This window comes from Pseudocercospora fijiensis (assembly GCF_000340215.1).
Source record: "Pseudocercospora fijiensis CIRAD86 unplaced genomic scaffold MYCFIscaffold_4, whole genome shotgun sequence".
NCBI classification, from domain to species: Eukaryota; Fungi; Ascomycota; class Dothideomycetes; order Mycosphaerellales; family Mycosphaerellaceae; genus Pseudocercospora; species Pseudocercospora fijiensis.
In genome coordinates, this window is record NW_006921535.1 from 2,207,449 (window position 1) to 2,277,908 (window position 70,460).

The 70,460-nt window shown below is 45.3% G+C and overlaps 11 protein-coding genes across 11 annotated transcripts; 7 read left to right on the plus strand and 4 right to left on the minus strand.

Moving 5' to 3' along the window:
- The first annotated feature begins 15,551 nt into the window (after positions 1 to 15,551).
- MYCFIDRAFT_182695 (uncharacterized protein) lies at positions 15,552 to 16,814 on the plus strand. Its single transcript, XM_007928166.1, has 3 exons — positions 15,552 to 15,903; positions 15,960 to 16,158; positions 16,225 to 16,814. The coding sequence occupies exons 1-3, from the start codon at positions 15,576 to 15,578 to the stop codon at positions 16,721 to 16,723; spliced, it is 1,026 nt and encodes a 341-aa protein (XP_007926357.1). The 5' UTR covers positions 15,552 to 15,575; the 3' UTR covers positions 16,724 to 16,814.
- A 7-nt stretch (positions 16,815 to 16,821) lies between these two features.
- On the minus strand, positions 16,822 to 17,190 carry MYCFIDRAFT_9071 (uncharacterized protein; the record flags this gene model as incomplete). The annotated part of the gene is made up of 1 exon (XM_007927510.1): positions 16,822 to 17,190. A coding segment is annotated over one exon (369 nt), but the record flags the coding sequence as incomplete, so codon positions are not given.
- A 100-nt stretch (positions 17,191 to 17,290) lies between these two features.
- On the minus strand, positions 17,291 to 17,857 carry MYCFIDRAFT_196406 (uncharacterized protein; the record flags this gene model as incomplete). Its single annotated transcript, XM_007928167.1, has 1 exon — positions 17,291 to 17,857. The coding sequence occupies one exon, from the start codon at positions 17,855 to 17,857 to the stop codon at positions 17,291 to 17,293; it is 567 nt and encodes a 188-aa protein (XP_007926358.1).
- A 129-nt stretch (positions 17,858 to 17,986) lies between these two features.
- Positions 17,987 to 18,799, plus strand: MYCFIDRAFT_174503 (uncharacterized protein; the record flags this gene model as incomplete). Its single annotated transcript, XM_007928168.1, has 8 exons — positions 17,987 to 18,096; positions 18,121 to 18,184; positions 18,212 to 18,252; positions 18,291 to 18,359; positions 18,395 to 18,435; positions 18,465 to 18,540; positions 18,575 to 18,625; positions 18,652 to 18,799. The coding sequence occupies 8 exons, from the start codon at positions 17,987 to 17,989 to the stop codon at positions 18,797 to 18,799; spliced, it is 600 nt and encodes a 199-aa protein (XP_007926359.1).
- Positions 18,800 to 18,831: 32 nt separating this feature from the next.
- MYCFIDRAFT_58345 (glycoside hydrolase family 76 protein) lies at positions 18,832 to 20,365 on the minus strand. Its single transcript, XM_007927702.1, has one exon. It carries the CDS (start codon positions 20,340 to 20,342, stop codon positions 18,897 to 18,899), a length of 1,446 nt encoding a protein of 481 aa, XP_007925893.1. The 5' UTR covers positions 20,343 to 20,365; the 3' UTR covers positions 18,832 to 18,896.
- Positions 20,366 to 29,739: 9,374 nt separating this feature from the next.
- Positions 29,740 to 32,559, minus strand: MYCFIDRAFT_203480 (uncharacterized protein; the record flags this gene model as incomplete). The annotated part of the gene is made up of 4 exons (XM_007928169.1): positions 29,740 to 30,218; positions 30,268 to 30,747; positions 30,811 to 31,884; positions 32,520 to 32,559. The coding sequence occupies 4 exons, from the start codon at positions 32,557 to 32,559 to the stop codon at positions 29,977 to 29,979; spliced, it is 1,836 nt and encodes a 611-aa protein (XP_007926360.1). The 3' UTR covers positions 29,740 to 29,976.
- MYCFIDRAFT_136127 (uncharacterized protein) lies at positions 32,558 to 33,442 on the plus strand (the record flags this gene model as incomplete). The annotated part of the gene is made up of 1 exon (XM_007928170.1): positions 32,558 to 33,442. One exon carries the CDS (start codon positions 32,558 to 32,560, stop codon positions 33,440 to 33,442), a length of 885 nt encoding a protein of 294 aa, XP_007926361.1.
- A 4,973-nt stretch (positions 33,443 to 38,415) lies between these two features.
- MYCFIDRAFT_196410 (uncharacterized protein) lies at positions 38,416 to 39,084 on the plus strand (the record flags this gene model as incomplete). The annotated part of the gene is made up of 1 exon (XM_007928171.1): positions 38,416 to 39,084. The coding sequence occupies one exon, from the start codon at positions 38,416 to 38,418 to the stop codon at positions 39,082 to 39,084; it is 669 nt and encodes a 222-aa protein (XP_007926362.1).
- An 888-nt stretch (positions 39,085 to 39,972) lies between these two features.
- Positions 39,973 to 40,575, plus strand: MYCFIDRAFT_120620 (uncharacterized protein; the record flags this gene model as incomplete). The annotated part of the gene is made up of 1 exon (XM_007928172.1): positions 39,973 to 40,575. A coding segment is annotated over one exon (603 nt), but the record flags the coding sequence as incomplete, so codon positions are not given.
- A 1,747-nt stretch (positions 40,576 to 42,322) lies between these two features.
- Positions 42,323 to 45,419, plus strand: MYCFIDRAFT_203481 (uncharacterized protein; the record flags this gene model as incomplete). Its single annotated transcript, XM_007928173.1, has 1 exon — positions 42,323 to 45,419. One exon carries the CDS (start codon positions 42,323 to 42,325, stop codon positions 45,182 to 45,184), a length of 2,862 nt encoding a protein of 953 aa, XP_007926364.1. The 3' UTR covers positions 45,185 to 45,419.
- Positions 45,420 to 46,153: 734 nt separating this feature from the next.
- Positions 46,154 to 48,125, plus strand: MYCFIDRAFT_35833 (uncharacterized protein; the record flags this gene model as incomplete). The annotated part of the gene is made up of 3 exons (XM_007927529.1): positions 46,154 to 46,597; positions 46,688 to 46,908; positions 46,973 to 48,125. The coding sequence occupies 3 exons, from the start codon at positions 46,154 to 46,156 to the stop codon at positions 48,123 to 48,125; spliced, it is 1,818 nt and encodes a 605-aa protein (XP_007925720.1).
- Between the last annotated feature and the right edge of the window lie 22,335 nt (positions 48,126 to 70,460).

The window sequence follows — 70,460 nt, forward strand, 5'->3', positions numbered from 1 at the left end:
TAACGTAAAGCGTTATATAGTAGAGTATCGTTATAAAGGCTATCCGGATTAGCAGTAAAAGGTAGTTTATTAACTAGTTAGAGCTAATCCTTCTATTGTTCCTCGAAAGGTGCCTTCCTAGGGATGCGGGGAAATAGCTACCGGCCGCTAAAGCGCGGCTACCTACCGAATCCGCGGTTAGGCGATTCGGGTATATAGTATATTAGTATCGGCGAGGTACTATAGTAGGTAGCCGCCGACTAGTATAGAATAGTATAAATCGAGTAAATATCGGTCGTAACGTAGCGAGTCGAATCGTCGCGGTCGGCGCTAGATTAGGGGGATCCTTAGCTAATCGTCTCGGTTCTCGTCGTAATTAGGACTAATAGCTCGGTTCTAGTAGAGGAGTTAATTAGTATAGAAGCTAGTTAGGTCGTAATCTTAGCGAAGCTACCAAGTTGTTAGGATACGCTCTATAGAGCGGAGACGGACACGATTCTAGTATACAAAGATAATTAATTCTTAGTTAGTTACTTGCCTAGGAAACTATATATATTAATCGTCCTAATCTACGGCAGGATCGATAGTATCCGGAGTAGGATCGGCCGCACTACTGTCTAAACCGTAACATCTACGACCGCACGTCCCTTACGGACTAGCTTACTATCTACTATAGTCGTCTTCTAGACTATAAAGACTAGGAACCCGAACTAAGTAGGCTTAGTAGTAAAGGACATCTTTCCTTATATATATAGAGGGTCGAAGGTCTTATTTACAACCTCTTCGTCGGGGCCGTAGAGTAGGTACGCTACCGTAGGGACTTTGTTATTTTCGTAGCCTAGCTTTAGCGTAATCTCTAGGAAATCGGACTCAGGGATGTCTACGGTAGTGCCCTTATCCCTCTATAGGTCCTCGTACTTCTTTACTATAGCCTCGATACGTTATACCTACTTCTTAGTACTATACGCTATTACGCTATTAAAAAGCTACCTCTCCTTCGCGGGATTCGGTAGGTCCGGTAGCGGAAGGCCGGCTACGGCGTACTCTTCGGGCGCTATATAGTAGTAGCTATAGTAGTCGCACTCGCGTATATACCCTATCTTTATATATCGTAGTAGAGTCTATAGCTAATCCGTATTATTACGGACTTATACGAAATTTACTATAGCGTCTACGATAGCGGCGTAGATAGTTAGGGCTTTGTTCTTAAGCTCCTAGTTTTACGGATAGAAGGCTACGTCTCGATCTATAGGAAGGTCTATTTCGAACTAGATAGGTACCGAGGTTACCGTCTATAGTACTAGAACGACGTTCTTATCGCTAGAGTATATAACCGTACGGAACTTAACGTAATCTTTATAGCCTACTAGTAGGGGAATCTTCGCTTTTTTACAAGAATTAATCGTCGCGGTACGGTATAGTATATCGATTTTAATACCCTCTAGGCCGATAATATCTATCGCTATAAGGAACTTAGCGCTAAGCTCCTTAACGACGTATATCTTATAACGCATATAGGCGATAACCTTAGAGCCCTTAACGATTCCCGGTACCTAAAAATCGAGGTCTATATACTTACTAATGTCCGTTAATCCTATGCCTTTAACCTTTAGTAGGGCGACTAGACGCTTACGCTCGATATCTAGGCGTATCTAGCGTAGGAAGGCCTCGTCGATAAGTAATATAGTAGCGCCTATATATTCCGTGCTGTCCTTCTATAGGCGCACGACTATGCGTAGATAATAATAGCCCCGAAACGCGTATCTACCCTTAACCTTTAGTAACGTAGTAGACTTAATAAGTCTAGCGTCCTCTTCGACGCTATCCTTCTTAGGCGGTAGCTTCGTAGCGTACTTAGTACGCCTATAGTCCTATAAGAGATTATTACTATCGAACTTAGAGCTATAGTTTAAATATAAGAATTTTAAAGGTTGTATCGTAGCAAAAGGTTCTATCGCTAGAGGAAGGTACTTACCGACGTATAGGGAAAAGAGGGATAGTAGCGGCACTTCGCTATAGTATACTAATACAAAGTCCTATAAAGAGGCGTTATCGTCTACGTCGTCTAATCTATAGTAGATATCTACCTAGTCGTTAAAGTACGCCGGTATAGAGTGCAGGCTTACTAGCCTCGCTAAGTAGCGTAAGCTAGATCGTAGGCGTAAGTATAAACGCGGCTATAGGATAGATATAGGCTCTTCGACTAGAGGCTCTAGTCCCTACTTATTAGCGTAATAGTTGCGCGGGGCCTTATTGCCTTAGCGGCCGCGTTCTTACTAACCCTAGGTATCGCGTACGTCGTTTCGCGTACCCCTATCTTGTCGTCGTCTACGATTAGTATTCTTACTACTACGTACTTTGTAGCTCTAATTATTATTACGTAGCTCTACTCGATTATTACGGTTAGAAGCGTACTCTTTTTAGCGTCCTTCCCTCGCTAGGGCTTACTTATCGTTTCCTTAATCTCGGCGCTAATACTAGTTTTAATTAGTATAGCTACTATTTCTAGGGCGCTTATTACCGTAGCCGCCGGCGTAACCGCGACCTAAATTGTCGCGATATCTGCGTACTGCTGCGGCGTACTAATCGTCGAACCTACTAGCGTAACCGCGACCTAAAGTATCGCGATACGCGCCCGAAGAATCGGCGTACCGGTCGCTATTGCGAGCGTTTCGGTATTATAACTTACCGTTATACCTATTGTAGCCTCGTGCTATACCGTAGCTATCGGACTATATATACCTACGGCACTATACTTTATACTTGTCTTCTACGGCTCGCGTAAAGGTATAAATCGTATTACTTAGTAAAGGCTTATTAAGCTTGTCTTATAGGCGAGGCTCGAATCGCAACTATACCTAGTAGAGAAGAGCGTACGGCCTATTAGGGTCTATCTCGAGACCTGCCTCGCGTACGTAGCGGATATAGTTTATAATAAACTACTAGGGTGCTCTACGGTTGCGTACGTCCTATACTATATACGATTTGGCGTATAGCTTGTCCTAGGCCTCGATAATAGATCTGCTAAACTTGTCCCTTAGGGCTTTATACTAGCGCTCGATGCCCTCTCCTCCGCGAATCGTATTACGATTATTACTTATAAGCTCGTAAATAAACTATTATTATACGGCTCTACGGAGGCACTTCGTAAGCTAAGTACGTACTATACGGGCGTAATTAACCGCCGCATAGTCGTAAGCTACGTCTAAGAACAGGTATACTAAGGTAAATATAACCTTATTGCCGTATATATAGATGTCCTAGCTATCTAAGTCCGCGTATAGGGCGTCGGGGTAGAAGTACCCGATATCTGTCGGGTTAAACCTCTCTAAGCGCTAAGAACGCTACGGGCTATAATAGGGTAAGCGGCTAAATTAAAAGTTATCGATATAGTACGGGTTAAAGTTGTAACCTCGGGGGCTATAGTTCCCGCTCTAGGTACTAGAATTACCTAGGCTTAGGCTTAGAGGCCCTCCGCTAGCCGTACCGCCTTAACTATAGCAGCGCTGTCTAGCCTCGGCGTTGCGTTAGACGTTATAGCGTAACTAATACGGCTAGGCCTTAACTAGGTTAGGTAGTAGGGCTAATAGTACTTGTTCCTATAGGACCTGTTTATTTAAACCTATACGCGCGAGGCGTTTAGCTCGTCTAGTATCTAGCCTATCTTATGCTAAGCTCGAAGGGATGCTTTAGCGTAACTAGTCGATCTCGTCCCGAATCTTATCCCTAAGTTACTAGGTTTAGATAACCTATTAATTTAAGAGTTGTCTAAATAGCTAGCGTATCTTATTACGTAGGACGGCTAGATTAGCGGCATTTAGGATCTCGCCGTTAGCGTCTTTAGCGGCCGCGTTAGCGCTAGCGGCGTTCTAGTTCTCGCGTACTAGGGCTTCGCGTAGTACGCTCTCTCGTAGGCATTAAGGCTACGGGTTATCGTAGGCTAGCTACTTGCCGTTACGCTAGTTTTAGGAGAATAGTCCTACGCTAGCGTTACGTACTCGCTAGCGGTCCGCGACTAAGCGTCTAGCCTCTATACCTAGGAAAGCGTCGACTAATCTATTATAGCGCTACTAGCGAGGAGGCGGGTTACGCTCTATACTAGGCTCTATATATACTAAGTCTATACGCTAGGTGTCCGGGTCTATATCTTAAGACATATCGACTATGTTCTTAGCCGATACGGGAGGGAGTAGTAGCTCTTACTCTTATCGTCGGGGTTCTCGCTACTAAGTACCTTATCGCTAAAGCTTAGAAGCTAGTAACGAGGACTCTAGACTGCTTAGGGCCGGGAGCTCCTACTGTTCGGGCTTAGGGCTCTATTGCTCCGGAGCTTGCTAATTAGGACTCTACTACTCCGTATCCTAGTACTCGGGCTTAGGACCGTATTGCTTAGGACCTTGCTATTTAGGACTCTACTACTTAGGGCCGACTAAAACTAGTAAGGACAAATTAGGACTGCTCGGGACTAATAGCTCTAAGGCACTAAGTTCTCGTAGGCCTAGGGGAAATACAATCGGTAAGGACCTATAACGTATATACGTAACTCGTTATATACTAGCTACTAAAATAGTCCGACGGCGACGTAGCTATAGACTAGTGTCCGGACTTAGACTTATAGGCACTACTATATCTAGTAACGGCGGTGCTAGTTCCGGAGTAGGAGCCGCTAAGTCGTTAGGTCCTATCGTATCTAAAACTGCGAGTTCGTTATAGAGAGCAAGTAGCGTCTTCGCTACTGCCGTAACTAAAGAGCGGTTAACTACCTAATCCTAAGGGAAACCGAGGGTAGTACCGCCTCTAGTATCCGAGAGTTTTCGTAGTATATATTCTTCTAGGGGCTAATAATACGTAGTAATTTTCGTAACGACTACTATAAGCGGGTCTCTTTGCTTCTAGTATACTAACTTGGCGTAACCGGCGTTAGCTAAGAACTCCTTAAAGTAAAAAGCGATGTTTAACGAGTAGGCGTCCAAATCGGGGCGTACGGAAGCTAGCGTATTTGTAAAATAAGCGTAGGCTCGGTAAATCTTATAAAAATATAGGATAAGTATAGAGTTAAGGAACTAGACCGAATTCGGGAAACTATTAGAGTGCTTATAGGCTCTTACCTCGACTAGTGCCCGCTTCGGCAGATACTAGTATAGAGTAAACAAACCTAGATAAGGAAGGCGGGCCGCCTAGTCTAGCGATTAGAGGGCTATAGGGCGCCGTCGATTAAAGGGCTGTCGGTATATAGCTAAGGGTATACGGAAGATAATGTACGGAATTTAGAGGACTATCGTAATCGTATCTATATCGAGCGTAGGTAGTTGTTATAGTTAGGTAGGTAGGTCGGTGCCGCTAGTACGGGACCTCGCGGTCGCGTTAAGCGGCGGCGGTAGGGTTTTTTAGTTTTTTAAGGTGCCCGTTCGTCTAGTACTCGGGTACTGTTTAAACGGATCTAGATCTAACTAAAGCGAAGCTACTAATTGTTACTCGTAGGACGATTAGTAGTTAGGCAATAGTATAGTATTAGGGTAAGTATCTACGGTTCTACGGAAAGTATATACCGGGCTTAGCTAGCGTACTGTCCCTGCCGTAATACCGCTGCTTAGTCTTAACGTTAGTCTATATTAGAAGGTCGCCGTTACCTTCGTAATCGTAGGTACGAGTCGGTAAATACAGTATTATTGTTAGGCTCTATATATATATATAATTTCGCCGTTCTTAGATATATAAGTATATCGCTTATAATTGCTAAGAATATCGGCGTATAGATTACTAGTCTTCTTTAAGGTAGAGGTGTTATCGGTAGTAAGAAGGCGCTTGTCGAAGACGTATCGTAGTAGCTTATCGTTAGACTATAACTTAACGTCTATCTACTTAGTCTTACTATTATTATTAAATATAATATAGAAAGCCTTACTATACTTCAATCGATAGTAGCGCGCCCTATTATAAGCACCCTTCGCCTCGCGGAGCATCTTCTAGTACCTATTGTTAGCTATATCCTTATCTTGCTAAGTAAGTTATAAGCGTAGTTTATTTACCTCGATAGTACCTACTCGAATAAGCCGATTAGGCTATTCCTTCTACCGCTTCTTTGCTCGCTTAATAATGCTCGTAGATTAGTATTTACGCTTATATTCTTTACCCTTATAGATAGCCGCGTTAACTAATATATTATAGGCCTCTTCTGCTTACTTTATAGGTAACGAAGAAAATAGGTTAAACGATAGTAATATAGGATCGATACTATACGGGGCTAGTTTTAGATAAGACCGTCGGAAGTCCTTACGAGCTTATATAGCACTACGAGATGCCTTAATCGTACGAGGGCTAGTAGTAGTACCTAGGAGCTATTACGGCAATTCGGGGGTCGGCGTTCGCTAAGGTAGTAGAGGTAGTAACGATAGCATACCCTAAGCAATTAAGTTTTCGAGATCCCCGAGGTAGTAGCGACTATTAGCGTACGACTAGCCTTCTAGATCGATAATAGTAGGCTCCGCGGAACGTTGTTACTTAACCGATGCGATATACTCCTACTAAGCTATATCGGCTATTACTAGCGATTTATTATACCGGGCTTCTTCCTATACTAACTCGCTCTTAATTGCTTACTAGTTCTAATTATAGTTAGTAGCCCTATACTAATCTCGAATATACTTATAAGGGACCTCCCTATTAATTAGGAATATGCCTGTCTTCCGGAATGCCGCCCTTATATTATATAAAGTAAATGTCTTAGCCCGAATAGCTAAGAGTGCCTTAACAAACTTAGGTATTCCGAATTTACTAACACTACGGTATATAGCCTCTAGTACCGCTTGCCTATACCTTAGCTTATATACCTAAAATAGGACTATATCTAAAGGCTATATAAAGTGTAAAGTATATAGTTATAGGCCCTATAATTGAATCCTATGCCGCTTTGCAAAGGCTATAAATTCCTTAAAGTAGTAGGAGCCGTAATTGTTGCATAATAATACCCTCTACTCGTTTAGATCTTTAGGCCTCGTCTTTCGCTCGAACTAGCGGATATAATGCATTATAGTATCGTCGGTTATATATCTAGACTCGTTAACAGTAATTAAGAAGTTGTCCTTGCCTAATAGTATAGTTAGTAGGTATCGTTGCCTCGGAAGCGGACTCGGACTCGGAAGTAGTAATAGTAGTAGTAATAGACTTACCTTCCTTCGGTACCTACCGTTCTTAGACTATTATATCTTTAACGATTAACTAATAATCTACTACCTTACTAAACGCGTTTACGGTCTCGACGACTGTTATATACGTACGGTTACTATTATATTCGGTCTAGGCGCGCCGCTTCGTATCTATTATAACGTGTTACGGATCTAATTAGTTAGAGTCCTTATATAATCTTAGAGCGACGCTAAGACTAGTAGGCTAAGCTATCGCTCTATCTTACTAGGAGCGATAGGAGCGGTCGAGAGCGATAGCGTCGCTTACGTCGCTTACGACTATAGACAAGATATCTCCTTTGTATTTAGGAACGCCGGAATGCCCTTATAGCTCGAGGCGTTTAACTTATGTTACCTACTTACTAATTAGAATTACCTTTATACTAATTATTCTGTCTCTGCCTCCCGCTTGTATTAGCCTCTCTAAAGAAGCCTCGGCTTATACGTAATAAGAAGTTACTTAACGATCTGTCGCGAGTAACCGTAATACTTTAAACGCCCTTAGGATAAGTGCCTTATTACAAGTCGGAAGGGGAACTCCCGCCCCTAGCGAGATAGGCAGTACTCGACGTACTACCTCTAGTACTAGCAATGCACTAGGAACCTATACTAGAAACGATTCTCTTAAGATCGGAAAGCTAGACTTTTATTACGGCGACCGAGACAAGTTCGATACCTAGGTTAGCTAGATAGATATATATTTTATATTTAACTAGGTTTAAGATAACTTAAAGCTAGTCTTCGTAACGACGTTTATATAAGGCAGGGCTTAGTATTAGGTTAAACTATTTCTTAGGACCTATCTAGATAGTAATAGGACCGACAATTCGGATAGAATCTTCGCAAGCTACGAAAATCTTAAGCGTACGATAAAGAAGGTCTTTAGATCTTCTAACGAAGTTGCTACCGCAGTTAGGGTTATCTAATACTTAACTTAGAAGGGGTTATATGCCGATTACGCCGCTAAATTTTAGGAATACGCCTAACTTACGGATTAGGACTACGAAGCTCTTATAATAATATATCGGCGAGGTCTTAAGGATAACGTTAAAGACGAGCTTATACGCGACGGTAGAAAAATAGATAATATAGGAACATTAGTTAAGGTTACGATCGATCTCGACGATAGGCTCTACGAACGAGCTTTAGAACGACGTTACGATTCTAAGACTTCTAGAAAAGCTAGTTATACTCCTAGATACGATAATAGACGAAACTATAGTACCTACGATAAACTAAAGGGGAACAACTACTACGGTACGCAACTAATAGAGCTAGACGCTACCTAGAAGGGTCGAGCAATTAAAGGAAGAAAAGGCAAGAGTTCGCCTAAGAAAGTAGGAAGATTAACTTACTATACGTATAGCAAGGAAGGCTATATAGCACGGAACTACCGCGGTAAGAATATAGTGCGACGCGAACAGTTTAATATAATATAACGAAAGGACTCGGGCAGAGAAGGCTACCGAATAGTAGTAGAGCTATACTCTATTAATAACGCGCCGAGGACCTACGTAAAGGTCGTAAAGAAAGAGCTACGACAAATCTGTATAATAGTATAACGATAAGAACCTATATATAGAACCCTTTACTAGAGATTCTGTTACGACGACTAATACTAAATTTATTATTCTACTAAAGTAGAAGCAGGATTCTTCCCTTAGATTAGGCGACTCGTACGAGAAGATACGAAATCCTAGTTAGAAGAAGAAACGATTAATAAATCTTGCTTAGATACCGACGATAAAGAAAACCGAGATCTAGAAGCTTTATTCCTTCCCGGGGAGGAGTTAGGAGCTATCCTAGAAGTACCGGAGTCCCCTTAGCAAGAAGAGGAACAGTAAGAAGATTTAGAAAGAAGTCTAGATACTAAGGAAGAAACTACGAATAAAGAAAGTAAAGACGAATTCGGGATTAACGACGATACGATCCTTATATTTATAATAGATGCACCTATAGTAGCGCGAACAATCGCCTTATATCTAGTACGTAAATACGAGGAAATGTTTCTAAAGGTTAACGGACAACGGAAGGTCGATCCTATCTAATTTGATTATTTCTAGATAAGCTTACGGGCAAAATTCTAGAATTACCCCCGGATACCTATAGACTATACGTACTATAACTTTATTACGGAGCGAGTACCGATAGGAAGTATAATTACGCCCTACGGATACGTCCTATCCGACGAAAGGACGATTATTACTTAAGATATACGTTAGACGGTCTAGCGATTAAATTAGCAATACCGAAAGGCTATAGTAGCGCAGGGACGGGATATATATAACGATACCCTCGAGGAAAAATTATATACCGAAGAAGTACGAACGGTAGGACTACGGATCCGTAACTAGTTAGAACAACGTTAGGCTACTAATTAGTCGGGAAACGGACTAACTCTCTAGATTAGAGCGTTCTAAGAGAGTTCCTTAATACCGAAAGCGCTTAAGCATTAATAGCAGTCTTCCGTATAAAAGTTATCGTTAACGGGCACCCGACGAGTATATTAATAGATTCCGAAGCGAGCGGGAACTTTGCCTCCGAATTATTCGTTAAAAGCCGAGGGATCGCAACCCGAAGTAGAAGAGAAGGAGCGTATAAACTTATAGTAGTAGATAGGTTACCGCTACCTAGTATAGAACGAGAAACGATACCGTTACTACTAGCTATCTAATAGTACTACGAGGAGATTGTCTTAGATGTTACTAATATAGCTAGTTATAACATTGTATTAGGTATACCTTAGTTAAGAAAGTATAACCTAGTCGTAGACTAGAGAAGAGGAGTACTTACATTTAAGGAATACGACTGTATAATCGGCATTCGACCTATATAGCGGCAGCGTTCGCAGGTAGATAAGATTAATAAACGTAGGACGACTTATAAGACGTTTACGTCGATAGGAATTACGGAGAACCGTATTCAACCCGGATCGACACTACCGTTAGGTTAGGAGGGTTATAATAATAATTACGGGAAGGATAGAAGTTATACGCTATCGAAGAATAAAACTAGAATCTCGGACCTAGATATTCCTAAAGAGTATAGTAAGTAGAAGCGACTCTTTAAAGAGGAGAGAGGCAAGGTAGCCTTACCTAAATACTAACTATAGGATTATAAGATACACTTATAGCCTAGGAAAGAGCCTCTATAGGGACCCTTATACGTAATATCTAAGAAAGAGCTTAAAACCCTAGACAAGTAGCTAAAAGAGAAATTAGAAAAAGGCTAGATATAGAAGTCGATATCCTCGGCAGCCTTACTAGTAATGTTCGTTCCGAAAGCCGGATTAGACGAAGGACGGCTAGTAGTCGATTTTAGACGACTTAACGATATTACAATTAAGAATCGGTACCTACTACCGAGCATCGAAGAAATGCAAGACCGATTAACTAGATTAGACTAGTATACGAAGATTAACCTACGCGATACGTTTTACGCAATACGTATAGCAGCTAGATACGAATAGATAATAGCATTCCGAACAAGATATAGGCTTTACGAATTCTTGGTTATACCTATAGGACTTACAAATGCCCTAGCGTTATATTAAGACCTTATAAACGAAGTCCTCCGAGACCTTCTAGATATATACGTTATCGCATATATAGACGATATCTTAGTCTATACTAAGGGAGCTCTCGCGGACTATATACGAATAGTATAGGACGTCTTTAAACGATTTACTTAAGTAGGATTTAAGACTGCACCTAAGAAATACGAATTCTATAAGAAGGAAGTTAAGTTCCTAGGATTTATTATTAGTACTATAGGAATTAGGATCGATCTAGAAAAAACCAAGTTAATATAGGAATAGCTAACGCCTATATACGTTAAAGACGTACAATTATTCCTAGGATTAGCTAACTGTAATAGAAAATTCATCGAGGGCTACTCTAAGATAGCGGTACCCCTTACGGAGCTTATAAAGAAAGATAAGAAATAGAACTAGAGTACGAAGGAAGACGAAGCGTTTAGGCAGCTAAAGAAGCAATGCGTTTCTACGCTAACGCTACGATTATTCGATAGAAATAAGGCGGTCTAGATAGAAATAGACGCGTCGGATAGGGCTATAGGAGTATGCCTTATATAGGAGCATAACGGGAAACGACACCCGGTAGCCTATTACTCGAGAAAGATATTACCCGCGGAATAGAACTACGATATCTATAATAAGGAGCTACTTACAATAGTTGCATTACTATAACACTAGCGAGTATACGCGGAAGGAGTACTAAGTCTTACGATTCTTTCTAATTATAAGAATCTAACTTACTTTACTACGACTAAAGTACTAACCCGAAGATAGGCCCGCTAGTCGGAGCTGCTAGGACAGTATAAGTTCGAAATCCGCTATACCCTAGGACGCGAGAACGGACGAGCCGACGTACTAGGCCGCTATAGCGACTATGTAGAGGGTTACGAACTAGTATAGTAGCAGATATTAAAAGCAAACTAAGACGGGAGCCTTAGTGCTAGTACAAAAGAATTTAACTATATTATACGAGTTCTTTAGGATATAGAAGAACAGTTCCTAATCGAATATAGGAAATACTAGGTACCTAAGGAACGAGTTATAGAGTATATACGACAATACTACGACGGACTAGAAATTAGACACCCTAGAGTTTTAAAAACAATAGAACTAGTTAAGCGAAGCTTCGGATTCCTATATATGCGATAACGAGTTCTAGAATATATTGAGAAATGTCTATAATGTTAGCGTAATAAGGCTAATAGATACGCTAGATATAGATATATCTAATTTAGGACGCTACTAGATAAACTATAGGACGAAGTTACAATAGACTTTATTACGAAACTACCGAAGTCTAAGGATCCGGTTATAGGATATAGCTACGATATAATACTTATTATAGTCGATAGGCTTACGAAATATATACACTTTATTCCTACTAACGAAGCAAGTACGGTAGAGTAACTCGGATACCTCGTACTAGATAGACTTATACGATACTACGGATTTCTAAAGACCTATATTACGGATAGAGACAAGCTCTTTACGTTAAACTACTAGAAGACGCTTATAGCGACACTTGGAATTAAGTACAAGCTATTAACGGCATACTATCTATAGATAGACGGCTAAACGGAAGTCAAGAATTAGGCCTTAGAGGTATACTTACAGCACTACGTTAATTACGCACAAAACAATTAGGCATCGCTATTGCCTATAGCATAACTTGCACTAAACAACCAACAATCTAAGACTACGAAAGAGACACTATTCTTCGCTAATTTTAGGAAACATCCGTAGCTGTTCGGGGAATAGTATTTATAGTATCTATACGCGGATAAAGCGATAGTCGCTTTAGAAGACTTAAAGCAGGTATATAAAGAATTGCAAAGGGCAATTGCCGAGTCTTAAGAAAAGATTACGGGACTATATAATGCTAAACGAAAAATAGCACCTTAGCTAAAAAAGGGGGATAAGGTCTACCTCCTAATAAAGAATCTAAAAACCCGGAGATCGACTAAGAAACTAGACTACGTTAAAGTCGGGCCATTTTTAACTAATAAGCCTAAAGGACCAGTTAATTACCGACTTAAACTACCGGACGACGCGAAAATCTACCTAGTATTCTATATCTCTATACTAGAACCTATAGACGCCGAAACACCGTATTAAGAAACATTTTACTTCTAACCTAAGGAAGAAAATAAGTTTAAAGTCGAGGAAATCCTAGATTAGCAAGGTTAGAAATACGTTATTAAATAGAAAGGATACCTATATTTAGAAAACACTTAGGAACTAAAAGAAAACCTATAGAACTGTTAGCAGATAATCAAAAAATATCAAAACCGGACAAAAAAGAAATAACTAGTATAGGAATTGAACCTACGACCTCTTAGACCCTATCGATTATAGCGCCTTAGAGTTCTTAACGACCTAGGGTAGTATAGCTCGAGGAGCGGGGACTCTAATAGCGTACCTAGCAACTATGTCTTTTATAGCTAAGAATTATACTACTAGACTAACTAGCTAGAAGATAAAATAGATAGGAAACATTAAAAATATATACCTTTAGGACACTAGACTCTCGGTACTCCTACTAGGGATTTTAGAGATAGGCTAGGATGTCCTATCTAGACGACTCTAGTTATAAGGCGATATCTATAATCGGCTATCTAGGGGAAACGGCTCGTTAGTAGGCAACGAGAATATTATCGGCTCTATAGGCAAAGAGCCTAGCTCTCTTTCGAGCTCCTCCGCCTATTAAATAGAGGCTTCCTCTACCTTAAGAGCTTGTATCTCTCGATCCTCCTTTATACGTAGTAACTTACGTAAGCGACGGACCTTTACGCGATACTCGAAAAGCTTCCGCGTAAGGAGGTCCTCCTCCTCTTCGGCCGCTTCGAGATCTTTAGCTATCTTTAGGCGCGCCTTCCGGATTTTTTTATACTCTATACGAGTAACTTATATATTATAGGACTAGCCGTATAGGGCGCACTTAGAGCAGCGACCGGAACGAAGATTAACTTTATAGGGTTTACCGGCCTATTCGTAATAAAAGTAGCGGATCGGTATTCGAAGCAGTCGGCGAGGATATTATTTGCGATATTTTCGTTACGCTAGCGAGAAGACAAATCGGTAGATAACTTTAGTATAACAAAGAAGTTAGAATTAGAAAGTCCCGGAATAAGGGACTATTCCGCTTAAGGAGAGGGATAGTATTACGGATCTAATTAGTTAGAGTCCTTATATAATCTTAGAGCGACGCTAAGACTAGTAGGCTAAGCTATCGCTCTATCTTACTAGGAGCGATAGGAGCGGTCGAGAGCGATAGCGTCGCTTACGTCGCTTACGACTATAGATAAGATATCTCCTTTGTATTTAGGAACGCCGGAATGCCCTTATAGCTCGAGGCGTTTAACTTATATTACCTACTTACTAATTAGAATTACCTTTATACTAATTATTCTGTCTCTGCCTCCCGCTTATATTAGCCTCTCTAAAGAAGCCTCGGCTTGTATATAATAAGAAGTTACTTAACGATCTGTCGCGAGTAACCGTAATATAACGATATACTCGTTACTACTAATTCTAATCCGGAAGCTAGTTTTATCGAAATTCTATACATTCCGCGGCTTTATATCTAGTCGCTTTATTATCGCCTTAAACCGGTTAAACTAGCTCCTTATCGTAGAAGGGTCGTAAGCTTCCTTCCGCTATATCTTAATCGATTTAGACTTAATCTTACTAAGTCTATAGCGCTTTAGAAAGCGGTCCGCCTAATCTATACTAAATAGCGGTATTATATCCTTCGATATACCTTCTAGTAGTAGGCTTACTAGTATATCTATCGCTATAACGGTAATTAGCGGCACTAGTAAGAATATGCCTATTTCGTCCCTCTTTTAATAATAATCCGCTAGCGCTATCTCTTAAAACTCGTCTAATTTAGTATTAGTTAATAGACGACTAAATAGCGACCTACGGCCTCTTAACCGCTAGTAGATACGAGAATATAGGCGAGTTGCTTTCTTACTCTTATAGAGCGCTCGAATACTAACCTTCTTATTATCCGATTTAGCTACTAATTCGTAGTACCTCGAAATAACGCGTTCTACTATCCTCTCTGCCCTCTCCGCCTTAGTTAACCGCTTAGCTCGCGCCCTTTTTACCTTTTTGCCCTTATTACGCCCTATACCGAGTTTTATATACGATCCGTAGAGTAGAATATAAGAAATAGGAGGAGTACGAGGAATATACGCTTTAGAATAAGGTAGACGCGCCTACTAAGGATTATATAAGAAATAGCGATAGTAAGGTCCTATAGCTACTATATACTCGGATAAACTAGCTAATATAATATTTAGACTCGCGGTTTAATACTATATGTACCTAGATATCTATATAGGACTAGAACCTACTACTATATCGAATTTTACGTATAGCCTACTAGGAAAAGGCGATTTTATATATAGCTAGAAACCCCGCGAACAGCGGGGAGGAGTGTGTAACGGAACCCTAGATATCGATAGTAATTCAGGCACAGAACGCATGTACAGTGCTACGGCTAAAACACCTATACTCGGTATAGAAGGAACGGTCGGAATCGCTGCTTTAAATTGAGTAGGGTTTGGCCAGTAAGAAGAGCGCTGATTCACCCCTGTCCTCCAGAGAGGGGCTGCAGGGTTCAGCTCAGTCACGACAGCATGCGAGGTTATCAGGAGAGGTCCTTAACAACTGTTTCGCTATACTGAAAGGAGCTTCGAAAGTCCGAGATACATGGCCTTGACAGCATTACATGGTAAGGTAGCGCAGATGGCGCATAGATCATGCGACAACATATAATCTCGTCAGGCGGCCCATCCAAAGCTGTAATTTCTGTCTCCAAAACTGTTCCTAAGTCAGCGATGGCAACAAACGGTGCTTCCGCAGCAGACATGCTGCTGACGCAAATGGCAACGAACGCCAAGGATCGGCCGAGATACAGCAAACAGCAGCTAGAGCGCTACTTTGATCGAATAGAGCTCCCGCAGACGTACCGAGACTCACCAGTCATGTCTGATCCTACTCTGGCGCGGACGAAAGAACACGGTTTGCCTCTGATTCAAGCTATGACACGATACCACACTTCTCACATTCCATTCGAGAATTTGCAAATGCACTACTCGGGTACGAGAAAAATCTCGCTCAATATGGACGATCTGTACGACAGATTTGCAGATACCGTTGGGTGTGGTAGTGGTGGACGTTGCATGCAGAATAATGGTGATTCGCAAGTGCCCTCGCCTTAGCAAGAAATTCTGACTTATTCATCTTGCCAGGTTTCTTTGGCACTGTCATGCGATCTCTCGGCTACAACGTACGAAATGGTGGCAGTCGAGTTTCCCGGAGCATGTATCCGGACACCTTTACTCGCGAGCACCAGGCTGAGACCTATGACCCTTGGGATCATATGGTAAATTTCGTGAAATTCGACCAGGAATGGTGGCTAGTGGATGTAGGGATGGCAGCAATGGGGCCGTGAGCTAGACCTCATTTGGTCACACAAAAGAAGTTCAATGTTCATACTGATCTTTGCTTATTCAGAAACATGCCAATCCCGATCGAAGACAACTTCATAACGAATTCAATCGGTAGTCGAAAAATTCGTCTCCAGCTCCGCGTCATTCCAGAGCACGCCGCCGACGATCTCGAAGACGCTCCGAAGCTCTGGTGTTTCGATGTGTCCCATTCGCAGAATCCGGATGGCACAGACATTTGGCTTCCGACCTATTGCTTCACGATGGCGGAATTTCTCCCTCAGGACTACGAGTGTGCGAGCTGGTATACCACGACATATCCTCGCTCCTACTTCGCGCGATGGCTTCTCGTCACAAAAATGATTTTGAGCGAAGATGGCACAGAAGTCGTGGGTGATCTAAGCCTGGTCAACAATTTCGTGCAGAAGAGGATTTTGGGGAAGAAAGAATTCGGGCAAGAGCTCAAGACGGAGGCGGACAGGGTGACTGCGTTGAAAGAGCTTTTCGGAATTACGTTAAGTGAGGAGGATCAGCAGGCAATCTCGCCTCACATGAAGTTAGGGTAAACTGAGCGGGACAACTCCGGGTGAAGAGGTGAATAATAAACGTGCGTGCTTTCCCCCTCATTTACCACCTTCTCTCAACAATCTCGTTACCAAAATGCCATGACCCTAACCTCAATACTACACCTCGCCTCTTCAACCCCTTCCGTCCCGGGAATCATCGGACTGCCATGCGGCGCTCCTTCTGCCACGTTTGGATCCTTATCAGCAAGCGTGTCTCCCAGCTTCAAAATCAGAACATCTTCGGGTCCTTGATTGGGAAAATAATACCATTTTTGGGTCTCGGGACTCTCGCGATCCGGTAGAATGATTCGAATCGTATTCATGAATTCTCCTTGTTCATTATCCGCAGGGTTGCGATACAGGGTGTCGAAGAAACAGGATTTGGAAATCGTGCGGAAATCGCAGGCCGCCATGGGATCTCGTTTAACTGGGAATAGAGGTCGCCAGACGCTGCAGCATGCGTAGCGAGGGACATCTTGCGCGCCGGAATCTTCGGCATCGAGAGCTGCTTTCGCCGCGGCGCGAATGTCGGCTCGACAGTATCGTGCTGTGTCCCGAAGACCTTGATTATTCAAGTCGACGTGCACGTTTCGGACTGGTTCGAGGGAGCTGGCTACACTTTTTCCAGAGACTAAATTCGTCAATCAGCGTTCCACCTCCAAGAAGTAAAATGGACCTACTCGTAGGCACATCTCTCCTCAATGCATCAAAAATCCGATCCTGTTCCCCACCCTTCTTTTGCTGCACTGTCGGTTGCCCATCCTGACGAACCGGCAGTTTCCTTCTCGTCACCCCGTTCCAAACCACAGCCTTCTTACAGCCTGTCACGTTCTCGATCAATCTTTCCAATTCTGGTAGATACAAGTCCTCGATATTCGAGCCCTCGAAGAATTTCCCGTTGCAAGCATTTTCTGAGGTCGCAATTTGAGATTTGTGATGGATCCAGGTGAAACCTTGAACGTCGAGACCTTGCGCTCCTTTTACAATGTCCGAGTTGTTGAAATCGAGGAGCTCGGCCTCTTGTTTGACGAAGTCTTTGTTTTGGGGTGTGGCGAAGAAGGCGCGTTGTTCTGCTGTTACGGATTCGTCTGGGATGCTGAAGCGGAGGATACCTTTCGTCGTGGTGGTGGTCATGCTGTTGACTGTGTCCTCGAAATGATACGTTTCATCAGGCCGCTCCATAAATGTTATTACACAGCTTGGGTATCGATATACTACCCAGGCCGCTCTGTCGGAGCTTCCTTTCACGTGCAAGCACCGGCCATGCTGTGTACGGATCAGAAGCTGTATCCGACTTCAGCTGCTTCGGACTTTGGTCAAGCTCCGGGCTTCCTATTATGGAGCAGTAGTCACATGCGTTTGAAGGTTTGGCCGTGAGTTTGAAAGACCGTGTAAAGAGGTATGCAAGTGGATAATACACTTATGCTGACGAGAACACTCCCTTTCGAATGGTATGGGAGAGTCAAGATGTGGAAATGTTGGTCAAAGCCGAAAGCTTTATACATTCAACGATGTATGTACAATCAATGGTACCTCAATTTCAGTAATACAAACATTCTGATCACAGCCCGATCGTCTCCATAACTACATGTAGATCCACGCTACCAAAACTTTACGACATCACTCATTGCATCGTGTCCAGTAGCCAATCTATGCCGCAGCCGAAACCAGCGGCGCGAATGGTATACCAGAAGCGGCACCATTGATCTTGGGTGCAGCATTTGCCGTCTTCTTCGGTAAGATATCTTTCTGATCAGGCTCTATTTCGACATCCTCAGGCTTCTCCATGGTCTCGATCTTGGCGTTCCTATTCTCTTGTGAAATAGATCGGGTTATTCGGTGTTGGCGGAGTGCCCTATGGGTATCGATTCATATCATCGCCATATTCTGGGCCTCTAACAGGTTAGATGAGACGATTCGCTTGGAAGCCGATCAATGGGCGGTATAGGGAGCGTCTTCAAGAATCATAGCATTCTGCCAAAGGCGTGCGAACTCCCATTCAGCCATATTGCGCTCGATATCCGGCGCCACCTCGACACTCATGTCTTCGTAGGTCTTTGGGTCCTCACGAGATGACCTGTGGCTAGAGGTCGTAGTTGCGGAAGATTAAGGCTTCTCCTGCGTAGACTGCAGAGGCGAAAAGTTTCTGTTGTACATTTTGTAGTCATTAATTCTACACAAGTGCGAAGAAGACAGCACCGAAGCATACAGTCATCAAGGTCGCAACAAATGACGCAGACACCACACTGCCTGCTTCGTTGGGCGCAGCAGGGCTGCTCGTTGCAGAGCCACCTCCCGTACCAGTACCACTGCCGTTGCCAGAGGTGGACGTTCCATTTCCGTTCACTGTGGAGTTCATGGTGTTCAACCGCTTCCTTGGTATGCCCGCAAGCATGATCTCAAGAGCGCTCAGAACCTGTCCAAGGCCCTGAGTTCCATCCCATTCAGTGCTGGACCAGTCGCTGCCACAGCGGACGGCAGTCTGACTATTGTTGGTAGCGGCAGCGCACTGCCGTAGCGCGCCTTGCGCGCTCCTATCGATGATGGTGCTGATGTAATCGGTTTTATTGGTGGAGGAGCTGGAGGTGCCATTGAGGGTAACAACTGTAGTGTTGACCATGTCTCGCACATTGCCAAGGGCACGAGCAAGAGGTGCGCGGAATGCAAGCTGATCCACATTGCAGTTATTATTGGGAGCGCAGGCCACCTCGTAGAGCACATCGTCATCTGTGAACACTGGGAGCTCGGCCAATGCCACCGCACCAATGCTGTTGAACCAACGCGTACAGCTTGACGATTCGTTACAAGCGTAGGCGTATGCGTCCAAGAATTGGCCTGCGTTGATTGTCCATTGAATGTGGTTCACCTCAGAGCAGTTCGTAGTGTCATCAGTTCCGTCATAGATGCCAGAACGGTCGGCATCAACCAGGCCGATGTTGAAGGACCACTCGATAGCTCGCTGCGCCCAGTCCAGGTATGTGGAATTCGCGGTATACTTCGATAAACGAGCACCCAGCTGGGCAAAGTTCGCTTGCGTCAGGGAGTTCTTGTAATTATATCCTGCATTGAAAGTGAAAATCTGCCACTTCAGGCCTCCGCCGCAAGATTCTTCATCCCATCTCGCCACCTGACTGTCGAAGACGTTGGCAGCGAGCTGCGCCCAGGTAGCATTGATCGATACTGGCTCTGGGAAGCCGAACTCTGCGGCAGTCATAGCAGCCAAAGCCCAGGTGGATTGGTCATCGTTACCGAGCGACTTGGACTGGTTTGGCGGCATGTAGTTGAGATCTGGACCGACTTGGAATACCATAGCTTGGCGGACAAGGTCAACGATTGTCTCATCCTCGGTGTATGCCCAGTAGTTAATCAAAGAGTCGAATGCGAGGCCAGACTCCCACCAGTAATATGGTTTAGGAAACAGGCCCGGTATGAAACCAGGCAGAGGTGTGGTCCGATTGCCGTGGTAAATTCTCAGAATGCTGTCCACCAGGGGCCGAGTGCTGTTTCGGACATTTTCTGGACTGTAAACTTGGGACGCATCCCGAGCAGATTGAGCATATGCGATTCCCGCTGATGCCACGAGCCCAAGGAGGCCTGCTATTGCTGAAGAGACGCGCATGTTGGATGTCGTGCCGTGCCAGACGTGTGCGTCGAAGAGAAGAGAACAGGAGGGAGAGGGGACTTACTGGAGCCATTTGGTGTTCTTATTTTGACCGGTCACACGTGTACACAGCCGCCTGAATCCTTCAGGAACCGTTCCTGCGCTGGACTCAGGAAATGAGACTTGGCGGCGAATGGCCGCCGGAGTCTGGCAGGAAGGATTGCAGGCGCTGAATCAAAGGTGGCACAGGATGTAGTGTTGTGCCTCCCATTCCACACACAATGTCCATAAGCTTACAACCACGGTGATCACCGTGGAGCCAATATAACTTGATGTAACTGATGTATTCGAGAGAGACTATCTACGAGAAAGTCGGAAGAAGAAGTGCGGCAGTTGCAGCCTGAGGCATTATGCACGTGATACCTATATACACACTCTTTATGTCACCCCCTTATCGCGTACATACAGCCAAACAAAAGCAAACAAAGGGGTATTAGGTATAGGGACAACTAGACTACTTTCCGGCTATTATACTAAAGCAATCTAACAAACAAGCAGTTAAACTAGATAAACATATATGCCTTCTATCTATTTAGTACTTAGTAGTAGGCTAAGCGGCGCTCTTAATAGCAGCCTTATAATCTACCAAGTTTAACTGCTAAATAAAGCGACTATGCTTAAGCTTATTAAGCGGCTTAGTAAAGCTATTAGCGATTTGATCGTATATACTAATCTAGGTAACATCGACAGTGCTATTAGCGATCTTCTTACAGATATAGTACACTCGAGTATCTATATACTTAGTGCGGCTATTATTTGTTAACTCGGACTAAGTAATAGCAATTGCTAACTAATTATCCTCGTATAGCGTAATAGGCTTAATAGTGCCTTTGTAACTAATATCTTCTAATAAGCGTGCTAAAGCAATAGCTTCTTTAGCGCCTGTAGTGAGCTAAACATACTCAGCTTTAGTAGATAACAGTGTAACTAGCGACTAGCGGCCTAACTTGTATAGAAGCGGTCTACTAGCTAGTATAAAGTAGAAGCCGCTAGTAGAACGACGAGTTATAGGATCGTCAGCCTATAAGGCATCGCAGTATCTAGCAAAGTTAAGCTTATTAGAGTCCTACTAAGTGCCTTAGAAGCGTATACCGCAGTAGAGAGTGCTAACTAGGTACTTAATTAACTAAAGAAGTGCGGTATAGTGTTCCTTAGTCGGATTAGCAATAAACCGTAATAGGAGACTAGCCGTATAGCAGGCATTAGGTCGAGTGATTATTGCAGGCTAAAGTGCTTTACTAATACCTTCTTAGTACTTGGTCTTAAAGGTAGTACTAGCTGTATATCTATTAGGCGTACGCTAAATGCTTAACTTAATATAGCGTAAGGCTATTAGAGTAACTAGACCGTAACTAATACGGCCCTATATACCGTACTTCTTACTAAGTCGGTTTAGATAGGCGTCCTGCACTATATAGATAGTGCGGTCCTTGCGGTTACGAATAATGCGTATACCGAGGTAATAGTAAAGATTACTAAGTTCCCGTATGTTAAAGCGATCCTTTAGCAACTAAGCTACTGCTTAAAGAGCGGCCATTAAATAAGCAATGATAATTATATTATCTACGTAGATAACGATAACTAAGCTACTAATAGTATGTTTGAACACACACACATCGCTTATAATAGGAATAAAGTTCAGGCTCTTTAGAAACTTCCGGAGCTCTTTATACTATAGCATTAGTAACTGCTTTAGACTATAAAGTGCTTTTAGTAGTAGACATACTATGCCCTTGCCTCTACTACGGTCTTTAAAGCCGTATAGCTGCTTAACGTAGATCTTATGCTTGTTGCTAATAAGTGCGTTTAAGAAGGCAGTTAGGATATTATATTGTTAAGCCTCTAGGTTATAGTAAGCAATTATAGCAAACAGGACACGCAGTGTGCTTAGCTTAGCTACTGCAGCATAGGTCTCGTTATAGTCCTGTCCTTTAACTTAAGTGAAGCTACGGACAACCTAACGAGCCTTAAACCGGCTAATATTGCTATTAGCGTCGCGCTTAATAGTAAACACCTATCGGCTACGGACAACCTTGCGACCTTTAGGCACTTCTAGCCGAGAAACGTATACCTACGTATAGTTGTCTATTAACGACTTGTACTTAGCCTTATAGGCCTCCTTCTATTATAGCTAGTGTTGTAATTCCTTAGCGGCCTTAAAGCTCTTTAGAATTAGAATGGTGTCCTTAGGCTTATTAGGCTATTTAGCAATGTAGTAGGAAGCTATAAAGCCCTTTATATAGGCTATCGGCATATTAGCTATTGTACGTCGAGTCGACCGCTTAACACTACAATTAGCTAGATAGCTACGCAATAGGTTACGAGCTAACTTGTTGCTATAGGTTGTACGGGTAGAACGAGCGCCTGTCGTATTAGGTCGCTTAAACTCTAGTAACTAGCTAGGCTCACCCTTCTTCGTATTTAGATTAAAGGGCGGAGCTTGATCTTCCTTAGCTAATTAGAAGCTATCTTTATTACTCGAAGCTAGTAGTTAAACGTCTAGCAGGTTATCGTCGAGTAGCAACGGACTAGCGACCTTATTAGTTACCTCTATGTCCTAAGCAGGCTCGTCTAGAGGCTCTTCTTGCTAGGCTAGAAGCTGCTAGACTACACTAGCGGCTTCCTGTAGCGACGGTGCCTCGTTGCTTATAGAATTAAATAGAGCCGGCATAATAGACTCGAGTGTAACAAACTCGTTTTTAGCTAGGTCGTTAGGATTGGCGTATAGATTCATGCCCTCTAGAAACAACAGCTTATTAGCCGTCTCAATGAATTAGACATCCTTTAATAGAATAACCTTGTACTAGTTAGGGAGGTAAATTATATATTTTCCTAAGTCTACTAAGTCCTTAGCATAGCCGACTAGTTTGCTAAGCTTTCTACGAGCGTCAAACTTCTTGCTACGAGCTACACTATAGTCGTAGACAATAGCAGTATAGCTATAGGCTCGAAGGTACTAAAGGCGTAGCTGCTTTCGAGACCAATTGAGCTCCCTAGCTATAATAGTATAGGGGCTAAGACCTTCTAGGGTTCTAGGTGTGATATTAAGGACCTATATAGCGGAGGCAATAGTATATAGCTACAGAGACTTTAGAAGGTTAGCCTATAGCATTATCTTTCTCGCAGTCGTATATACGATATAGTTGCTAACCTTAGTAAGGCTATTCTAAGTTAATAAATAAGGTGTAGTAACTTGCAGTATAATGCCTTCGTCTTGAGCCTAATTTAATAGCTAATTTCCGCCGTATTTACCCCCTCTATCGAGGCGGTAGATTGGGATCGAATAGCTAGTTTGTATACGGACGTATATACGATGTTCCTTAATTGCTACTACAGCTCCTAACTTTAGTAAGCTAGCATATTCGTATCGATAGCCTAACTTTGCGTATGTGAACAACGTAAAGTAGCGTTCTTGCAGTAGACTAGGGTTAGTAATAGTAACTATATCTATATAGACAATATAGTAAATAGTAGACGGTCGCACTCGTAGCAGTCGGTTGTATTCCTTATATAACATTGCTATACGACAAGCGATATAGTTGCGGAAGTCGGTCTTGTTTCTAGTAATAACAATCTGACCCTTAGCTTCTATTCGTAACAGCTTGCGGTAATAGATATAGCTATATCGTAGATGCTACTCTTCTATCGTACCTGTTAGCACCCCCTTCTTCGATAGAAGCGTAACAACTTAGCTATTAGGTCTAGAGGTTGGTATATGTAGATAGGGGAGACTATTCTTTCGGTATGTTTAAGCAATAGTAACCTTAGAGCCGTTAACAATAGTAAACAGCACTCGCTTGTTATTCCGATAGAAACAGCCCTTATCGGTAAGCTTCTTAGTAGACAGAAGGTTGGCTGCTAGACCTAGAACATACAGTGTATTAGACAGCTTTATACTGCTTATACTACGCTTATTAACAACCTTAGTCTAAGCTATACCAACTATCGTAGCGTGCTTCGTGTTGCTACTAAACCGGACAGGAATATAACAGCCTTTATATTTAATAAGCAATAAAGGGTTATTAACTATATATATGCTAGTACCTAAGTCGATAACCTAATTAGTAGTACGAGTCGCTATAGTGAGTGCTATAGAAGCTGCGTTACTAATAGTGATCGCATTAAAGGCGTAGTTGCTGCTTAGGTCTAATAATACCCCCGGGGTAGTATTAGCCGTATACAGGCCCTAGGTACTATTCTAACTAGATAGCGGCTGTTGCTGTTGTTGCTATACAGTTAGTCTACGCTGCTACTATTGCTGCTTCTTAGCCTTCTGCTTCTCGCGACGAAGACGGTCTTCTTCCTTTAGGTAAGGGTATTTAGTATAGCACCGATCGGATAGGTAAGCGCCTTAGCAGTATAAGCACTTCTCGCGATTCTGACTATTCTAGCTGCTTCTACTACTACTACGACTATTGTTGCTGTTTCCGCGGCTACTACGACCGCTACGGTTCGAGTTACCTCGACCGCTGTTATTATTACTATTGCTACCTTGCTATTATAGTTAGCGCTAAAGACTAAAGAAGCTATTGTATTAGGCCTAGTTTAATTAAGCTATATTCTTATCAAGCAACGCGCTAATAATATTATTAAGGGTATCATCGTTAATAGTGTATTCCGAGGCGCGCATTTGCTTACGGCGCATCTGTACGAATGCCTCGTAGAATAGTGCGATCTGTATAATAAACATATAGATAGCCTAGTATTAGCTAATAGCTAATTTGGTATCCTTTAAGGCACTAAGCTTCTTCTTGTAATTATTGTAGAACTTCTTAATGTCCTTGCTATTATACCGAAGGGTAATATATTCCTAGTAGAGTATAAATTTAGTAGACCTACCTTTACTAGTATATTTCTTCTTAAGGAAGTCCTATACTTCCTAGGATATAGATAGACTAAGCAGTAATTGTTAAATATTACTAATACAATTAGCAAAGATCCAGGTACGCGCTATTTGATCTTTAGAGTCCTATTTATCTTAGCGGTCTTTAAACTCTTTAGAAGACTTACTAGAGGCCTTAGAAAGGGGTCGCTAGCGGGTACCTTGTATATAGCGCTAGACTGATATACCTTTAAGGGCGCCTTTAGCGGCGTACGACTATAATAGGTAATTCTCCTTATTCTTTAGCTTAGGAATGTTGCTTATATAAGCGCTAGAGGTTGTAGGGGGAGCTATTGCAGACAGCGACGGCGATAATGTCTTAAGGGGCGGCCGATAGGCGCGCCTATGTTCTAGTATAGCGGACAGCTAATACTGATGTTAGAAACCGGTGTGGCGGACAGCTAACACGGATAGTAACCGACTCGAGTCGGACTAGCACCTACTAGAATACTCGAGGGCGGCGAGGGTAGCGGCGACGATAATGTTGTCGGCGTAATTTTTAGTAACGAGCGCTATCTACGCAGCAGTCGGATTGACTATTAGAATACGTATAGAATGCGTTAGAAACGCAGGGGGCTTATAACCACTTAATGTAACTAATGTATTCGAGAGAGACTATCTACGAGAAAGTCGGAAGAAGAAGTGCGGCAGTTGCAGCCTAAGGTATTATACACGTAATACCTATACACATACTCTTTATATATATAGGCCTGTTATGTCCACCTATTATTATGCTTATATAATATCTGAGTAATAGCTTGGCTCTGTAATAAGGGGTTAGCTTTTGCAAGGTCGGCCTCTAGTAAGGCGCCTTTAGTAAGGCGCCTTTAGCAAGGCGCCTTTAGTAAGGCCTCGTATGCTAACACGTAGAAGAATAGACAACTGTCGATTATAGAGTTTAACTGCTATATAGAAAGCATATAAAGAGACCTTGTTGCTACTAAATTTATATAGTATCCTACTTATTCGATCTGCCTCTTTTATTAACTAAGAACTAGCTAATCTTCTACCTCTTATCGCTATATCTTAAAACACTTCTAGCGGCTCTTAGCCTACAATCTTCGGTACTAGCACCTCTTCTCGAGTCGGCAGCAATAAGCGGAAGCGTATAGAAGACGAGTATTAGTAGCAAGTCGATCGTAACCGCTCGAGTAGTAAGAACTATCTATATATAACTTGCTACTATTATAGCGATAGCTAGACCTCGAATAAGCGCTCTCGAGTGTTTAACTACCTTACAAAGTGTCTGTTATTGCTAGAGTGTCTCTAGACGAAGTATTAGCCGCACTAAGTAGTTAATATCGACGTTAAGTTGCTAGAAGGTAATTAGATTAGTAAGGAGGCTTCTAGTGCTAGTGCTAAGGTTAGTTAAACTATCCTTCTTAGAAAGTATAGCTTTATCGACACTATAACTCTAAAGCAGTATAAGGAAGCTAGTAAGCGTGTTGCTAAGTAGATATTCGCTACTAGATTGCTACTATATACGACTAAACACCCTGCCTTCAAAGTATAGCTAAAATTACTACGTCTAGCCTTCTCGCTACCTAGTCGCAAGGTTCTAACCTAATACTAGCTTCTAAGGATATATAAGGACCTTCGAGGCGAGATAGACCGTAATATTGCTAAAAGCAATCGGATTACGCTTATAACGGATAGTTAGAGTAATCGGAAGGGTAGAGGCTATATTAACTACCTAGCGGTTATACCTCGAGCGGTATACTTCCTTAGTAGTTAGGCTACTAGCGCGACTCGTAGGTCCGCTAAGCACTATGCTAATAGCTTATTAGAGGTTATAAAGCTATTTAGTAATAAGGTCGTCGCTATAACTACTAACAATGCGAGTGTTATAAGCAAAGTAAGAGATATTATAAGTATTTTCGAAGTGTAAGCGCTCCTACCTAATCGGGCGCGGCAGCGCGGGCGGCACGGCTAGCTACGGGCACTAGACCTATTCCGGCTAATATAATGTTAGATTACTCTGTACTTTCTAAAAGTTATCTTAGTTAGTTGTTATTCTTACTATACTAAGCTTCTTTACGACGACTTATATAAAGAATAGAGCGTTTAGAAGGTATTTAGCGACGTATAGTATGTTTCTAACTACTTTAAGAATATATACCTTCTATTCGAACTACTTATAGAATTTTCCGACGGCAAATGCGTAGCATTTTAGTCCCTAGGTGCTATACGCTAGCAAGGCAAGCTATATTATATAAAGGCGGTCTAGACTAACCGATAATAGATCGAGGCTCTTAGAGAGAGTAAACACCGACTCCTCGATAGTACGAGCGCTACTTAGAAGGAAGAATAGCATTATATTGTCTGCATCTTCGAGGCAGACCGGTTCTAGACTAATTTGTCGAAATATATTAAATTAATAATACCCTTCCTATAGGTAACTATTGCCCTCGAAGCCGATAAGCCTCTACTATCGCACGTATATAGCAATTTTAAGTAGCTCTATAACTAGTCCTAGAATAACGGCCTTCTTATAAACAACGAGATTAAGGTTATAATCGACAAGCGCTACGAAGACCTCTATATTCCCCTTATATTAATCGCCTATCTTAGTAATATTCGAGAGCGTAAGGACCCTCGGAAGCTTATTATTATTAGCAAAGAGGAGGTTTATAGTATAGCTAACTTCCTTATATAATACTGCGAGCGACAACAACGATAAGAGTTACGCGTTAAACTCGAGATAAGAGCCGGTTAATTAATAAGCGACCTCTTCCTTCTACGTAATAGGCAAGGTCTATTTACTAATAAGGTCGTATAGCTGTCCGGCTTGTCTTAGTCGCCTATATAATAGTAGTATAATAATATTAAATCTATATACCCTAACCTCTCGGAATTAATAATACTAGCGCTATTAATAGCACTAATAACTAGTGCCGCCGAGCGCAACTAGTTAGCTTATAGCTTTATTATAAGCCTCCGCCGTAATCGCCTATCTTACGCTACTATCGAGAAGCTAGTCTATCTATATTAGAACCTTTGTATTAAGTACTAGATTAACGATAACTAGCTTATAGACGACGACTTCTACGATCTAGAAGAAGTACTTAAAGCTGTACTAGACGGCGAGGTCGACAATAGCGCCGTTGCTAACCCTAATAGCACTTATAGGGCGAGTTTATAGATATTTCCCGGTATTTACTTACTCTTAGTATATAACGTATCGCTTCTTATCTACTTTTATATAGTAGCTTAGCAGCTAGCCCCGATACGATAAGACCCTCCGTATGTCTACTCGTACGTACGTAGCGGGTTTATTAGTGGACACTGCCCCTATTTTATAACCACGGTGGAAGCACAACACTAACAGGATGTTGTTGTGGGACGGGACGGGACGGGACGGGACGGAAATGCAGTGAGAGGGCGGTGCAAAGTGACAAAGTCTTGGCTTGCTTGGCGGAGATGACTTTACGCATTGGGCGGAACCACTCACGACTGCCAAACGCGTCAACGCATAGCATCCTCAGCCCCGTGCAGCTGGAGCAAGAGATAGAAGAGGAGGATTGCTGCTGCATATTGCGGACCAGCGCATGGTCTTTTAATCGTCGGTTATGTGGTCCTTTTTGGCCTCTTTCGCCATCCGAAGAAGCACGCCGAATGAACAAACGAGAAATCTGCAGAAGGAGTGCTTGTTGTTGGGCATGGGCACAGCATCAAGCTGCTGCTATGCAGATTCACGAAACAATCACAGTTCGTCGCCACTCACCGTATCACGCTCGAAAGATTGCTCGACCCTCTGCGTGAAAGAGTCGTCAAGTGGGAAGAAGAGGAAGAAGTCCCATAATAGATGCGTGACTTGTGATGGTTCAAATGATCCATTGCTACTGATTGTGTCGAATGCGCTATGGTATCCTGCCAGGACATCATACTCCCATGATACTCACTCCGCACCATGGTATAAAGCAGCTAATGGTTGCAGACACCGTCTTTCTGATCATTCACGACAATCTCTGCCCCAGCATAAGAAAAATGGACCCTCTATATCGCTCCTGTTGCTACATATACCAGAACCAAGAAAATCGTCGAAGCTCAAAGCAAAAGAATTAATCCCAAACGCAGCTCTCAGCATGCCGCACCGCTCTCGGGAACACCACAACCGGTTCTCCCCACTCTCTCCAATTCGCACCCTGGGTCGCGGAGTCGCTCGAGCAGTCTATCTCATCACCAATGACGGTTACATGGCCAGAGGTCAACATGACAGCCACAATGCCGCATCTCGAGGCTATCGCGAGCACCGAAGTCACAGGACTGGTTGGGATCCAGTATATCGTGGTGATGGCAGGAGATCATGGACATGGGAAGACCAGGAACGTCAGCGGTATCGTGACGAAGGATATCGATACTACTAAGCGATGATCTCTGACACTCGGATGCCCACGCCTGATCGATACCTCTCTCTGATGGCTTCTAGATACTGCATTGAATGGCGTTATGAAAGTATGTAATGCGAAGGCGTTCTTAGAGAGGAGGCATATAATACCAATTTGAAGCTCTGTATCTGCACACTTCCGCCAGGCGTCTGGGTCCTATAACATACAGATTGAAGAAGTTTCTTTCACGCGTTCTCTCGCAGACTGGCTGCCGCGTAGGCTACGCTCAACGCCTTGTACAATGCATGCAACTCGCGTGAAATACATCCACAAGCCCCACCTTACCATAGTATTTATGAACATTACCACGTCCACCATATTCTTATCTCATGCCGGCACCCATAGCTCCCATACCTTGAAGCCTAGCTGCGAGCTGTGGGTACTTTTCTTGTACCTCGAGTTGTGTTCGTGTGGCCTCGGCGTATGAAAGAGCGTTGACGATTTCGCCTTCTGTTCGGGAAAGTTCGGCAGCGCGTTCGAAGTATTTGAGAGCTTCGGTCACCTTGCCTTGTTGGAGGAGAAGCTGAGCCATCGTGGCCACTGCGATGTCGCATTCGGGGTCAACTGTGCAAGTGTCAGTATGATTCAGATTCGATGATGATGGTGCACTCACTGATTAGTGCTTTGGAGCACAGTTCTTCCGCCGCGCTGAAGTCCTGCTTCCACTGGAAAAGGGCCAGGGCTTTATTGATCAGCGGCAGTACGTTCATACCGCCCTTCTCACCCACTGCCTTCTTCTCCATCTCGACCGCGGTCTCGAATTTCTCAACCGCCTCCTGGTATTTCTGCTGGTCAAGCAGCAGCTCGCCATAGTAGTTGTAGACGTCGCTCTTGTCCCCAAAGTTCTTAATGCATCTTCTGAAGGTCGCCATACTGCTTGCGACTGATCCCATCTTGTATTGTGTGACTCCGAGCTGTATGTGTGAGAATATGAAGTCCTTGTCCAGCTCGATCGATTTCTGGTAGTCGTTCGCTGCATCGCTGAATTCGGAGAGGATGAAGTGGAGCTGGGCGCGGTGGTAATAGATGTCTGGATCTTCTGGGTTGTGCTTGGTGGCCGTCTCGAAGTCGTTCGCAGCTGCTTCTCGCGCGCCTGCAAGCACTCTTAGTCGAGCTTCTTCTGGCCCTCCTGCAGCACCCACGACTTCAGGCTTACTTTGCTCAAGGTGCATGCTAGCGCGCTTGACGTAGCTCTGCACAAGTGATGGGTCAAGCTCGATAGACTTGTTCAGATCTTCGAGAGCCCGATCGTTGTCTCCACGCAAGTATCGGAATGTGCCTCGCATGTTGTATGCCTCAGCTTCGAATTTCTCCAAGTTGCCCTGCTCGATTGCCTTTTCAAAGGCTTCCGCAGCTTCTGCGTAGCCCTCGGCGGTCCGCAGACGGATAGCTTGAAGACCCTTGCGCAAATGCCACTTGCCGCTTCCCTCTTCCAAGTCTGCAGTCTCCTCGAGTCCTGCCGGCAAAGGCTTGGCACGGAACGACTGGAGGTAGTTTGACACGAAAGTCGGCGACGGCAGCTTCTTCTCTTTCGATTCCATGATATCCTTGGCTTTGCTCTCAGCGACCTTCTTCAGCAGTCGCTCAACAGCTTGAGCAGATGACTCGGTGCGGAATTGGTCAATGATGCAGCTAGCTGTGTAGTCAAGCAGCGCTTCCGAGTAGCGGCCATCTTGCTCGTAGGCGTTTGCTCTCCGGTTCAAGGCCTTAACGTATTCCGGGTCGAGGTTGATGGCAGCAGTGGTATCTTCGATGACCTTGGGCCAGTCGCTCATAGCATTGTGGCACGCTGCACGGTTGGAATAGAAGACGGGATCGGCCTTGCACAGGATAGCTTGTGTATATAGATCGATGGCCTTGTTGTAATGCTTGCTGCCATATGCCTTGTTACCGGCGGCCTTCAGCTTGGCCGCGTAGTCTTTGCGCTCTTGATCTGACAGCAAAGTCACCGATTCCTCGGTGATCTGAGGCAACTCCTCTGGCGCCTCTTCTACCACTGACGCTTTCGGTGCAGCCTTTGATGCAGCATCGGGTTTGCCCTGTTCGACCGCCTTTTCGGATGTCCTCTTCGCCTTTCGTTTGTCCTTCTTGGGCTTTGGCTGCGCCGGCGGTTGCGAGAGGTAGTATACTGTGCCGCCTACTACAACCACGGTCACGCCTGCGATTGACCATGCGGCGACTTTGTTGTCTGAATACCAGTTGGACACGCGATCCCAAAATGATGAGCCAGCTGCAGATACCGAATGTGCAGCTTGCTCAACTTTCGCTTCAGCGTTTTGCGCCGATGCCATGGTGGGCTCGCCTGGACCGATCTAGGACGTGGTAATGACGGAAATAGAAATCTAGCGCTCGAATCGATCTACAGGAAAGAGATGGAGAGAGCGGCGATGGGGGCGACGGGGACGGTCGATGTCGAGGAGGACGAATGCAACTGCTGCCGCAGCTTTCCTCAACTCGAGAACGAAACGATTCTTGAGACAAGCTTCAAGCCTCGGATGTCGCGCCGAGCCTTGTTTTACCTTGCCCGCCCGCCTGACTGGCCCTGACATCACAAGATCACAAGCCTTGACTAATCTCTTTTTCCGTCGCTCGCGGTCTGCACATGAAGAATAATAATAATAATATTGATGAGTACCCGTCAAGGGCCGATCACGCGTGCGCATACATATGATTTACCATCCACTGCCGGTGTGAGATGTTCCGGCCACCCACCGACTGATTACGACGCTGTGGTCTGCACCTCCTGAATCGGAGTCATAGCCCAGCACTACATGTACATGCCTGGTCACAGCGTCCTCTTGATGCTGCTCTGAAAGGTATGACTGTTCAATCGTCTGCATTCAATCGCTGTAGTTCTTCGCTCACCACAGAACCAAGCGCCGTGCTCTACCAATGCTCTCAACATGAGCGGTCACTTCAATGGCGGCCCTGCTGGCTCCGCCACACCTAGCGACGACGAGGAGTCATTCGTATATACTAGCATTCGATATGATACACGCCTTCTGAAATCGGATAAGAATACCGCTGCATCTTGCGGTATGCCTTGTCCGTTCTACATGTTGGAACACCATTGGACAAGACTGCAAATTGCCAAATGGAGCACATTCTGCTTTGCGGACGATAGACCAAGATCCAACTCCCGCGGTCCATCAGTGCTCTACAGTACTTTGCTCAAGGCTGTCAAGCAGTGGCACGAGAAACATCCCGGCGAAACTCCCGAATCTCTTCGAATCAAGGTCCGGGCGTACGTCGGAGGTCGTGTACGCACCGAAATCTATTTCCCACTTAGATCCATTCCCATGGAGCAGCTTTTTCCTTCGACGCTCGGCTCACCGACACAGCCTTGGGTCGCTCTCGAATGGACCATCGTGCTGGACTCTCAGGCCACGGAGCCGTCTGAAGGCACGATGTTCAAGACAAATGATCGCTCAGCTTACGGCCGTGCGAGGGCGGCTGCAGAGATCCTCACTTACCAGATACCGAAGGAGGTCCTGCTTTTCTCAAGCGACGGAAACATCCTCGATGGGTCCATATGCACGCCATACTGTTATCGAAACGGTGCCTGGGTCACTCCGGATGCGAGTGCTGGAGGTTTGCAGGGCACTACAAGACGTTGGGCTCTAGAACAGGGTCTCGCTGTTGAGGGAAAGATCGCGGTCGATAGCTTCCGAGATGGCGAGATCGTATGGCTCAGTAATGCGGTCAGAGGCTATTTTCCAGCAAGATTCGAACATCGCGCCAGCGCAGCAAAGGTATCCGGCGACGTTCAGCAGCAGCCTGCTTCGTGACAAAGCTTTTCCAGTGTACAACTTCCAGTGCTGTGGCATACTTCAACTCTGGGCTGGTAATTTCTGATTCGCGAGAGGGTTTTGGAATATTGTTTGAGAAAGAAATAAGAGCAAGTCTACTCTTGTTAAGGCGCCTTGTTTTGTACAAGCGAATTAGGTTCTCACAGGGCGCGACTGCATCCCTCACCACGTCTTGGCACGCATGCCCAGGCAGGCGCGACAGTGTGACTCCACGAAGCCGCGGATACCTTCCTATGCGCCAAAATGCACTCAACGAGTCACCGAAAAGAACGAAGTCAGAGCAGGGATTCAAGGTCCATGCGCAATCTGAGTACCTCGTATGCGACACCGCATGGCGGATACGAGCCCAAGCGATTTTGTGCCTCGGTAAGAAGACACCTGGATGTCTCAACAGCACTCAAAATGCAGCATGCACCACTGCCTGTTGGCCATTTCAGCGACCCTCTTTCCCATTCCGCCTTTTGCACCCCTTCTCACTACCATCGCCATACATATGGAGCTCTGCCTCATCCGAACTACGCTTTTGGCCTCCTCCGCCATCCGTTCTCGAGGCGCCAGAAGCCTGTGGACGGATACTATCATTCGCTTGCTCCAAGTCAAGGGGCTCTGAATTTGCGTCCAGGGGGACGGGATCGATCGAAGCGAAAGCAACTTTTTCATTCAGCTCTGCTAAGGATCTCGCGTTCCAGCTAGAATCGCTCAGTGCTTTCCTGGCTATCATTGGCAGCGGCTCATGCAATATATCCTGAAGCAAGAATCTTTCCAATGGCGATGCGGGACGAAGTTCCGAGGATCGATATTGACGAGTGATGAGGCCCAAGTCCACGGTACTCGAACGATGTCTGAACAGTCCGGACATCCCAATATTGGTGCTCCCACCATCCCGGTGAGCGCAGTGAGCTTGCTCCGTCTTCGGTAGTTTTCCCACGAAAGCCGGTCTTCGTTGCTGTCTCTCGACATATCCTTCAAGATGGCTGCCAATCTGGACGGGGTTAATCCGGGTGACCGTACGGAATTTATCATGCTTACGCCAGCAAGATGGGCAGCGACGTCGCTGGCATCCAGAGTGCTAGACACCTGTCTACGTGTGATCCCGATCCTCGAAACCTGAAAACTGCCTTGATCACCTCTCGACATATCTGGTTAAGCCTTTCTTTGATACATAAAGCTTGCGAAACTAAGTCTCTCCATCTCTGCTACCGGCTTAAGCGGCGCCTTTGTAGGCCATCTGGACAGCGCTCATTTCATAGCAGGCTATTGCCATTCAACAACCCGGCGTGAGAGCGGAAGGCAAACATCTACAGCCGCCGAAAGCTGCAGGTTACACAAGTACCTCGATTTAATTCATCAAGGAAGATCGAGCCACAGGGCACCAAGGCCATGAGCCATGTCTGCGCGGAACGTCTATCCACAGCATGTACCTGACAGGTGCGCACCTTGATATCAACCTTGCTCAACTTGCGTGTGGCCTGCCAAAATGCGCTCACATACCCGTAGCGGACTCGACAGACATTCCGGCCTAATGCCTAATGCCGTAATTTCATAAAGACATCATCAAGGGTCGATCGATATGGTATAGATCCCAGCCTACTGCGGCTCGAGCCCAACCTTACTGGCGACCCTTCATCTCCAGTGCGATGGATGCACCGACGCAGCAAACACAAGACTGCGGTTCGCACTGCACTGCACTGGTCCCTCTGCATGTCTAGAGCTCTTGACGGCTACTGTATGTGGCATAAGCCCTACGGAGCATCTGCTGGTTTTGCGAGTAGGAAGTCACAAAACACTTGGGACTTCGTCAGGCAAGACTTTTCTTGCACGAAAAGACAACGGAGTCTCCTCTTGCCTGACGGGCCCTCCACAGCGCAATTTCACGCCTTCCAACTGTAGGTCGGGTCGACCCGTTGTTACACCCTCTTTCAGTGTTTCGGTGGTATTCTCTACGCCCTGTGGAATAGCCCCCGAGCCCTGCGACTGCTGTTATATCCAATGGGAGAAGCAGATTATACCTGTATTGAGTCACTCGAAATGACAATCTACCACTCGGGCGGCGGACGCTACTATTCGCTTCTTGAAGGACGCTGTACGACTTATCTATACGGAGGATCCAGTCACAACATGCTTCTAGAATCTTGATGATTCCACGGGAGTCTGTTGGTGCAGGGGTATGAGTATTGAGTTAAGCTTGACAGGAGTCTAATCCATGCCAAGCTGTTCAACCACAGATCATTGGCGCACTCGGGCTCTGTACGCACGCAAGCCTACTGGGAAGCAACAGCCCACATCTTAGCACTCGGCGAGATTGGACAGCTCGCAGCATGTCTCCTGCACTTCTCACCGGAACACTTGCCCAAAACTTGATATATGCGGTTCTACTGGACTGTACACACCTTTACGGCTGCCGGACGCCAGCTTCGCAAACCCAATGTGCGCTATGCCATTCGCTTTATCCGTCTAGCGACTCTTGGGATATCTTTAGATTACTTTGGTATACGAGGCTCCGCGACTTGACATTGGACACTTCGCGAGGACTGCAAGTATATCGAACCGCTGCCAGTAGAGGTGCCTACCGATTCATGATGCCTCAGACGTTCCGGCTAAGCCTCCTGTCAACTGGTCCTATACATCTAACAGCGGATGCGGGCCAAAAGTTCGGCTCTGGAATCCTAGTACTACGGCTACCTCCAGCGTTCCTGGTTCACGCTCCAAGCTCCGGAGAGATTGCGCTCCTCGTCATTCGAGTACCTCGTATAACACTTCATAAGTCAAGACCATCTAAGCTTCTTTTAGCTCGACCCGATGATCTCGGTAATACGTCGAATTGGATAGGACGTCGCTAGTTGTCTCCAGCTTGCGTGCAGCAATACAGAGGACAGCCCAAACCGCAAGTTGTAGCTAACCTGCCTCGTCTATCCGCCTGCTTGGAATTTGTACAGCAATTGTGCCTGTCATTTGGCGAGCGAGATCTTCAACAAGCCAGGGCATCTACAGATGGTTCCAGAGATTCCGGCCGAGCTCTAAAATGACACGATCAATTGCAGCCGATGTGCATCACTGTTTCAGCTCTCAATGGCATCATCTTGCGTCTCTCTTCAAGTCTCTTGCTCATCTCCATGGCTTGGCTGTTTCAGAGCTCCAGAATTTCGAGACTGCGGTAGCACGCGATAACGTTGACTCGGACCATCCCAGCAGGCCATGTATGTACGAGAGTATGCATATGCGAACCTCAGGAGAGATGTTACTGTTAGGATTTATGAAGACTCCTATCATGACATTCATCAGACCTGCTTCTGTTTTAGTGCGACTGTCAGCCCCCACCCAGGCCATTATCCATGAGCGCAATCGAGCGTCGGAGCTTCATCGTCAGCGTCCCCAGTGTATCCGACTTGCTTCCTCGTAACACAAATATCCCACGACGAAGCTGCATTGAACACCTCTTTGGACATCACACTCACTTGTACCCGTCCACGGCACTTTGGTCCTCACCGGCGCTATCCTGTGACGGATAACATGTCAGAGGCATAATTGAGAAAGTAAGGGTCGATCTGGTCGCTCACACGTTCTTCACCACATTGCCAGTCTCTCCAGTCATGTCACACCTGATAAAGATCTCGTCGCAGCTGCGGAATCAATGCAATGTCGCCTTCTGCTGATTGCGTCAAATAGCTACCTCTCAGTCTTGGCAGCGTTTGAATCAGCACCCTCTGCGTTTCTATTCTGTGGAAAGCCCGGCAGTTCTAGGAAAATCCCTTCCTGGTCTCATGCGGAATTCTCGGCTGCCAGGGAAGGAATTGAGTTCAGATACAAAAGAGTTGTGTTTTCATGCATGGCAAAGGAATACTCGAGCGATGCCTCTGGACACGTACGGCCTCATCTGCAAATGTGCCTTCGGTCGCAAGTACGTTTACAAATGTGGAGCGGTAAGGAGAGATTCTTACCTCAATAGGAATGGGAGGCATCAAGAAAGGCTCTCTCTGCTTGTCGCAGCCGTAACTAAAATTGAATCACTGCACTTCATTTATGCTCTACCGGGGCTGGAAGCGACTCAAAGCGTGCATTGCTACTTGACCACGCTACTTTCCATTATCAATGCCAGTAAGATTTGACCTGCCTTACATTGAGTCACGGATCCTTCTCCAGCGGAGACACTTCTCTGCCATCGGTCGTGAGCTTCCTCAGCACAAAGTTACATGGCTGACCGCGAATGTTCATACAGACTGGAACCGTGTCCAAAATGAATCTCTGCACACCTGAACCCCCTGCCGAAGAAGCCACGCCCGAAGATCCATCATCCGACTGACCGTTGACACTGGTTTCGGAAGGAGTGAGAAGACAGTTGTATCCTGGTTTAGAAATGTCGATATCGCCAGTACTCTCGGTCAACTCTTCGAATAGCTTCGAAGGTTAGCAGGAGAGCAAAGCATTTGGATGGCGTTCGGGAGAGGAGGCCACTCATGGCTGCAGATGCTGACGAATCGACATACTTGCGTCCGTGGCCGGTATCCATATCACTGATTCCTTTGACTACACGTTTGCTGGTAACACGAAGCAGAGGATCGTGGCACTTTCCGGAGGACAGCGGTTGGTGCTTGATAAAGACGTGCAGTGTGCAATCTCGTCGCCAAAACTTCCAGAGCGAGGATGTTGTAAGGACTCCATGTCGAATCGCCGTATCACGAAAGATGACCTCAGTTTGAAGGGAGGAGTTGAATACATGTAGCATGTGAAAGGCCGGATCGTGCGGGTGAGCGGGTGGTTGCACACGAACGCTCTTGCCTCCCAAGCCAGATTTCATGCTCCCTGAAACCGTCCGCACAACCTGAAGCCGCTCGACTGCATGCGCGCAACATCGCCGTGTTTTCATCAGCACTGCACACAGAACATCATCTCACGGCTTCGCTGCAGGCGCTCCTGACGACGGAAGTCGGGCTGAATCCACAGCGTTTGAGGCAATGGCGGCCGCTGAGATCAACGCGAATGTGCGCAGCTTCACATCCATCGGTCAAGCGCAAGCAAGCGCGACTTGCCGCCTTCTCGACCTGGCGCCAGAGCTCCGCAATGAAATCTACGAACGCGCCTTCTCCTGCAATGGCGAGAGGATCGATCTGAACAGAAGACAGCGAAACTGCTTCTCACCAGCTTTGCTCCTCACCTGTCGTCAAGTCTATCAGGAAGCCGCAGCACTCTTCCGTGATACTGTCTACGACCACTACACGACCAAGGAATTTCGGATCACCCTTCATAGCAAAGACACACCTTATCGCACACTTCGTCGAATTGCAACGCGCTACAAGCTGCAGAACATAAGTTATCTCGAGCTCAATCTTGTGTTCGGTTCGCATGAGACCCCGAACCCCAGGCGAGCGTGGTTCACATTGCAACCAGATCGCGTGACTTGGAAGTTCGAGCCAGTAAGATGCGCGGGTACGGTAAGGTACTATCTGCCTCTGAAAATCACAAATGATGGGCCAGCAACTCGTGAGCTTCAAGGGATGGGCCCGGCCTGGCGTAACCACGTCGTGAAGCATCTGCTGGGGCGGCCAAACAGCCCAATTCAGACCAACATCCAGAGACAGGTGGAGGCTTTGCTTACGACATTCTCCATCCCGGATAGAGGATGAGAACTTGAGAAAAGAAGTCCAAAGTCAACACCAGAGATTTGGACTACAAACGTCGTCGGAGCTTGTGTTGCATGACCTTGGGATCAAGACGATTTGCCATCTCGAGAGCACAGGCACCAAAAAAGAAAAGAAAAAGAGGCAAGACTATCCCATCAGCTTTTGGCAATTGGCTCCGGCAAATTAACCCCCGTATCGTGCTGTATGTTGCATCTGAGAGGACCGTCATCCGAGCGCAAGCAGCTGAAGATTTCTGTGGAGCAGATTCAAGGGACGGTGACGTGAGAAACGCGCGAGGCCGTATTTGCTGGTGCGTCAGAGGCTTCCATTGCTCTTCCTTCCGTCGTGTGTGGATGTGAGCTTCACTCTGGTGATAAATGTAACCGCAAGAGGTCTGTGAGGGATGGATGAGGTGGAGCAGTGTATACAACCAGGCCACTGCCATCTCCGGCTCGTCGCAAACCTTCACCTTCATCTCCCGTTGATTTCCTCCTGCTCGCATTCTTTCTGTATATCCGGGGTTTCGTCAGTCACTTCACACCCGCGGCCGCAGCCCGGATACATTGATCGACTCGCCTTGGGAGGCCAGTGTCTGGTTGCTCTGCTCCAAAGTTGCTACGTGTGTGGCCTGAAGAGACGCATGCCACAGACAAGGATCGGGCCTGAGTCCGCTCGAGATGACGACCGCTGATGCAGCTTCTGCCAGGTTTCGGGCAAGATCTTGCCAACCACAGTTAGAAGCATGGAGCTCGCGAAGTAGAATCAATGTAGGTCAGCTATCAGATGCACCGACTACGCGATTCCTCTTGGGCAGGCCTAGAGATAGCGTGACCGACCATGGAGTATATTCTTGGGCTGGGCCTGGCCCTGCCAATCGCAACCTCAACAGGCATCTCGGTCGTGACTGGAGTTGCACAAGGAGTTTCTGAACAGAGGAAGCGCAACGCAGATGCGTCAAATCAAACACGCATGCTCAAATTCCACGTCGATGTGTGGGTCGATGCTTCATTGCGGAAGGGCAAGGGCGCGGAACTCCATGACACGATTCTAACGCTGCGCAAAGACAAAGTCTGGGTAGAGGCGAAGAGTCCGATTACAAGACAACCAGCAGACGTAGCTCACCATCCATTCACCGGCTTCTACCTCGAATACCCCGACGACAACAGAGGCTTTTGCAGAGGTCTTGTCAGCACGATCAGTGTCGACCCGCCAATGCTGAACTGGATATATGTGGACAAGGATACATATGAGGTCAAGTATGCAGCGAGATCAGGAAGCATTATGCATCATGTAGGCGACTTCGACTGGACGACGGATGCCAATGAAGACAGCTGCATCACTCTTGATGGCTTTGAGGGTTTTGTTGCGGTGGAAGAGGAGGATGGCGTGTGGGCGCTGTATTTCGATATGGATGATGACGGACTGAAGAGTAAGAGGAAGGGCAGGAAGGCTGTTGAGGTACACTTGCAGCGAAGAATCATTGTTGGGCAAGAGCTGAACAAGTGGGGGTTGAAGGAGGAGGGCAATATTGGGTTCAAGAAGACGCGAGAGGTGTAGGGATGCATTCGCAGGGCCAGAGAAGGTCATGATAATATCTAGCCCAGGTCGGAATATCCTTGCCAAGACTGGAAGCAGCGTGCCTGTAGTGAGGTGAGGATCTATGCGCCTTCACCTGCAAATGTGATAGATTCCACGCTTCACCTCGTTCATGTGCCAATGTGTAACCTCCTGCAGACTACGTACAGTACTGTACAATGAAAAAGTTGCCGCGTCCGAGAGATGCCTAAAAACGCGCACCCCGGCCTTGATTGGATGGGAAGTCGCGTCGTGCGTCGTGGGGCGCTGTGAGCCCTGAGCTTGTCACGTCGCCTTCGAACTTCCACCAACAAGACTGTGCTGCGGCCAGCCCTGCGACTCGCTCGCCGCTGCTGTCCGACCAGAACAGGTTACTTGTCCCACTGCGACTTATGAGGCCTCTGGACAGGTGGCGTACCACGCACGACATCATTGCTGCGGCGGCCCCACGATCGCACGTCGGCGCCTGGTGAAGGCGCGCCCGCGGAAGCTGCCTGACCCTCCGGGTCGTGGGCATCGTGGCATCTATCACATTCGTGAACATTCGCCTTCACTCTTGTGCCACCAGCACCGGCACCAGCACCGGCGACGGCACACACGCGCCCGTGACGCCGTGACGCACCTCTCTTGAGCTTGCCGCTCTCGCTTTTCTCCTGCGCGCAGGCCGCTTGCAACCATGGCATCAACAACCACCACCCCTCGGGAACTTGAGGCCATCGAAGACGATCTCGCCTTCAACGCGGTCCTTGTCGAAAGCCTCGACCCATACAGTGACGACTATCACGACCGTCTGGCCGACCTCGAGTTGGACAAGGGCCGACTGGAAGCCGAACTCGAGCAGCATCCTGTCAACCAGCGCCATAGTCGTCCACCTAACCACCACCAGCGTGTGGACGGCGCTTCCGACAGCGCTGCCGTCCGCGACGATTGGTGGCAGCACGCCATGAACGGAAGCCCGGCGAGGAACCAAAGCAGCGCTGGCAGCATGTCCTCAAATGCCAGCCAGCCCAATCCACCAGACTACCAATCGCAGGCCAACCCTGGCCTCAAGCGTGGTCGGCCGGTGCCTTCCTTTCTGCCTGATCCATTCGAGCCAGCTTCGAAGCGTCCCACTCCAGATCCCTCGAATGCTGGAACTCCGACTTCATCGACTGGCTCTGACTATGTCGATGTTGCGCGCATGCGCCAAGAAGCTGCAGTGCGGAGACAGCAAGAGACCCTTCAGCAGCATGAAATGGCCCATCGAGATCATGCCTATGCCCAACAAATGAATCAACCGCGTCCTTCCCAGTCCGTCGCTTCATCTTCGAGGCCGGGAGTGCAGACCACTCTTAACTATAGTGGCGGTTATCACAAGCCGCCCACTCCGCTTCCTATGATCAAGACGGAACCTCCTGCTCAGTTTACTCAGGCTTCAAGCTCTCGAGGGAGTTACCCGGTCCTCCCATCTCAGCAGATCAAGCCCGAGCCCTCGTCATCACGAACGCAGCAGCCCTCTCCGAATCTCGCCTTCCGAAATCCACCTGCTATGATCGACCTGACCGGGAGCGACAGCGACGACGATTTCGAAGAGATCAACCCTACACGATTCACGCCGAACGGCCGCCAGTCGTCACGCTCGGCCCAGCCAGTCTCACAAAGTGCGCCAATTCCCTATCGCCAGCCAATGCCAGGTGGCTATCCTGGCACTGATCCCCAGCATGTGTACAGCAACGCTGCAAACCATACGTATACAGCACATGACCCATTCGCGCAACTTCGCAACCAGATCGGTCATGGCATGCAGAACGGGCTGCAAGCACTTGGAAGTGGCACGCGTCAGCTCACCAATCTGATGTTCGGCTCGAGCGCTCGTCCTTATGACCTGGATGATGACGATGACGATGAACTAGAATACGTTGGACACCGCCAGCTTCCAGGATACGCCAATTTGTACGATGGTCGTGAGGATCTCTATAATCAACGCTACAATGACTTTGCCGCTTACGACCCTTCAAAGTCGAAGGAGGAGTTGGAAGCATTGCTAGCAAACATTCGTCCGGATGAGGACATGCCTGCGCATCTCCGTGTTCAGACTCCAGAGGACATGTCTGTGAGGCTGCACAAGTATCAGGAGCTGGGTCTCACTTGGTTGAAAAACCAGGAAGAGAGCTCGAACAAGGGCGGCATTCTTGCGGACGATATGGGACTGGGAAAAACTATTCAGATGCTCTCTCTCATGGTTACCCGAAAGTCCGATGATCCTCGCTGCAAGACTACGCTCATCATCGCCCCTGTTGCGCTGATGAGGCAGTGGAAGTCGGAGATTAGAAACAAGCTGAAGCCTAACAAGCAGCTGACAGTTTTTACTCACCACGCCACGCACAAGGCCAAGAGCTTCGACGAGCTGCGCCATTTTGACGTTGTGCTGACTACCTACGGCACCATCGCAGCAGAGCTGAAGCGACTGGAGAAGTTCCAGTTGAGACAACTGGCAAATCCGGGCGCGCGAATTCAGCCATCACATAGTGAGAAGACCATATTTCTTGGCGAGAATGCTCCCTGGTACAGGGTTGTTCTGGACGAAGCACAATGCATCAAGAATCGGACAACGCAGACATCCAAGGGTGCTTGCTTGCTCAATGCTAAATACCGCTTCTGTGTCACCGGCACCCCGATGATGAACAATGTAGAAGAGTTCTTCTCTCTGATTCAGTTCTTGCGGATCAAGCCATATTGTCATTGGCAACGCTTCCGGAACGACTTCAACACACCTTTGCGCTCCTCCAGCGATCAAGTCCGCCAGCAGGCCATGAAAAAGCTGCAAATTCTATGCAAGTCCATTATGCTCCGTCGTACAAAAAAGAGCACATTTGAGGGCAAGCCGATCCTTGTCCTGCCTGAGCGTACCACGGATGAAGTCAACCCAGTCTTCTCCGAAGACGAGACGGCTTTCTACCATGCTCTGGAGACGCAATCACAAGTCACCTTCAACAAATACCTGAGGGCTGGCACGGTCGGTCAATCGTATTCTGCGATCTTGGTCCTTCTCTTGCGCCTGCGCCAGGCGTGCTGTCATCCTCACCTGATCAAGGACTTTGGTGTCGCTGCTGCTGCTGATATGAGCGAGGACCAAATGCTTGACTTCGCTCGACAGCTGGAGCCACAAGTCATCGAGAGAATCAAAGCCACAGGAGGGAACTTTGAATGCCCTGTCTGCTACGATGTGACTGCTAATCCTGCCATCTTCATTCCCTGCGGTCACGACACGTGCTCAGAATGCTTCGCCAAGATTGCTGACCCTGCGATGGCTATTCAGAATGGCGACGAGCGTGGTCAGGCCCGGTGCCCCAACTGCCGCAGTAACATCGACCCGAAGCGTCTCACAGACTTCAACAGCTTCAAGAAGATCCACATGCCTGAGCTTCTGACACAAGAGGAGCAGGCCTCTATGGAGGAAGATATGGTCGACTCCGATTCCGATAGTGATGAAGACAGTGACTCTGATATCGAAGAGAAAGAAGACGAGTATGAAGACGACACCTTGGATGGCTTTATTGTGAATGATGAAGACGAAGTCGAGGCGGACGAGTCAGATTCCGACGACCTCGATCGGAAGCCAAAGAGAGCCAAGAAGCGAGTTGTGGTTGATGATGAGGAGACTGATTCCGATGACCTGGATATCAAGCCAGCCAAGATCAAGACCGAGGTGAATATTAACGCAGGACCTTCCAATGCGGTGATCGATGAGGCTGATGAGGCTGATGAGGAGAAGCCAGCCATCAAGAAGAAATCGAAGGATAAGGGCAAAGCTAAGGAGAAGGGCAAGGGAAAGGGGAAGGGGAAGCAAAAGGAGAAAAAGAAGAAGAACAAGGCCTCCAAGACTCTTGCTGAGCTCAAGAAGGAAGCATCTCGCAACAAGACGGCGAAGAAGAAGTATTTGAAGCGGTTGCGCAAGGACTACATGGGCTCTGCCAAGATCGAGAAGACCATGGAGATCTTGGAAGAGATCATGCAAGACAAGGAGGGCGAGAAGGTGTTGATCTTCAGCCAGTGGACTTCTTTGCTTGATTTGCTTGAGATCCCGATTGACGAGCAGGACTACGGATATCGTCGGTACGACGGTAGCATGAGCGCCAGCATGCGTGGTGACGCTGTCGACGATTTCTGTGACGACCGCAAGAACGTCCGCATCATGCTGGTTTCACTGAAAGCTGGCAACGCGGGACTGAACCTCAACATGGCCAGCCAAGTCATCATTCTTGATCCCTTCTGGAACCCATATATCGAGGAGCAGGCTATTGATCGTGCTCACCGCATTGGGCAGAAACGCCCAGTCAAGGTCCACCGTGTCCTCATCAAGGGAACAGTCGAGGATCGCATCATCGCCCTGCAAGAGAAGAAGCGTGCCTTGATCTCCGAAGCGCTTGACGAGCAGCAATCTCAGCAGCTCGGCCGTCTCGGTGTTCGCGAATTAGCGTACCTGTTCGGCGTCACCAATGATCCAAACCAGCAAGTTGCCTACCAGCCGCGTCAACGCCAGCGCTAGGCGGTAAATACAATTCTAGATGATTCGAAACGAATAACGCACCATACCATGTATTGCTATCGGGAACTGGCGTTCTCGCGTACATAGTCCCCAGGATTCCGCACCTATAGGCATGCGGCATTGAGGTCTCTTCACGGCGTTGAGGGGTACTGATGATGTGGTGAGAATAATGCAGTGATACCCTCAAAATAGCACCATGGTGTGGCATTAGATGCAAATATTAATAAACTTGGCTCTGACACATCCTTTTTCTGCAAGTAAATCTGACTTCTGTTGCCTCCAATGGTCTAGTAGTTTTCAGGTCTCACATCACAATCTCAGAACCTCGCAGACTCACTATCTCGGACATGACACAAAGGCCGCAGGTTCGGATCGAGTTGTCGTTCGCTTTACCTCGTCAATACCTGATGCTTGCACACGCCGGTAGAGCAAGCTCGCCTGCAAGCATCCGCAACACTCCGTCAGCTAGCTAGCTAGAATTTTGCTGGATCTAATCTGACGTAGAATGCACGCCTGGGCTGCCGCTTGAGATGCCTGGGAAAGTTGGAGATTCTGTCGATCGGTCTGGCCGATGCTGTTTACAGTATATAAAGGCGCCTCGTGCGGCCGTTGGCGGTATCTCAGTCCGTCTCGGCCAGACACTGACCTTGTCCGCTTCCAACAACGGCGATCGGTCGTGAACAGCTCACATCAGATGCGGTAATCGAGCTTAAAGTTGCTTGATCCGTGCTTTGATCTTGTGCATACCAAAATCTGGAGCGCACGTGCGTGAGTGGGTGAACGAAGTTGAAACTCGAGGATCGCCAAGGCAGAACGATGAGTCAGCACTGTTGGAGCTTTAGCGCGTCGCAACAAACCCTGCCAACCTGCCTCCCAGCTCGACTTCCTCTACGGCGGGAATTTTCTTCTTGTACTTGGAAACATTCTCGTCGGCCGTTGCACTACAAACATCTGTCCTGACGCCCAACAATGGCCGACGTAGCGACGGACTCCCTGCCAGCAACTGCTGCTACTGCTACTACACCCACCAGGCGCGTTGGAAGGCCGCCAAAGTATGACTGGGCCGACAAGAAGGATCTCTGCTATCGCCTCTATGTCACCGAACAAAAGAGCGGGGCAGAGATAGTCAAGTATTTCGCAGAGACGTTCAGGACCAACCCGAGCGATATACCATGCAAACGTGGTTTCCTTCGCCAATTCTCGCTATGGGGATTCCCTACTCATGCAAAAAAGCTATCTCAAGATGAAGAGGAGGCCGTCTCGATTCGCATGCATGAGCTATGGGAGCAGAATATGAGCCAGAAAGACATGAAGCTTACCCTGGCAAACGAAGGATGGCAATTGAAAGACTATGAATTCAATAAAATCTGGAGGAAGAATGGCCTAAGACTCAGACTTGGTAAGGGCTACAAAGTGCCCGAGGCAGAGAAGTCCAAGAAACGCAAGAGAGCAGCTTCCGCAGCCGCGGAAGAGCCAACGTCTGACCTTCAAGCGCAACTGGAGACCGCAGCAGCACTAGGCCCAGAACCGGCACCGGAGCAAGAAGAGATCAATCAAGACGTCCCACTGTCTTTGCCGATGAGTACAGAGGAGCTTGCTCGACGACAGCAGAGACTCTTCGAGATTCAGCTCGAGTCCGATCAGAAGATGGCCAACAAGAAACGTCGGCGCCGAATTCGAGGATACAGTCACTTACCTGCGGATGCTCCCGGCACTGCGCCTAGGTATGTATATTTTAGGACTTGGCCTAAGTGCAAGACGATACAACCGATGCTAATTCTACTTAAGATACAACTCAGAGACCAGTCTTGACGAGAGCAAAGCCTACTTGCATCTCACCAATGAGATGTACCAGACAATACGGAAGGACTATCAAGCTATTTGTGAGGAGATGGGAATCAAGAAAAAGACCCAGTGCGCTGAAGGCGTTTGGGAGGAAAGTAAGGCCAAACTCATTCGCGAGAACATGCACTTGATCAATATGACGCATCCACTACAACCAGACCAAGATCGTAAGGCTATTGCACTTGAATGCATATGCGCAGATGTGACGAAGCGCATGCGAAACGCGGTCACGCATTTGTCGGTAGCTCAGGCCAACAATGTGCTTGGCATCAATCCAGCTACTAGCAAGATGATCCGACGCTCCTTCTACGAGATCCTTGCTGCGGCCAACTTCGAGTCGCGACTTGTCAGCGGAGAAGACGAATGGCAAGCTTTGAAACAGCAATGGTACGATGCAAACGAAATCTTGCAAAATGCAGTAAACGAGGGTGATACCCAGAAGACCAAGGCAATCGATCTCCTGGGAAGCGATGCAATGAAACGCTTTCGGGAGGACAAGAACAAGCAAGGGTATGGAGCTCCTGCTCAAAAGAATGCGAGATATGGTCCAGGGCCCGGTGCAGCTTGGGCAACCACGATACCACGATCGACCATAGTGGTTGAGTCCCCCGCCCCGCGCGAGTCTCCTCGCGGTGCTCAGATATCTCAGCCTCGAGCACGAGCAGCTGTCGAAAGTGGTTATCCGTCACAACCGAATGGCAATTTCATTGGCACTCTGGCTCAAGCGACAGGTGACATCAACTTCGACCTCGATCCAGCGCTTGCAACGCCGTTCGTACGACCTGCGGCGGAGCCAGAAGTGCTAGCTCAGCCCATCGGATCATACTTCAGACTCGCCACGAATTCCAATCTCGTTGGGCATCATCCAAAGTTGTGGTTGGCGAAGCTGACTTCCAAAAGCATGGCCGCTCTTCATAAAGCAGCAACGAGCAAGGCTGGCGCTGCGAAAGTAGCCCAGATCAAAGGCATTGTGAAGAACGGGGATGGTACCGAAGACAATTGGCAAATCGATGATGACGATGAATTGCAAGCGTACCTCGATATCGCTGGTGAAAAGCCAACGTTCGTCGTATTGATTGAAGCTGGTTACACTTGAAGGATCATGTATGCAATCGGATTTGCTCGCTTTCGTACAAAGGTGCGATGCAAGTGCGGTCGAGAGATGGTGTTGGATGTAGCAGACTTTTAGCGTCCCTGTCAGACCGCTGCACTAGTGCGCCCGTTTACTAGCGTCTTACGCCGCGACAAAAGATCGGAAGTATCCGCGCTTACTAAGCGTAGATCTCGGGCGCACTTATAGGCTAGGGTCGCTACGTGCTTGGCGCTAAGCCTCCTCGGCTTCCGCCTTATACGCGCTTCCCTTTTCTTAGCTACGGCCCTATAGCTAGTTAGCCTTAGCATACCCCGTACCCGCACGTGCAGCCGAGTAGCTAATAAAATCTTCTAATGCCCCGTACCCGAACGTATAGCCGAGCTAATAAAATCTAATACCCCGTACCCGAACGTATAACTAAGTATCTAATTAGAATTGCGTCGCAATCTAATAAACAAACAAGCCTATAAGCTAATCCCTCTAAGGTAGGTGCGCCTATAGCCGAGTCGCGCGCCTAAGGCAATTAGGCACCTCTAAAGCCGCGTCTACTAAGGATTAGCCTAGTCGGCTAAGAATGTACGCTAAGAATCGAACGCGCGACCTTAACCTATAGACCGTAAAGCGCAGATACTATATTAGACCGCTATACTAGTACGCCCGTTTACTAGCGTCTTACGCTACGACAAAAGATTAGAAGTATCTACGCTTACTAAGCGTAGATCTCGGGCGCACTTATAGGCTAGGGTCGCTACGTACTTAGCGCTAAGCCTCCTTAGCTTCCGCCTTATAGTCCTATTCTTTTAGGTTCCTACGGGACTGTCTCTACTATTTCCGCTAGGAAATAGCCTAATTATTAGGCGTATAATAGGACCTACTAAACTTACGGAAATGCTCGGTTTTAGCGTATTAGCTCGGTTTGCCTAATTAGGCTATATTGTTATCGCAATTAGACTAGTATAGCGACTTCTAAGGTGTTATTACTATCGCTACTATCGCTGCTATCGCCTATCTAATTCTTTCTCTTATTCGGCCTCTTAATAGTACGCGGCATTATCGCTACTAATCTCTTACGCTTGTTACTATTATATTTATTAGAAGTCTGCCTCTTACCTACTACTTCTCGTATAGTGTTATCTTCTTCTATCTAAGGAAACTACTCTACTACTTCTATATCTTCTTTTAATAGCGAAGCCTCTCTTACTAGCGCTACTAGCGCCGCTAGTAAAGTAAGGTCTATAAGCTTAGCTATTTCTTTAATAGTATCTAAGTCGAGCGGCTAAGCCGATTATATAGATAATAGCGACTCGCGCGGCTACTATAGTAGCGGTAGCCGCGCCTTCGAAAGTAAGAATCTAAAGGGTAGCGGACTCGGCGTAAGAAGGTCGATTACCTATAACGGTCGTATTAGTAATAAGAGCGTCTTATTAAGTAGTAGAAGATTAAAAGCTCGAGATCTATATTTAGTCGCTAGCGGCGGTAGTAGTAGTAATAGAAGGGTCGGATACTATAGCAATTAGTAACGAGTTAGAGTAATAGGTTTAGGTAGAAGTTATATCTACTATCGCTATCGGTTACTAGTTAATTAAACCTTAGGCGCGCCTTCTCGAAGGAAGTCGTCTAGCGAGAAGTTAGCTAACTAAGTAAGCGTATCCTTTACCTTATATAAGAAGCCTCTTATAAACTTGTCCTTTAGCGTACTATCGTAGATTGTCTTATTGTTACGGACTATATAGAAGTACTATAAGAGGCCTTCTATACCTTCGTTAAAGTAAGCGCGAAGGTCTCGAAGATAGGGGTCGCTAGCGGTATAGTTTTAAGTGTCCTCGAAGCCCTCGAGAAACAAGGTAGTACTATCTCGTTGCCGCTAGTATTAACTAATTTCTATACTATTAAAGCCGTAGTAGAAACTAATATAGATCTGTTATTATTATAGAGTAAGCGGTATTACAAACAGGTAGTATCTTAGAATATAGTAGTAAGGTAGGTGCTACTAAAACTATAGTAGGCAATTATAGTAAGGAGGTTGTTATCCGTCGCGATATAGTATAAGGCCTTCGTATAGCGGTAATGCCTTAGCCTCGTATTCTTCCGCAATAGCGAGTTGTTTCCTAACGAAGTCCTACGCTACTAGAGGGCTTAATTGCTTAAAATATAGCATCTCTTTAACCTTCTAGTATTGTATACGTTTGCTAAGTCTATAGCTTTATAGGTCCGCCTTATATAGTTATCGAGCGTCGATTGTTAGTAATTTAGTTATAGTACTATATATCGATAGCTAGGCGAGGTCCTTCTTCTAGTCGTATTTAATAGTATTATAGTATCCTTCTAGCGGCGAAGTAGTACGTATTTATATAAGAACTAGGTTACGAAGACGTACCTAGGTTGCCTATTTCTATAACTTCTCTAACCCCTAGTTCTTCCGTAAATACTAAGCCTCTTCTACTAGTTTGTTTAGAAGCCTTAATTCTGCTTCTATTATAGTAACAACCTCTTTAACCTCTACCTTACTCCGAGCCTAATAAATAGCTCTTTTAAATAGTCTCTAGACTATAGGGTACTTAAATTTAGGAAAGTAGCGAAGGAAGGTCTCTTTAGCGTATCGTTAGTAGAGATATAGTCGTATTTCCTCGCTTTAGAAGGATAGTCCGTTACGAAAACTTTTTTTCTAATCGCGTCGATCCTATCGATCCTATCGATCCTAAGCGATCCGGATACGAGTCGGGTCGAAGCGACCGAGGGATCGACGCGATCGATAGGATCGATATAGTAAATTTTTGTATATATAGGATCGCTCTAGGTCGCTCGCAGTCGCAGTCGTTAGTAGTGTTTATACTATTCGTATAGTACTATATTAGTACTTATCGACTCGTCGACTCGGTCGTATTAGTCGACTCGGTCTAAACTAGAATATACTAGTAGTACTATAGTTTTAAGTATATTACTATTATATTAACCGTCGTTACTATATATCGCTATATCCTGTCTTATACGTTCTCTATAAACTATAAAATTATTCTTCGCCGCCTTAGTATTATTATCCTCTATGTTTCGGAGATACGATTTCTATATACTCTATACGGCACGTTGCCTTTTTATTACTCGCCTATAAGCCTTTATAGCTCGCATTTCCTTATCCTCCTATTCCTCGTCGTAAATTGTGTTATACGTCTTAAAATCAACTATACTATTAATATAGCGAGTCCTATACGGGGCGCCTTCGTCTACGGATATAGCGTATAATATATAATAGACTAGTAGTAGGCTATATACCCGTCGCCTTTTAAGTCTACTATAGTACGGTAAAAGACGCCGTAGCCGGATTGTCGTTAGACTATACGTATCCTTGTACTCGCTCTTATCGTTAATATAGTCGTAAAGCTTAACAAAAACGCCTATAATAGGCCTCCGTTTCGTCCTAAGCCCCTTCCTATATTTGATTCCTATTTCTATATTAATCGAGATTACGTACTTTAGTTAAGCTAGTAGGCGACCGCCGAATCGAACTGCTAATTTATTAGGTGTTTCTACACAATTAACGTTATATTCCTATATCTATATAAAATTATAACGTCTGTTGCCGTAGAGCCTCTCCTAGTTTAGTATATATCTCGCGAAGTCGGCTGCTACTACGTTAGGATGTTCTATATCCTTACCTATAGGCTTCTAGTATCGGATTCTACCGTAGAAGTAGATCTCTATATCTAGGACGTATATATAGTCTGTTACGATATCGTTAGGGTCGGCTACGGTGCTTAATGCGCTATTCTTATCGTAGGCACCCTATTGCCGTACGAATACCGCAATCGCTTATTAGAAGTCGCGACCTAAGTTCTCTTCTATTATAGCTATAGCCTCCCTTATCGTAATCTACTTAACCGATTTCTTTCCGTCCCTCTGTTTCTCGGGCTAGTATCCTAGGATGTCCTCTACTAGCCGTACTATAGTTAGCATTATTAGCTGTTACGTATACTCCTTAATAGTACGAGCATTTGTAGGGATTGCTATATATTCTTTGTCGTCTTCGGCCTATATATTTAATCTATTAGTATCGCTATCTAGTATACTTTCTTCCTAGCTAGGCTTCTTATTTATTAGCCGAAATGCAAGCTTTAGTAGTTTATAGTGTTTGTGCTCGAAATAGCTAGTATTTAAGTCTAGAAGATTACCGAACGTCTTAATACAGCTCGGGGCATGTGTTATACCGTAGAATTTCGGTATATTAAAGTGCCCTTCTATTTATATTATTATTAGCTCGTTAACTTCGTCGTCCTCGTCTATTATAACTATATTGTCGTTATTTAGGTCGTTCGTTCTTCGCGTAGCAGCCTTCGCCTCCCGCTAGGCCCTCTTCTATACCTTTGTTACCCTATATAAGCGAAATACATTCTTCTATTCGTTTATCCGGTGTAATGCTATCCTAAGATACTTAACTGTTTCGTCGTTATAGTATCTATATATCGCTAGAACGGTAAAGTCTACTAGTATACGCAGAAATCTTATCGCCTACGGTTAACGGACCTCTTCGAGTAGTAGTACAAATATAACTAATAAGACTCGTAGGACGCTTTACTGCTCTTAGCCTGTCTACTAAGTAACTGCTATTAGCTAGTAACCGGCCCTACACCTATAGGCCAGTTTTAAGCCTATATAAGAGGCCTCCTTCTATATTATAGATAGAGCATTAACCTCGTATAGCACATTGTTTATGTTACACTTCTATAATGCCTATGTTATAGGGCTCTAGTTATTAGCCTAAGCGATAGTCTCGTTATCCTATCTTGCTAAATATAGCTGCCTATATTGCTATAGGTTATATTACCCTCGGTAGCCTATACTATTACTATAAGTGGTAGTAGTAGTATTAGTTTCCGTCCTTTATTAGAGCCGAAGGTAGGGCTATCTCTTTATATCTAATAGGTTCGGGTGTGTTGAAGGTGGTCTCTAGGCACGAATAGCTATAACCGAAGCGAGGGCACGATAAGAGCCTACGATACGGACGATACCGAAGTATCTTAAGGGGCCGTTACGATAAGTAGAGAAATCTCTTAACGAGGGCATCGCTTTAACCCCGAAAAGCTACAAACCCTTAGGACTGTTATAGCTTAGGGCCTAGTCTATAACTATAGCTAGCTTCTAAGGACTCGGCTCCGGGTCGAAGACCTATTTAGTACCGCTTGCTCGAGATAAGCCCCGCCTAAGGAGAAGATAGGCTAATTACCTATCGGCCTTGCTTAGTTTGCTAAGACTATCTATACGATAGCAATTTCTAGATTACAGGTCGGATGCCTAGACAGTTCCCCTATTAACCGGATAGATTGTTTCGGGATTCGCTACCTCGTTCGGACAGTGCTTAGCCTTCTACTAGAAAAAGAAGGTCCCCGCCCCCCCGCCTAGCTAAAGGAGATAACGATAGTTAGTAAAGTGGCTAGTTTCTAGGATCTAGGTATAAATAGAGATTGCAGTCCCTTCCTCCGAGCGGCTTTTGTCTAAATTTACTAAACTAAAGCTCCTAGGGGTGTCTAGGCGACCCCTAGGAGGCCAAACTCTAATACTACCCTAGGGGTAACATTAGAAGAAAACAGCCTAGTATACCATTTTCTCGTATAGCAATATCGGAACAAACCTACAATATATACTAAAAACACTTTCCTATAGCATTTTATTTTAACTACTTTATAACAATCGAATAAGCTCTAGCGAAAGCGAGCATTACGAATTAGCGGAATCTTCGGAATCTAATAACCTACCGGACCCTATTAACGAAGAAATTAGGCGACGACTAGTTGTTATAAGCGCCGTCGAACTAGGGGCTATCGAGCCTTCTACGTCTAAGGCTCTCTACAATGTCGTTATAAAGATAATTTAAGGGCAAACTAACCTTCTCCGTTAGAATAGGCGTCGCCCGCTAGAGCCGGGAAGCAGTAGGAACCCTTTATTCGAAGGGTAGAACGCTACGGCGCACGTAGAACGCTTTAAGGACAACTTAGCCGAGTACGGACTCGAAGAGAAGTCGGACTAGTACAAGGTCCGGTCCCTTACGAGGACTACTATTACTAAGCTTTACCGAACCCTTAGAACCCTAGTTAGCTACTTAGAAAAGGACGACAAGTCTAATACCGACTAGGAGGTCTTTAAATAGGCCTTTATAAGGGAGTATCGGGATCGCGATAGCCGTCGCATTAAAGGTAGTTGTACGTAGCTTAAGAACCTCTATATAGAGAGGCGCACCGAAGATAACGACCTAAAGGAGTACGTCCGCGAGTTTGTTAAGTTAGCGGACGGCATCGACTAGTAGGACCTCGAGAATTCTTAGAGAACGAGGCTACTCCTTAAAGGGTTGCCGTAGTCTACGGCTAAGCGTGTCTTCTATCGCTACAAGCTTAGCGAAGCTAATCCCGAGACCTTTAGGAAGTACAAAGAGGTCCTAGAGGCTATTAAGGACGACATTAACAGCTCCGCCGATGTAAAGAAGTTCATTTACGGCGAGGACCGGAATAACCTAGCCTAGGTAAGGAACGATGCCTCGGGAACTAGAGGGCCTAAGTTTCTTCCTAAATCGTAAAGTAGTCCTAGTATTGTAACTCCTACTATTACTAAGCATTCTTAGGACGTTACAGACTTAGCTAAATCCCTAGCCTAGCTCAACCTTAATACGAAAGCACTATAGCGAGTTAGGGAGGTCCTTAATGCTAGTATACTAAAGGATATACTACTAGTCTACTAGGTCTCCGATCCTAACTACCCTAAGGCCCCTTTAGTTAACGTCTACGCTATACGGAAGATCTATTCTAACTTAGATAGCAAGTGCTAGATGTGCGGCGGTTTCAAACATGTTTAATTAGACTGCCCTATCTAGAAAGAGCTTCTTAAGAGGAAGCTCGTTATATAAGTAAATAGTCGGTTCTACTATACCGATACCGGCGACAAGATTAACTTCGAGTAGGATCGTAGAGCTCCGAAGCTGCCTTAACTTAGGAGTCTTCTAGAGAAGAAGTATAGTAGCAAGATCGAGTTTAAGGATACTAGGAATAGTACCCTCGCCGCTATTGCTAAACGAGAAACTTAGAAGGTTAGGGCAAAACAGGTTAAGGAGAGGAGTAGCGATAGTACTACTAAGCCTATTAAAGTCAACTTTGTGTCTTAAGACCCGGACGTAGTTACTAATGTTTACGCGGTTACTAAGAACAGTATAGATGTCTACGCTGCTATAAGGTCCTAAACTTAGTCGTCCTAAGCCTAGTCCTAGGGCAAGGGCAAGAGCCCGTAGAACCCTACCCGCCCTAGTGCGGCAGCCCCTACTAGGATACTTAAGAAGCAGGCAGCTAATAAGGCTAAGAAACAGCGAGAATTAGTCGCTAAGACTAAGACACTCTAGACAGCTAAAGACCGTACAACCCGAGCTAGTATAGCCTCTCCGGAGGTCCTAGAGACTCCGGATATCGATATAGAGGATACTACTACCGACCTTAGTAGTACCCTAGGCCTAGCTAACCCGCCGGCCTATAAGCGAAAGTTAGCCGACCTAAAGAGCTTTCGCTTTAATAGGTATATAAAGAAGTATAGTGCCGGGCCTACTAACTCTTACGATACGAAGGCAAATGCTCTCTTTTAGGCTTTATAGTTCCTAGACCTTAAGTCTAACGTGTCTATAGGGGAGCTTCTAGTATACGGTTTGCCTACTAACCTGTTCTAGAGCCGGATTCCTAACAATGCTACCTTTATAAAAGACCTTGTAGCCCTCCGACGTAAATAGGGACGGGAGGACTATATCGACGTCTCTTCCCTATAGTTCCTTCCTAAATTTTTAGGGGCCTAGGAGTTAGTAGAAGGCGAATTAGTAACCTACGAGAGCTAGGAGACTATCGATAATGCTAACGAAGAGGGGATTAAGGAGATAGGCCGAGGGGATAATAATAATGCCGACTCTGCTTCGGTTTTAGTTTCTATTAAGGCTGTCCGATTTATAGGCTAACAAATCGGTCGAGTAGGACCTCCTCGACCTAAGGAACTTTACTCTATCCCTAATAATGTAGACCTTTCCGCAGTTACCCGTTCCTTTACCGTCGTTCCCGCTATCTATATTTAAGTTACTATCGGAAGCTATAGTTAGCAGTTGCTAGCAATGCTTAATAACGGTTTAGAGTCACTTATTATAAGTGAGCGCTAGGCTAAACAGCTCCGACTGCTAATAAACAGAGATATTTCCCTTAGTATATAGAGAGTAAATAGGGAGGTTGCGCTAGTAGGTACCTGCTATAATGTTATAGTAGACGCTTTCGGCATATGCTTTTCCTTTACCTTCTAGATTGCCGCTAACCCGAATACGCTAATTATTCTAGGTCGACTATAGTCTCGTATAACCCGGGGTATCTAGCGCAACTGCGACGATAGCTCCTAGGAAGGAACTATCGCTAACTAGAAGGGCAACCGAGTCGTATTTACTAGTTATGTCGGAAACACTAGCTACAAGTCCTACGAGGATATCCTTGCTACTTCTAAGCGCTCTTCGGGAAACGCTATAGCGCGGTTGTAAGACCGGCAATCTGCGCTATAAGTTAATATAGCTTAAATAGGTTATATCTAGAGGTACGCCGCTCCGTACGATAAGGCTAGTTTCTAGGCTCTATACTAAGGAGACGAATACTCGAAGCGATAGCGAGCATAACAGTATAACGACTATCTAGTATACGAATCTCGGTAATAATACTATCGTAGGCATCGCCGCCGGAAGCGGATCTACCCGAATCCGAACTGACTAATTAGAACGCCGAGCTAATGCTACCCCGGGGGTGTTATTAGGAATCTAACGTTTTCGCCGGAATTATAAATTAGGATTACTAGCTGCATACCTACCGACTAAAGGAGACTTCTAATAAAGTTTACGCGCTGTTCTGTTACGCTAATCTCCGGGCCTAACGTTAAAGAGAGAGAGCTCGGGTATTACGAGCGGTTAGTATATATACCCTATATAAGAGGGTAGCTAATAAGATTAAGCCTATAAAAGGCAGCGTGCATATAACCGATAGGTCTAATCCTAGCGGAAATCCTAACTAGCGACAAAAGTGCCTTAACCGCGAAGCGATATTAATACCTAGGGATAGTCTATACGACTAGAGGTACATTACTAAAAAGTTCTCCGCTATTCCTAGGGGATCGAGGCTAACGCCGGAGAGACTAGCGAATATCAAACCTAGCATCGAGCTTTCGGATCTTAAACTAGATTTGCTATACGAGCTTCTATACAACCGCGAAGCCGTATTAGTATATAACTTTACGCATCTAGGCAGGATTAACCCGGAGGTTGCCCCTCTATAGAGGATCCGAACGATCGAGTATAAGCCTTAGGCTTACCTAGGGTTTAAGCTAAACCTAAGCCTAAGAGGTATAGTTAAGGACATAATACGGCAGCGTATAAAGGCTAGCACCTTAGAGCCTTCCTATGCCTCGTATCGCAACCTATACTTCCTAGTTTAGAAGAAGACAGCTCCTAAGGAACTAAAGAAGTACCGTCTAATTAACGCTATACAAAAGTTCAACGTAGTTACGATTAGAGATGCTAACCTCCCTCCGGAGACTAATAGGTTCTCGGAAGCTTTTGCTAACTGTGTTATAGCCTTACTAGTTAATGTTTTCTTAGGCTACGACTAGATCCCTCTCTATCCTAATAGCCGCGACCTTACTAGTTTCGAGATACCTCTTAGGCTATATAGACAAACTACCCTTCTATAAGGGGCAACTAACTCCGTAGCCTAGTTCGTTCGTATTATAAACTAAGTCCTCGCGGCCTGTATCTCCTATATAGCGATGCCTTTCCTTAACGACATCGGTATTAAGGGCCCTAAAACTAGGTACGACAATAAAGAAGTAGAGCCTAGCATCTATAGGTTCTTTCTCGAACACATTTAGAATCTCGATAGTGTCCTCTACGACCTAGAGCGAGCTAACCTAATAGTATATAGAAAGAAGCTTTAGCTCCTATACAAACGAATAAACATTGTCGGGTTTGTAACTAATAAGAACGGCCGCTATCCTAACAATATACGGGTCCTAAAGATTGTATCCTAGCTAGACCCTACCTGTTAGAAAGATGTCCGGATCTAGCTTAGAGTAGTCTCCTACTTCCGTATCTAGGTCGAAAACTTTACGTTAGTATACAAGCCTCTATACGCCTTACTTAAGAAGGATACAGAGTTTAAATAGACCTCCGTTTATTAAGCCGCTAAGGATAAGGTTACTAAGGCACTTGTTAGCGCGCCTACGCTTACCTCTATTAACTACTCGGAAGGCGCAGGTCTGCTAATTGTTGCTATCGACTCGAGCGGGGAAGGCTACGGCGAGATACTAATATAGTATAGTCGTAAGGAGCCCTCCTTACGTTACCCTATCCGGTACGAGTCCGGTCTATAGAAACCTATCGAGGCCCGATACGATACTAGCAAGCGAGAGTGCCTTAGTGTCTATAAGGCTCTTAAGAAGTTCCGACCTTAGCTCTTTAGAGTGTTCTTTCGCCTAGAAGTCGACGCTTAGACGCTAGTCTATTAACTTAACCGTATAGCCTCCGACCTACCTAACTCTGCGATAGCTCGGTAGGTTGCCTAGATCTATTTGTTTAATTTCGACGTCTTCTATATTCCTAGTAAGAAGTATACTAGACCGGATAGCCTTTCTAGAAGGCCTACTATAGAGGAAGACATCGCTAAGATAATAGAAGAAGAGGATATCGACGCGGTTATTAACCGTACCTTCTTCGCTACCTTCTATATTAACGCTATGCTAGTAATTACTAGGTCTACTGCCGACGACTATCCTAGTAACTAGCCTAACGAAGACCCTACTACTAACGGCGAGGACTAGGACGACGCTAAGGCGGACGAACTAGGTAGGGATAATATCCTTAATAGGGTCTACTCCGACGACTCCTATAATATCGCTTACTTCCTTACCTATACGAAGAGAGCTCCTAGTCTGTTAAGGAGTTAATACCGTCGTATTATTCGCTATTCTCGGAGGTTCCTTATTAAAGATCGCATCCTTTAGCGATAGGCTATAATTAATGCACCGCTCTAGCGTATTATTAACGATCTAGCAGCCCGACAAGAAATCCTTCGCTCCGTTTACGATAAGCTCGGCTACCGGGCAGCGGAGGGCACCTTCGATGTCCTTCGTCGACGCTACTAGTAGGACGGCGTATAGGCTAATGTCTCCCGCTACTATAAGAGCTGTCCTAAGTGCAACTTTAGGAACAGCTACCGACGTCTAGGAGAGCTACGTATCCCTACTACCTAGTTAGTTAGGAAGCGGTAGTATAGCGATAGGGTCTATCTTAGCCGCAATAATAGCCTATATATTATTCGAGAGGGTCTTTCTCGATAGCCGGAGGCCTATTATTTCTATAAAGGTTGCGGTACTATTAATGCCCGTAATATAGCTACCTTCCTGTTTAAGGATCTGTTTTGCCGCTAGGGAACACCTTACGAGGTTATCTTAGACAACGCTACGAACAATATAGCTAAGGAGGTTTAAGCGCTACTTGTTTCGTATAGGGCTAAGAACGTTCGTATCTCCCCGTACTATCCCTAGTCGAATGCTATTATTAAGCGCGGCTATCGGTCGTTAATTAATGCCCTGTCTAAGATAACTAATAGTAGCGATAGGTCCGTTCCTATCTCTACCCGCGTTCTAGCCCTTCTCTAGGCGGATCGAACTACTATTATCGACACGACCGGACTTATACTAGCGGAACTTATAATTAGGAGGGACGCCGTTCTTCCTATTAAATTGTCCTACCGTACGCACGGCGTTTACGATTAGGGGTCTGTTCGTACTAGGGTAGATCTTCTTACCCTACGGGCTAAGGCTCTTAAGGATATAACTACGACTTCTTAAGAGGGTCTTACTCGACAACGTCGGCTTTAGGAAGAGGCGAAGCAGTATTTTGATAACTATAATGCTATTAATTAGGAACCTCTAAAGGTTAGCGATATAGTCCTTCTATACCGGTCCGAACTAGAGTATAGTTACTCCTATAAGCTAGCCTTTAAGTAGAAGGGTCCTTATAGAGTAAAGGAGGTCCTTTACTCGGGTTCTATATACCTTCTTTAGGAGCTAGATAGTGCTACCTTAAAGCACTCTCACCCTCGGGCTAATCTAAAGAAGATCGTTAAGTTACGCGAACCTGCCCGCCCTCCGCCGACCGAGGAGGAGGTTAGTACCTCTATAGACCTTCTACCGTCCTTAGATACCTATCGGGAGGAGGATCCTACCGCTATTATAGATCCTGTTCTGCTTAAGAACTATGCCTATCCCTAGGTTCGTCTTAGTAAGCTATTAGGAATAACTTAAGAACAAAGGGAGGGTTATATACGGATTAACTATATATAGAGCGTTTCCGATATTAATTCCGATTCTAATAGTGAACTAGACTTCTAGCTATCTAACTCTAACTACGAGGAACCTAACTAGTCTAGCGACGAAGACCGCCTAGAATTATAGCTAGATCCTAAGACTAAATAATTGCTTGCTCTTCCTTACCTCTACCTGCCTCTACTACGTTGCTTCCTTACTCTTATCGATCGTTCTCCGCGCTATTAATATAGTACCGCCCTATACCTTTAGTCCTTACCTATTATCTGTTCCTACTAATGTTTATACTCTCGTTTATTGCTTTTAGTTTATCCTATTATTGTCTTTTGCTTTTGCCTTTACCTTCGATTAATATTGCTATAACTTTATTCCTTCGCTCTTGTTTCCTTAGATAGAACTATACGAGGCGTGTTTTCCTAATAATACCCCGGGGGTAGTATTAGGAAGATAGCCGAACCTAACCCCTCTACCCTTCTAGGACTACTTCCCTCTAGATTCCTAGACTCTAGCAACCTTCCTTAAGTAATAACGACAATAAGATACTCTGCTAGAGGATGTTCCTACCCTAATTAGTACTAGCTATATAGGACACTAAGAAAGGGAGGATCCCTCTCCCTTCCTAGCTCTTAGATAGATATAGCAACCTAGGCCTATAGCCTCTAAGAATAGGGACCTTAGGCCGCTAAGCTTAGTGTCTAGAAGAAAGAAGAACGTACGGGCTACGTTTATATGCCTGCTACTATAAAAGGTAATACTGCATCTACAACGATAGTACTATAGGCTAATACAAGCTGCGCTAGGCCTAGGCGATTTGCTCCTAGTTGCCGAGTATCTCTAGAGAAAAGCTAATACTACCCCGGGGGTGTTATTAGTCCCGCTAGCCTTACTACTATAGATTACTACTAGGTACTCGAACTAACTAGTTACATTTCGAGTGCGCGGGAATCTACGAAAGCTAGAGGTTAATAAAGGCGCGTAGTCGCTACTAGCAATTAGCTAGATCGATTGTTAAACTTTAGCCGCTCTACTAATAAAGGAGTCTCGTATATAGCTTTACTTTTTAGGGTCTATATATAATCGTTATCCGTTTGCTTTACCGGAACATACGGACTACGCTACCTTCGTACCCTATTTAAGGCGAGCCTTCTAAGCTCTTTCTTCTACTTGAGTACTAACTAACTTACTACCGCCTACCCCCCCCCTCCTTCTATCTAAACCCTTTAATTATTATTAACAAGCTACGAACGTTTTTGCAAACTCGTTACTAACTCCTTTCCGCTCCGGTCGACTAAGATGTCTTCCGGCGCCCTAAATCCGCTAGGCGCTAGTAGTAGTAGCAACCTACTAGCTCTAAACCTAGGCGTACTAGTCCCGATCGAAGCCCCCTCCGACAGCGCCTTAGCTACTATAACTAGCCTCGAGCACTGCTTCTAGATCGTTACCGCCTTTAAAGACCCTTAAGAGAAGATCTAGAACGCTCGCACCCTACTACGCGTTATTAATAGGAACATTAAGAAGGCTACTATCTTAGTTGCGTACGGTATAAACAACTTACGTTAGTCTATCGGTAAGCGTATCTTTAAGCGCGAGGTCCTTAACGATATAGATATCGAACAAGCCTTTCCTATCGTCTATAGCCTTAAGACAGCCGGCACCTAGATTCGTTTGCGCTTTAAGACCCTCGACTAGGCCTTCGAACATTAGAAAGGACTAAGCAGTCTTCCTAAGAGCCTTGTTAACTTCGCCTACGGTAGATAAGAGCGTGCAAAGCAGGTCTCTTCGTTCGTTAATAAGTACAAGGTCCGTCGTTAAGGCGCTAAGCACCTTTCCCGTACTATAATCTATCGTATATCTACCGCTAGCAAGAAGGTAGGCAAGCAGTTACTTAACTTGTCCTAGACCCCGCAGTGGTTCGGGTTGGTTTGGTTTGGTTTGCTAAGCCGAAACTCTGGTTTGGTTTGGGTTGGTTTGCTAAGCAACTATATAAGTAGCTAGTTCGAACCATATAATTTATCGGTTTTTAAGAAGTGTACGAATGTATACGTAGCTTCAAGCAAGCCCTTTGTAAGACTCAGCAGTGTGGCCGGTAGCGTAGCCGGCATTTTTAGTCCTCAGTACTTATAGAATTTTCGAATCCTACTTAGGCTACGTAGTTGTATAAAGGTACTTATATAACCTCAAATCTATAGACAATCAGCTAAGGGCACTAACCAATTAAAAGCACATATACATATATATAAGGCATTATAGTTCAGTTCGGAAACTGTACTCCTTAGGTATGAATTTTATCCTTTCGTTTACGGTTCAATTCCCTAACTGCTTAGTAGAATGTCTTTATCCAGATCTAGGCAGAACTCATCGATTTCCCTAGAAGTCCTCCTCCTTAAGAAGTTTATACACTTTCCTACCGAACTATTCGATAATATTAAGTACTAGGATGGCTCCTCCCTCGGTATCGGTACAGTATATAAAAGAGCTATAAGGCAGCTCTATAGAACGTTCCACTAGTCACTCGCTATACTAAGGCCGAATGCTAGTTCGTTCCTTAGAACTCTTAGTTATTTAGGAGATATAAAGGGTGGGGTAGGTAGTGACTTCGTATTATATAAGGAGGTAGAGGCTGCTATAGAAGAGGCCTTTAACCTATAGAAGATAGTAAAAGATATAGAGGCAGCTGTAGGTCTAGGTACCTAGTTGAATTTTTAGTAGGTAGAGTATAAGGATATTCAGAGGGAGTATTAGGTAGAGTTGCGAAGGCAGGTGTATAATATGCTCTAGAAAACAGGGATAGTGCCTATAACTATAACTATTAGGCTCTTCAACCTTCCTTATTTTTCCCTGTTTTCTTTTTATAAAAATCTAAACTAATACAAATCAACCGGAATGTCTATCTTCTTTTAGTTCTTTGAAAAACCTAGTAGCGTAGCTAGTAGCGTAGCCGGCAGCGTAGCCGGCAGCGTAGCCGGCCTTTTTACTCCTTAGTACTAACGGGATTTTGGGAGACTTCTATTCCGTACGGCCAATAAAGCATACTATACTATATATATATGCTTAGAGAGTATTTAGAGCGCGGTATACAGCGCCGTATAATAGCGGCTTATTTCGCATATAGAAAAGCTTGCAGATAACACTACGAACATCCTTTCTACTAGAACATCTATCCTACCTAGCACCGTCTCGAATATAGACATTCTAGCCTTTTAGAATCTAATCGAGTGCTTTGAAATCCTTGTCTATAATCGTTATACGCTTCGCGTAGATAGCTATAAGGTTAACCGCTAAAATAGTATTAGTATAGTCCGAAAAGAGGTAGAAGAGAAACATACATTCGAAGATACGAACTAGATAGGCTTCTGCAGCCTCTTAAAGGGCGCCTATCGCGGAGGCTTAGAAGCGAAGGTCCGTTCTATAATCCTAAGCAATTTCGCGAATAAGTCGTTAGAAAGGAGTTTTACGGATTAGGAGCTAAGAACTCTTCTAATACTGCCGAATCTTACGGAGGGCTACGGCTAAAGAAGGATTAGTAAAAAGACAGTAAGAATGCCGGCTACGCTGCCGGCTACGCTACCGGCTACGCTGCCGGCTACAAATAGGACTTACTTCCTAAGCGCTATCGACGCTTCGTACGATTGCTACTAGTAGTAGAAGCGCTAGTTGTCGTCTTACGTAGAGCCTTGCCCGCCGTTGTCTTGCGCGGAGCCTTACCCGCCGTTATCTTACGCGGAGCCTTGCTCGCGACGCCCTTTCTAGTACCGGAGCTAGCGGTAGCAGCAGCAGCTATCTTACGTTAATATACTATGCTCGTTCCACTATTTCCGATCTTGTTACGACCCGTAGAAGCAGCAGGTCCCTTCTTACGAGGCGTCGTAACTTAGTTAAGTAGACTCGCTATTATAAAAGTCGTCGAATTGAGGAAAAAAAGTGCGTTACGAAGGTGTACGAAGGCGCGCGCGGAGCGAGGGTATTACGGAGGTAGTAGATATAGAGCGTAGAGGTATAGGTATCGATGCGAAGGTTAAATATAGCGGTAGTATCGCGGTGTCGCTAGGCAATAGAGTGAGCTTCGCGCAAGCCTACATTATAGTAACGTTAGAGCAAGGAAAGAAGGCAGGCACGGCTAAAAAAGGTAGGTACGGCTAAAAAAGGCAGGTACGGTAGACTTTGAAATATAGCCGGCATATATAGCCGGCATAGTAATAGGCGAAAGCCTCCTTTTAATGAATAGCCGGCGTAATAATAGTATCCTACTATAGTATAGATATTCTTTAGTAATGCCTTTACTAGCTATAGTAATCTTATAAGTAACCTAGGCCTATTGCTAGTAAATATAAGAAATATCAGGTAGGCTATACTAAACAAGCTAGTCATTTAGCAGGAAAAGGCCTACTACCGTCTCTATATGCCGGCTACGAGTGCCGGCTACGAGTGCCGGCTATCGCTCTAAATTCAACTCCGCCCTATCTCGGAGGCTAAGGTACCGAGCGGAAACCCTACAGCTTATATTCACTCGGTTGTCGCGGAGCGCTTATAGGTGAGGTATTAGAAAAGAGTATAAAAAGTACGAGAAGAGTATCCTAGGATATAGGTCGTAAGTGAATAAGAGTAGTACGCCTAGTTATTTATATAGTACGTTACTCTATACGACTAAGAGCCTATATTATCTCGTGCTTCGCTTATAAGACCTCGACTCTACTAATATACTATTATTCTCCTACTCGGTCGCTGTCTCAAATCTTCTTCGAGTTGCCGGACTTAGTGCGCATCTGTAGCTATGTAATAGCGCTACGTATTATAGAGAATCAACTCCGCCGTATCTCGAAGGCTAAGGTACCGAGCGGAAATCCTATAGCTTATATTCACTCGGTTGTCGCGGAGCGATTATAGGTGAGGTATTAGAAAAGAGTATAAAAAGTACGACAAGAGCATCCTAGGATATAGGTCGTAAGTGAATAAGAGTAGCACGCCTAGTTATTTATATAGTACGTTACTCTATACGACTAAGAGCCTATATTATCTTGTGCTTCGCTTGTAAGACCTCGACTCTACTAGTATACTATCGATCTCCTCCTCGGTCGCTAATACGCTATCTCAATTCTTCTTCGAGTTGCCGGACTTAGTGCGCATCTATAGCTATATAATAGCGCTACGCATTATAGAGAATTTCTCGTTAAAGTTTCTCTCTCGTAGGCTTGCTATCTACCTCGCAGTATAGAGGATTAAAGTGCTAATGCTAAAGAATCTCCTTATAGTTAGGATACTAGGGCTCCTTAGGACCTTTGTATTTTAGGTCTAAATAGAGACGTATTATAAACGTTCTATCGCCCTTTCGCTTACTACCCGCTAGGTCGCGATATACGAAGAAACTAATCTGAATGTAGCTCGTCTCTATAAGAGCCGGGTGAATATAGAGCGCTAGGTTTCTACTTCGTACCTTAGATTTAAGGACGGCGCGGAGATAAAATCAGAAATATAGCCGGTACCTGTAGCCGGCAAAAGGATGCGAAAATGGGCCTCCTCCTAGGTTAATCTAACGACTAAATACAATTTCCAACTAACCCGCTATAAACCGACGCCGAATTTTAGCTAGAAGCTGTATATCTTTATTTTAAAGAGTAACCCGCTTCGCATAGATAGCAAGGAGGTTTAAAAGCTTAAGCTCGGTTACGAGAAATGCCTCCGTAGCTTCCTAAAGAGCACTAATCGCCTTAGCCGTAAATCGCATACTAGACCGAAAATCTAATGTAATTTCTCGGACGAGTCGCTAGAAGGGAGTCTTAGGGATTAAAAGCTCGGTCCCTCTTTTGTTTTAGAAAAGCCGGATCTAGCGAAGGGCAATAGTACCTAGTTTAAAGCGCCGCTTCTTTGTCGTCGAGTCCTACCTTGTTCCCTTTCTTTTAATAGAAAGATAACTTTTCTTCGCGACAGTCTTCGTCCGCCTACTCTTTTTAGCCTTCTCCTATCTACCTATAGCCTTCTTGTTTTTCGGTACTGTTTTCCGAGGAACCCCCTTCCTTCGTATATACTACGGAGAGCCTTACTCTTCCGATATCTCGTTCTCGCTACGGTCTCCCTATACTTAGCTTACTTTACCCTTGCCCTTTAGCCTCTAAAGATATTTATCTGCGCGTTCAGGCGACGAGGGTATATCGGTAGGACCTAGAAAATTAATAAGCATATAATCGTAGGGAGACATTAATACTTCTTACCTTCTAGAACAAATAGTCTTCTATTAAACCGCCTTATTGGGTTATCGTTAGATTCGAATAAAGGATAGTAGCTTAAGGAAGGGGAGGCAGCCGGCTTAGGAAGGCCCGAAGAGCCGAATCCTTAAGGCATATTTGTCTTTAAGAATATAGGGAAAGGGAAGAAGGAGAGGAAGAGCGAACAGAGAATTAGAAATAGTCCGTAGGTAAGCGGGGTCGGTTGCTATAGCAACTAGTCTGTTTAGGTCCTAGGAATTCGAAACACATTTCGGACATATGCCGGCTATATACGCCGGCTATATTACCTTGTACGTAAACGCTTCGTCTCCTTAAAGCTGCTCTAAGCCTATATACGTTTCCGCTTCTCGACCCGGTATCGCCTTCTACCTCCGCCCTCCTCCTCTTCGTTATCGCTAATTAGGGTTTCGCTTAGACTAAATTTCGTATTCTCTTCGCGCTCCTAGGTTTCTTCGATCTTAAGGTTTTCTAATTCCTCGATTAACTCCTTTAGTATAATCTTTAGTAATCTACCTTAGCGATTCTAGTAGAGGAGATAGTATCGGAATACTATAATAGATTCGAAGGTAGTAGGCGAGTATGTTCGATTAAAGCGGCCCTAGTAACGAGCGATACTAAAAGACCTCTTATAGCCTATACCTACGCTTAGGATAGCGAGGACGTCCCGAGCGACCGACGCCATCGTTAGAAACTTAGGCTCTAACCGCTGCTATATAGCGAGAATATCGTCTCCGAATTCGTCTAGAAGACCGGTAAGATCTAGAGATTATTAGCCCTCTTTCCGAGCCTACGGGTTTGTACTTACTCGCGCGCCGATAGAGATCGAACTCTTCCTTATTTACTTTAGTAGTTGCTTCCTCTTCTGCCTCTACTTCCTACCTACGAAACAGGTATAATGTCGGAGCCTTCTAAACCTTCTTTTTCTTTATAGGAGCTGCATTTGGACTAGTTTCTTTCCGACGCTCGTAGAACATCTTTTCTAGAATAGTCTAGTAATGCTTCGGCTATACCTCGTCCGCCTTCCATTCCGGCCTCTACTAGTATATATCCTTTTCTACCGGGTTAAGCAAGTACGCAACGCTATAGATATCCCCGAACGAGTCAAAGGTAGCCTATAATATTTATGCAACTTAGCATAGGAGGTGTCTATAGCTTTCGTTATAGCTACTTTCTAGGGAACGCTCTTCTTAGCTAGCTTAGCTGCGGTTTCCTCGAGCTCGTTAAAGAGCTAGTTATAGTACGTAAAGACAAGGTAGATCGTCGGTCCTCGGGTTCTTCCAATCGTAGCAGTAACCTTCGCGTAATGCTTACCAATATCGACGAGATACTCTGCTTAGCGCTATTCGGCGGCGGTAAGGCCGAGCTACTTAATATCCTCGGAACTCTAATAGATCTCGAGAGCGGTACGTAAAGTACATCCCCTCGTAACTATATAGAAAGTCGAATCGAACCGGGTCTTAACGTCTTAGGTAAAACGGAGTGGGCGCTAAGGAGGCCGCTTTTGCTATCGCTTATTCTATGCGATATTCTAGGCATCGGTTTTAGGGCGCTCGATCAGGTTCTTTTAAATAGCCTCGAATCGGTTACATCTCTATAAGCTCGAGTTCGTATATATTGCTAGACGACGAAGCTAGAGAAAAAGAGTTAGAACTATACTAGGTTACCGGCTATAGGTGCCGGCTACGGACAAAAGTTATACCTTATATAAAACGAGAGCGAGGCTCTCTGCCTTATCCCGTCTTATTGCTGTAATAAGTTTCTCGACTTTCGACTTTGCTTTATCCTTATCTAGGATCTTCTATTAGTCGTCGTTTAATAGTGCAATTTTAAGCGTCTTAAAGAGGGCTCGGATCGCGATTTGAACTATATAAGCGAGGCAGGGAAACTTCTATAGGGATGTAACTAGCAACGACGTCGGCTCCGATTCAATAGGGCTAGGGCTATTAATAGGCTCCTCTTTATCGTTATTATCGTACGTATTGTCGTACGTATCCGGAATCGTAGCGAGCTTAACATTCGGAAGATTAAGCTAGATTGTAGACCTTGTAATCTCCTTTACGCACTCGACCCTATCGATACAATTAGTAATTTTAAAGATATATGCGAGTGAATTGTATATACAACGCCTTATATAATGTTCGATTATTACTAGCGTTGTCCGCAGTAATCGAGATTAGTTTCGTTGTTACGCTAACCCTGTCTATTGCCGTATAGACAAGCTTCGCTATATCCTTACTAGTATAGGAACCTAGAATTTTAGGGAATCCGATCATAAGTTCCTAGAGTTTCTAATCCGAATTGATAAAGTATAGCATAATCGAGAGGAAGGAGGCTCTTATAGTCCGGCTTGACTAGCTATCGATAGCAATAGCTACTCGGCGAGTATTACGGAGGATCTCCCGAATATCGTCTAACGCAGCCTCTTTGTTCTTTTCGAACATAACACGCTAGGTTGTCGCGCCGAGAAATAGGGGAGGGTAGTTTGTAAGATATAGGTATGTCTTCTATATAGACTCCCTTTCGTAGAAGTCTTCCGGAAGACCGTTTATAGCTAGCATTTCGTTTGCTAGTTACTTAAAGTCTTCGGGGGAGAAATCGGTAGCCTTCAATCCTAGAGCTTCCTTAAGCGTAGCCTATAATAATTAGCTAGATCTCTACGGTTGATTTAGGTAGCCGGAATCTATAGCCGGTAGCTATAGCCGGCAGCTATAGCCGGCATTTTAGAAGACATACCTCTTTCTAGAACGCTGTATCTATATCAACTCTCCTCTCTCCTTAAGATTCCCGATACCGTTTAGAATAGAGATAGTTCGTAGGCGATAAGTTCCTATCCCCTAGTTTCGGGTATTTCAAGATTAAACCGTAGAAGTTGTAGACAATTACTAGTTAACCTTTGAGTCGAGAAGTCGTATAACGGTGTAATGCCCCCTCTATAAAGAACTTCTAGAATGTGTCCGTTCGCTCCTTACTCCCCTATCGCATCGAGTACTTCCGGAGTTTATACTCCTTCAAACGTAAGTATAAAGGGAACTATATCTTATAGACCTATTAATTGAACTGCTCTATATACTCGGGTTTCTAAAGATACGCCTAGCTAGCCTTTTCGAAGATTTCCGGGTTAATACTCGATGTTCTTATATCTCCGAACAACCTTCTGCTTAGACTCCGTAAAGGTAAGGACTAGGTAGTAGTACCCTGTAATGAATTCCTACTACTAGGATTCGGAGAGGATGAATCTAGCCCTAATCGTCGTCTAGGACTCGATAGGCTCGAAGGTAAGTATGCGACCTCCTCTCGACGTTGTCGCAATCTCGCTCGTATACTAGACTATTTCGACTGTCGTCTCGTTGTTACCCTTCCTAGTATAGCGCCTAGTATATAGACAATGTCGGTCGGCATGTTTTGAGGTTTCGTACGGTAAGGTAAGGACTTAGGAGTAGTAGATGTGTACTAGTAGCTATAGAGAAACACCCTTTCTTTTATAGCATCGTATCGTTAGGAACAGCTAGGTAGTAAATAGCTAGCTACCTTTTTTTTTTGTTTCCTAGCCACCTAACTACTAGATTTTTTTTCCTAGCTACCCTAGCTAGCCTAACTACTAGAATTTCTTTCCTAGCTACCCTAACTACCTGAATTTTGCCTTCTATACGGCGGCTCTCTCCTACTAACGGAACCGAGCTACTGTACCTAACGAATCTAAGCTCGTTTTTAGTCTCAATCCATCCTCTTTCGGTATAAGATACTCGATAAGCAA

Bases quoted from the DNA above. Each gene is read 5' to 3' on its own strand.
- MYCFIDRAFT_182695 (XM_007928166.1), top strand. From the start codon at position 15,576: ATGCTGCTGACGCAAATGGCAACGAACGCCAAGGATCGGCCGAGATAC. The intron at 15,904-15,959 runs GTGATTCGCAAG...TCATCTTGCCAG, and splicing joins ACGTTGCATGCAGAATAATG to GTTTCTTTGGCACTGTCATG. The intron at 16,159-16,224 runs GTGAGCTAGACC...TTGCTTATTCAG, and splicing joins GGGATGGCAGCAATGGGGCC to AAACATGCCAATCCCGATCG.
- MYCFIDRAFT_58345 (XM_007927702.1), bottom strand. From the start codon at position 20,342: ATGCGCGTCTCTTCAGCAATAGCAGGCCTCCTTGGGCTCGTGGCATCA.